At 38.6% G+C, this 72,089-nt stretch overlaps 2 protein-coding genes and 5 long non-coding RNA genes across 14 annotated transcripts; 4 read left to right on the top strand and 3 right to left on the bottom strand.

Moving 5' to 3' along the window:
- Positions 1 to 1,734: 1,734 nt before the first annotated feature.
- LOC136241289 (zinc finger MYM-type protein 1-like) lies at positions 1,735 to 3,233 on the bottom strand. The gene is made up of 2 exons (XM_066032487.1): positions 2,299 to 3,233; positions 1,735 to 1,927 (listed from the first exon to the last, which is right to left on the bottom strand). The coding sequence occupies exons 1-2, from the start codon at positions 3,231 to 3,233 to the stop codon at positions 1,735 to 1,737; spliced, it is 1,128 nt and encodes a 375-aa protein (XP_065888559.1).
- A 28,851-nt stretch (positions 3,234 to 32,084) lies between these two features.
- On the top strand, positions 32,085 to 33,896 carry LOC136240494 (uncharacterized). Its single transcript, XR_010693841.1, has 2 exons — positions 32,085 to 32,628; positions 33,627 to 33,896. It is a non-coding gene; the product is annotated as an uncharacterized lncRNA (long non-coding RNA).
- LOC136240493 (uncharacterized) lies at positions 33,570 to 37,539 on the bottom strand. 4 transcript variants are annotated; one of them, XR_010693838.1, is made up of 4 exons: positions 36,365 to 37,539; positions 36,203 to 36,315; positions 34,296 to 36,149; positions 33,570 to 34,238 (listed from the first exon to the last, which is right to left on the bottom strand). It is a non-coding gene; the product is annotated as an uncharacterized lncRNA (long non-coding RNA). The 4 variants fall into 4 exon arrangements; XR_010693840.1 differs by lacking the exon at positions 34,296 to 36,149 and having other exon boundaries at positions 33,582 to 34,238; positions 36,365 to 37,497; XR_010693839.1 differs by lacking the exon at positions 33,570 to 34,238 and having other exon boundaries at positions 34,245 to 36,159; positions 36,365 to 37,501.
- Positions 36,459 to 38,299, top strand: LOC136240492 (uncharacterized). Of its 3 annotated transcripts, none has more exons than XR_010693834.1 (8): positions 36,460 to 36,735; positions 36,789 to 37,019; positions 37,064 to 37,175; positions 37,228 to 37,321; positions 37,776 to 37,828; positions 37,875 to 38,024; positions 38,074 to 38,121; positions 38,176 to 38,299. It is a non-coding gene; the product is annotated as an uncharacterized lncRNA (long non-coding RNA). The 3 variants fall into 3 exon arrangements; XR_010693835.1 differs by having other exon boundaries at positions 37,069 to 37,175; XR_010693833.1 differs by having other exon boundaries at positions 36,459 to 36,735; positions 36,789 to 37,175.
- LOC136240495 (uncharacterized) lies at positions 38,075 to 38,468 on the bottom strand. Its single transcript, XR_010693842.1, has 2 exons — positions 38,311 to 38,468; positions 38,075 to 38,254 (listed from the first exon to the last, which is right to left on the bottom strand). It is a non-coding gene; the product is annotated as an uncharacterized lncRNA (long non-coding RNA).
- A 324-nt stretch (positions 38,469 to 38,792) lies between these two features.
- On the top strand, positions 38,793 to 41,651 carry LOC136240788 (uncharacterized). Of its 3 annotated transcripts, XM_066031834.1 has the most exons (4): positions 39,449 to 40,220; positions 40,263 to 40,319; positions 40,938 to 41,087; positions 41,152 to 41,651. In XM_066031834.1, exons 1-4 carry the CDS (start codon positions 40,184 to 40,186, stop codon positions 41,529 to 41,531), a joined length of 624 nt encoding a protein of 207 aa, XP_065887906.1. In that variant the 5' UTR covers positions 39,449 to 40,183; the 3' UTR covers positions 41,532 to 41,651. The 3 variants fall into 3 exon arrangements, 1 of the variants encoding a protein (XP_065887906.1); XR_010693973.1 differs by lacking the exons at positions 39,449 to 40,220; positions 40,263 to 40,319 and adding an exon at positions 38,793 to 39,407; XR_010693972.1 differs by lacking the exons at positions 39,449 to 40,220; positions 40,263 to 40,319 and adding an exon at positions 38,794 to 39,364.
- A 28,614-nt stretch (positions 41,652 to 70,265) lies between these two features.
- On the top strand, positions 70,266 to 71,858 carry LOC136240363 (uncharacterized). Its single transcript, XR_010693777.1, has 2 exons — positions 70,266 to 71,529; positions 71,619 to 71,858. It is a non-coding gene; the product is annotated as an uncharacterized lncRNA (long non-coding RNA).
- Positions 71,859 to 72,089: the final 231 nt, after the last annotated feature.

Consider the following 72,089-nt stretch of genomic DNA (forward strand, 5'->3'; position numbering starts at 1 on the left):
CTGTAGCTATAGGGAACTTCTTATACACTTGACAATAAAAAACTGAAAGCAATAGCTACAGTGTAAAGCAACTGGAAGCATCCCATCTATCAGCCATTTGTCATACCAAGATAGCTCGAGACATAATCCTACCATCTCTACAACATCATCATTGAAGTGGTGATGTAATCTACCTAGCTATATCAAATTCTTCAGTTATTTACCCCCATCCAACTTCAACTACAACAAGAGGTCACACAATGAATTGTTCAAGAACCACATGCATGACTCACTATACAGATGAGGTTTTACATTTATAGTAACAGACTGGAATTCATTATTATAGTGACCCCAATCGATTGTTGATTCAAATTCTTCCCTCACGTATTAGAATCTTCCGAGCACTGTAATTTCAGAAGTATGAATATTATACCAATGGGATGACTCCTGTGGCAACTTGAGTATGAAGGTCATACTCACAAGTCATCCCTTTAGTAGAGTGGCATAGCACCAAAAAATGAGCATTTCGTGCACTTTGTGATACAAGTATGAAACCTTCTTGAAAATTAATCATTTTTGTCTTTGTCTCCCTGAGGCATTATTTTACACTGTTAAAACATGGTATCAAATTAAAGGTGTTGATCTAAGCACTATACTGACTAGTTTGAAGTTATTCCACTAAAAAGTTATGATCATTTTTATAAGTCATAAAATTCTTTACCCTTGCATGTGGTGTAAATTACTAATGGGCAAGTGATTCATAGAATTTTATGGCTAACATAAATGATCATAACTTTGGAATGCAATCAAGTCACCTATTGACTTCGAATAAAAGCCAAGTAGATTGTTTAAACAGTACCTTTCATTTGAAACTGTGCAAAATAATGCCTCAGGGAGATATAGACACTGAAAAATGATGAATTTTCAATACAAAATGGCTGTAAAGATCACCACTGAAAGGTCAAAAATGCGATGGTACTATATAAAAAATTTGTGTCCCAAGGAGTATAATTTATATGGAAAGTTTCATAATTGTACCAAAAGTGCACAACTAATGCACTATGCAGCAGCTCTACTAGAGTCAACTATCGATTAGGTAACAGACAATACGATGTTCGGACAGCTGCCACTCACTTCCTAGAAATCCTGCAGCTTAGGTTATTGTACCAAAAGGTAGGCTACACTAAGCAGTAATTATCCTCAAATAATCAGCTATGCATGCTTAATAGCTTGAGAGTTGTAGGTAATAGTATGCTCGGTCCGATAAATTCTCAGTATGTTCGTACAAAACTATCAGTTTTCGGATTTTGATTTTTACTACCAATAAACAATGTCTAATTTATTTCAAATTTGTATACAATATACCTGTATTCATTAGCTATTAATGGTCAAAAAATGGTTTTGTTATCTTTAGTATAGATGGAGTAGCAGCACTGGCGATTCTAGAGTTGTCAAACAGGGGGGGCACATGCTCACCTTAATTAATGTATGCTCCTGCTAGGGGTCTGGTGGCAGGAAATTTTGAAACATTTACTTTAGAAGGATGCATTTTTTAAAGTCAGTCATAGAAATGGTCACTATATGTACATAACTATATATACGAACCTCAGATACTAGTTCTTTACTGTATTTGCATCCTTACATTAGACTATTATAGTACATAACCAAGTGATTGAGGTGAACCTTATAGGTAATGTGAATGGCATTCTGCATGTCCACGTAAAAATATAAAAATATACAAAGTGTAGCTAACAATTAAAAACCAAAATCAAGTCTTCGATTTCCACTCCCTGCAAATTGTTGTAAAATATTTGGAGGACTCAGTTTCTCAGCAATGTCTTGTTCAACAAAAGGCAGCATGAGACCCACTAACCGCTCTTGACACATGGTAGTTCTGAGTTTAGATTTAAGTAGCACAAGTTTGGAAAAGGCTCTTTCATAGGAAGCACTTGTAAAGGGTATAGTGCACAGTTTAACTAACAAAGATGTTAGTTCTATGTAGACATTTGTTCTGTTATGCTCTGCTAACTGTTTAAGCATTTTGTAAGGTTTTGTGGCATCAATAGCACAATCGTTAACAAAAAGTGAGCTTTCATATTTTAAGGAAGCTAGATCCAATGAAAAATGAGCTGATATTTCAGCAAATAGAGAATCCGATGAAAGCTTTCATTTTTGTAAATCCCCCAACAATGACAAGTATTAATTCTTGATTCTTGATTAAACCTTGACTGAAATTCATTTAAAATTATATCTAAGACTTCATAAAAGAAACAAATATGCAGCCTGTCTTGATAAGTGGCAAGTGTATGCTCCACAGACCAATTTGCATCTAAACGGTGACTAATTTTTCTTGGTCTAGGCTCAGAAATCTCTATTCCGACATTGTCAGCAAATTCAGTAGCTTTATCGTAGAATAACTTGAACTTAGCTTCATTTCGCATTTCTTTTATGGTTTTGACTGTTGTATCTACAACTTGTAAAGCACTAACTATATCAATATCTTCTCTTTGAAGATAATCACTAACAGTGCGGCATTTGAAAAGAATATCCTTTAAAACTACAAGGCATATGCAGAACTCAAACTTCACTATTGAAAACACAAATCCGCCAGCATCTGCAGCAACTCGGCCATCCGAGCTTTGCTCCTCAATTTCTTCTAATGCCTTTTTAATAGCTGTAAAGTTTTCATATACAGCTTGAATAGCATCACTCCTACAAGCCCACCTTGTGTCTGATAATTTTTTGAGACTTTTAATCCGTGGTTTAGATTTTAACTCAAGCATCAGTGATTCAAGTTTACTGTGTCTATGTGGACTAGAGATTTTAAAGATTTTGCAACGCACCAAAAAATTTCTGGTATACTGATTAGTGGATGTAGCTTCCACAAGTACCAGATTAACACAGTGGGCATAACAGTGACTATAAATAGCTTTAGGTTGAGCAGCTTTAACTTTGGCCTGCACTCCAGCATTTACACCACGCATGTTGCTTGCTCCATCATAGCATTGGCCTATTAATTTGTCAATGTTTAAACCAACTTTAGAAAGGCTTTTTAGTAAAATTTGAAACAGAGTTTCAGAGTCTGTGCTATCAGTATGTTCAATGTCAACTAAATGTTCCTGAATTATGTAATCCTTATCTACATACCTTACAACAACTGATACCTGTTCTTTATGACTCAGATCACTAGACTCATCCATCGTAACACTAAAGCAATTAGCTGCAGATAATTCTTCCTTAATAAGAGCGATCATGTTTTCATAAATTGCAGCTATTAAGTCATTTTGAATCGTCCTGGATGTATACATAGCATTTCGTGGGCCTTTCTCAAAATGGTTTTTTAAAACGATATCATATTTTGCTAGTAGTTCTGTAACTTCTAAAAACAACCCTTTATTGTTTGAGTCACTGTGTTCCCGATGGCCACGTAAAGGATGACCTGTTTTTGCTAAAAGCAACACAAGTCATCCATTTACGTGGCCATCGGGAACACAGTGACACCATGTCATTTACACCTCATATCAATCAAGTTATCTCTAAAGCAACAAGGATGCTAAACTTTGTTAAACGTAACCTTTATAGATGTTCTGCAGAAACTAAATGTTTAGCCTACACCAGTATAGTGAGACCACTGTTGGAGTATGGATCGGCAGTATGGGACCCCTACTTGCAGAAGGAGATACAAAGTATTGAAATGGTACAACGACGTGCTGCTCGTTGGGTCAAGTCAGACTACCGATATAACAGTAGTGTTACATCTATGTTAGCAGATCTACAATGGCCATCACTTCAACACCGACGATATGTGACTAGATTAAAAGTATTCTACAACATTGTTTACTCCTCATCAGTCTTAACAGTCCCAAATTATTTCACCAACACCACATATCCCACCCGCCACCACCACCCCTTCCATTTTGAGATTCCGTTTGCTAGAACAGATCATTATAAATTCAGCTATTACCCCAAATCTATCCGCGATTGGAACAATTTACCAACTGACACAATAGAATCCCAATCTCTACAAGTATTTTTAGATAAATTATAACTGACTCTCATCTATGTGATTTGTAATGTTTTTTCCTTACCTGAACATATCAGTTTGTAACTGTGTTTTCAGTAATCATAATCATAGTCTTCGTGCCCAATCACAAATACCGTCCTGGAAATTAAAAGGCGTTTCTTTCTGTACCTTATATGGGTGCATAAAGCGGAATTTACGTGCATTTTTGGACACCCATATAAGGTAGAGAAAGAAACGCCTTTCAATTTCCAGGACGGTATTGTGATTGGGCACCAAGACTAAGGCCACACCAAGTCAAACCTTAGTTTCTGGTCACCCGCCCGCATGGTAAACCTGGAACCCTAGTTTATGAGGACTATTATTAATATTACAGGTGCTTAAGTGCATGTGACCCAGCAAGACACTTATTTTTTACTGTAAAAGATCGAGATACTCTAATAGAGCAGTCAGGGATTCCAATAGAGCAGTCACACTACTCTTAACTCTAATATTAGGTATATATTAGGTATATATGCCACACTAATAAAATGTTTCTAACTATAGCTAGTTTTGTCCTTGATTATATAGCTGTTCAGATTATAACTGTTACTAATGCTAAAGTAATTTCAGTAGCATTAACTACTAGTCCATGCAGATGGGCCATAGCTTTAACTTTATAATTCAAATGTAGTCCTCTAATGATTAGTCTAATTCCTTATCACTGAACACTACAGGGGTATGGAAAGCCGGCAACATTCGGTGAGCTTAAACTTAAACTTTTCCATAACTAAAATTAGATTGGCAAGTAGAAACCCTTATAGTTTAAACATTCCCAGATGATCACTAAAAAACAGTAGTCTGGAGCACTCAATGACTCAAAACTTTGACAGTTACTTTTCTCAAGGTTACTGAATAGAAGGCTGGAAACACATAGCTAGTGGGCTAAGACTTTACATTTGAATGAAGAATTTCTGATGTGAAAATAGAAGTTAAATTTCATTGTGTATCATGATCATTTGAACAACTTAGCTATAAGTCATAGTAATACTTTCCTGACATAGCTAATGAGACATTTATTTCACTTGGAAAGCATAAGTAGCTACATGAGCAAAACATTTCCTATAGTATATTCTAAATAAATAAATAAATAAATACTTAAATGCTATACATCAGTGTATAGCTAGCCATGATCCATCAACAACTTTCCTAGTGCATTTTTTGCCGAAGCACAACTACTTATGTTGTTGGTTAAGTATAAAATCAACATGAATTTGCTAAATTGAGCAAATAATAATATCATACAGTATATTGTCACAGTAGAGTCTATAGTCCTGAAGTCCTGATCATCCGCCCGCCCGCATCCATTTGTAGGCTTGGGAGTGACCAGAAACTAAGGTATGACTTGGAGTGGCCTAACATATGTGGCTGGTCAGGAGGTAATTTATCGTAACTTCATTTTTCTACTTTGCGTGCATTTCCTTCATTTAGGAGCCAAAATACAGCATGCCAACGGAAATATCCTGAATATAAACTTATGAGTACACTTCTTCTCTTGAAAGATATTTATTTACCTGCTTCTGTGCTTTAGCACAGGTGTAATTGTTGCAAAAGCATTAACTTTATTGGTGGGCATGGTTAAATTAAAAATAAAATGATTACACTACTGTAACAGGACTAGATTGATCCAACTTGGTATGTTGCCATTGATGTATATTTATGAAATATCTGACATCCTCTTTTTCATCAAATCACTTAAAACTCCAACAGATAAGTTCAATATCCTGAACTATGTCAGCTTCAATACTGGTTCTACTAGATCTTCTGGAATCAAACTACACCACAAGACAACCCATACCTATGCAGCTATGAACTCCTATTTTTTTGCCTACCTAGACTATGGAACTCTTTGCCAATAATTGATCATACACAATCACTAACTGTAATAAAACAGAAATTGAAGACATTTTTATGGAATCATTTCCTAGCTAACTTTGACAATTCACTCTGTTGTTTCCATTACCTTTGTCCCTGTTCCCGTTGTTCCAAGAATCCTGCATCTAACAATTTTAACCATTTGTAACTAAGTATGTAAATGTTAGTGTATAGTTACTTTTTAATGTATGTTAGGCTATCAGTGTAGGTCACTGGTAGACCCTCAGAATTATTATTCTGTAAAGCATTATTATTAAAATGCGTCCGAATTTACCGCTAAAAATTGTAAGGCTGCTACTCCATCTATACTAAAGATAACGAAATCATTTTTTGACTATTAATAGCTAATGAATACAGGTATATTGTATACAAATTTGAAATAAATTGGACATTGTTTACTGGTGCTAAAAATCAAAGTCCGAAAACTGATAGTTTTGTCCGAACGTAGAATTTATCGGACCGAGCATACTAATGCCTACAACTCTCAAGCTATTAATCATGCATAGCTGATTATTGGAGGATAATTACTACTTAGTGTAGCCTACCTTTTGGTACAATAACCTAAGCTGCAGGATTTCTAGGAAGTGAGTGGCAGCTGTCCGAATATCGTATTGTCCGTTAATTGATACAAAAAAAACAAACTATGATGATCATAACACACGTACATACTGAAAACTACAACATACTACTACTTATTACCTAACTATATACTTATTACTACCTATACGTACTTAACTTAACCAATGTCAAAGTCAGGAAATTCGTCCTCAGCAGTAAGCGAATACTGGCGGAGTATCATTTTTGCATTGTACCTCCACAAAGTCACAGACAGTTGCTGGAGAAGTTGGCGCCTAGCAAACTTTCGAGGTAAACCGTTTCTAACAGTTGTTCTGTCAGCTATGGATCCTAAAATTGATAGGGCATATGGTGACCAAACACCAAAGGTCTCACATACAAGAGGGATAAAATCTCCTCCATTATCATTCACAATGTCCTGGTATTGGTTGTCCTTAGCTATCTCACCAACAGCAGCGGCCACCCCAGCCTGAGAAGAAGCAGAAGATATGACAGCAGACTGAGTGGTACTCCTGACGGAGAGATCAAAATAGGCAGGACGACCAAGATGAAAGTCAGGGTGGTATATTTCGCCAGGTCGAGATCGGTCAGATGGAATGCCTTGCTCCCTAATTAATTGATACTTGACTCTATACTTCGGCATTATACATACTTTCGAATTTATCAGTGAACGCTCCATACTTATAGTAGAGATTTCCAACCAAACTAAAAATTTTACATTCCTTAAATTCTTTGGTATGGCAAATATTGTGCTATCTATTAGAATCATTTTAGTGCAAACCGCACCTCAATCGGTGGCTCCTGCCAAAAGATACACGCAAAAGAAGTTAGCAGAGCGGTGATTTTTGTGTACGACATCTTTAGGACTTTTCTGTACATTAGCATGGCACCAAGCACAATATCCAAAGTGCCATAAATTTGAATATGAATTTCCTAATGACATGAAATTTTCACCACATAAACCACTTAATGTAGTAAAATGCATGAGCTAGGTAAGACCTCTCAAGAGTGACCACTCTTTGTAGAATGACCACCTGTAATATTTAATGTTTGAGTCAGTAATTTGCTAAGAATAGCATGAGTTCTGTAAATCAAATTACATATAGGTGTACCCCACACGTATTTACAGATGATTAACTAGTGACATTGTATTACAGAGTGACCTTTGACATTACAGGGCACAATTAACAATTACTTTGCAAAATATAACAATTGGATTCTGACATATATGACCACCACTCTTCAATATTATTGTAAGGCAGCAATTTTTGATACTACTTCACTTTATTTGCCACACCAAAAGTACAGAAGATAGTAATTATTATATAATATGATGACATCATTGTACAACAAAGAGAAACAATAAACTGTCTCTGACTAGAATTACAGTCATGCAGCTGCAACAAAATAGACAATAACAGTAGTGTGCATATCAGAACATCACAACAGGTAGTTGTGAAGCCTTACAAGGTTGGTATCAATTGCCAAACACTGCTTTTTCAAAAGTTATGCATCACCTTGCATGCTATAAAGCAATTCCGCGCAACACAACAAACTGCTCACTTTCAAACTATACTTGGATTGATGTGGATGGATGTCTTGAACGCCAGGATGGTTGTAACGCAGAATTCTGAAGTCTCCTAGTTGGTGCTGCACCCTTTCACAAGACAAATGTTCGTCGTTGACCACCACAAAACATTTTTTCATCAGAAAACCGATGCCAAAATCAGAATCAGCGTACCTACTTTGCCTAGGATCACTTCTTTCAGCCATACAGGTCACAGAAACTCGCGGAAAACTCGATAACATTTGACTACAAGTGGTGCCGTAAAATCCCGTGTTTTCCCATACATTACGTCGTACAGAATTTTTGTATGGACTCCCATTGGGGAATTTTATTTCTCAAACTTTGATTTCGCGTATTTCAATAAATACTGGATGAAATTCAATTCGGTAAAGTGCATTGCGAAGTACGAAGCATTGGCTACTACATACTAGAACAGCAACTCGTGAAACACTTGTTGAAGGAGTGCAATTTGATTAGCAAACATATATGTGAATCTCTACTTATAGGCTCGTATACTACGTCAGTATTGCTACATCACTTTATACAATTATACACTCACATTAAGAAGGTAGCTAAGCGACTATACAGTAGGTTATCAAAGATCCGAAACCTGATAGAGGGATAGAGGGAGTGGCGCAAACTCTTACGTGCGGCTTGATTATGACGTTTACTTTTATTTTATTTATTTTTTTGGTTTAGTCATTCCGTTCTGTTCCATTAGGCCCCTATTCGGTGATTATTAGTTTCTCATCCAGCCTTTATAATTATTATGATGCGGGCGGGAGGGTATTACCATTATGCCATTATTTTATAATATTAACACTCTGATGTACAGACCTTGTCCAAATTGTCTTTCTTTCTTACTACAAACATTTCCTTCACCAGCTGATTCTACTTTTCGTGATCGCCAACTGTTTTTCGACAGTCAGCTGAAAGCCTGCTTTGATGAAGTCGATAGAGCACGATTGCAATTGGTACTGCAGCAATTTGCTAAGGAAAACAACAGTTCTCCTGGTGATATATAGCGCATTGTAGCGTTCATCAACAAAAATTATAACAGTTTGGTATCACGTGTTCTTCTGAGCATGCGCAGAGTAAATAATGGCTTACCATGCGGTAGCTTAAGAAGGATGCGGGCGGTGGATGAGAAACTAATAATCACCAAATAGGGGCCTTAGTTAAATACAAATACAAAGAGAAAAACAAGAACAAACACTATATGACAGTCACCATTTAGAAAGCTGGCCATTATGGCCGTATATTATTAGTGACGTCATGCATGCACGGTAAAAATTAGTAAAGCCACAAAATAAACACAATACAGCGAAGGAATCACGGGGCACGTGCCCATCCCCCAAAAATTTGCAAGATCGACATACTCTAATAGAGCAGTCAGTCAATGAATCAATACAGTCAACGCTCATAACACTATTATTTCAAGGAGTAGTCACTTCCATACTGCCAGTTGATACTTACGACCGGGATCAAGAATTTGATCGTCGAAATTTTGCCTTGATCGCTTGATTACACTTGTAAAAGTGCCTTGATTCTTGATAGTCTACTGTAAAATACTAGTAAATTATCGTGTTGCTAAAGTTAGCTTTGAAAGGTGCTTGATCGTCACTTTTGTGGACGTATTGATCGCTTGATTCATTGTACAAAAGCCCTTTGATCGCTTGATTTATTTCATTTCATTTATTTATTTATTTTATTTATTTCCCGGGCTTGATGGACTGCCCTTTCCTACCACCCCCAGCACAGATTGCAAGTGCTGGCCAACTGAACAAAATTAAGTAGACAAATGGGATTCCACAGTCACTAAGTCCACTGACTGCAGTGGCGGATCCAGGATGGGGCATTTGGGGCAAATATTTCCAAGTGCAAACACCTTCACTTCGGCCCAGCCCACCACTATGGTCCTTATTGTCTCAACGGAATATTTATTGACATCAATGCAACGCACAGCGACCTCGGTATTGTTTTTGACGATCAGCTCAAATTCCATCATCACACCACTCAAGTTACTACCAAAGCTAACCGAGTACTTGGTTTGATTAAGAAATCATTTGAATACCTTGACTCTACCATGCTAACTTGTCTGTTCAATACATTAGTTCGACCTATCTTGGAATACAATAATCCTATTTGGGGGCCTCATTACATCCTAGACAACAGAAAGGTAGAGAAGATACAACGAAGGGCTACTCGTCTCATCCCACAACTTCAAGACAAATCTTACTCAGAGAGGTTGACACAACTAGATTTGCCATCTTTTCATTATAGACGTTTGAGAGGTGATCTAATATTTCTTTTCAAAATTCTTAACAATTATTTCACCACCGATTTTACTGATATATATACGTACTCAAGATCTATTACCAGGGGGCATCAATTCAAATTGTTTAAGGAACGCTCAAGACTATTATGTAGATCTAATTACTTTATCAATAGAATCACCAACAATTGGAATAGTTTGCCTAATTATGTTGTAAATATTTCTTCGATTAACACTTTTAAATCATTATTAGATAGTCATTTAATTGATTCAAGATTTATTTTTGTATAAGTTATTTAATTGATTCAAGAGTTATTTTTATATAATTACTGCATTGATCGGGTATGCAGGCTGTGCCTTTACCCGTATATAATCATAATCATAATCATAATCATAATCATAAATGCCCCCCCCCTTCAAGAAATTGCATACAAGATCGAGATACTCTAATAGAGCAGTCAATTACTCTAATAAAGCAGTCACAATGTTCATGAGGCAGTGTAGCTTACCTATGAAGCTATAAATAGGATTTTATTTTACATAACAGACGTGATATAGTTGGTAAGTATAACTAGCTATTATTGTCGTGACCTTTTTTTTTTTTTTTTTGGTCTTCAACTGGTTTTCAGCAAGTTTTATTGGTCTTCAACTGTTTTTCAGAAAGGTGCCCCCCCTCTTTCCAAACTCTGGATCCGCCCCTGGACTGTGGAGTCCTGGTGTAAACACCAATGGAAGACCGTGCCCCACGAATACACTGAATTGCCAAGCGCGACAACGAAAAGCTCAGGCAACAACGCAGCCAACCCAGAACCACAGAATAATCATCTTCCCACTTTTTGGCCAGAAGAGAAGCAAGTCGCTTATAAAAAACAGTAGCCTCATGGGCTAAACCGCCAGTGGCAGCCAAAACAATTGGAGTGAAAGTGGCATGCTCCACTTCTCGAACCCGCTGACCATAAGCACGATGCTCAATCTTTTCATGCTTCCTAAAGGTGGACGACAGAGAGGAGGAACTATTAGAAGGAGCAAAAGGGTTAAAAACACGGACATCAATGAAACATCTCTCCGAACGACCACCCCAGAAGCCGTTTACAGCAACATCCAAGCGAGCCGAATCCTGAGTATTAGAGGTGGCAAGAGGGAACTCATCAGAATGCTGAACCGGCTGTAACTCTGGCTCAACACACACCTGGGAGCAAACCTCAGTAAGAAGGGTAGCAGTAAGGTCCCTAATCTCGTTATGACGCAAGGAAGGTAAACCCCCTTTGGGACAGGACAAAGCATGCTCAACAGAAAAGGAGGTTCCGCAAGCACAAAGGGAAGGAGGACAAAGTGGGGACCAACCATACCTCAAAGCCAAAGCATCCTGGAAAGCAGATCTATGGAGAGTGAAACCATGCTCACTCAAAGGTAAGGTGGTGAGCCAGCTTGAAGCACCTCTAACAGTAGCCAAGTCCATCGCATGCCTCAAGGAAGGCCCAAGCTGTTGGTATAGCTCAGCAAATTGTGTAGAACAGTGTTCAGATTTGGCTTTCCTTAAAAGGGCCTTTCTGGCCTGCTGAGAGGCAACAGCCTCAACAAAACTCAAATCATGATTCAATATACATTGGCTAAGAGGTTCCGTGACATCACGAGATGCAGCCAACTCACTAACACATCTTGTGGGGACAAAAATACCCAGGCCTCCCCACCGAACAGGAAGGGCAAACAGGAGCCGTGAACTATCACTGGGCGGTGAACAGCCAGTTAAAGTAGGAATAAATACTTGGCGAATCATATCTTCCAGTGGCTGAAAAGCATCACACACACAAGGAACTGTCCGAAAAACAAACAGCCAACGACTGGATAGACCATGGGTGAAGGCACAGTATGCAGCATGGGGCTGACTCTCCGCAAATCTTGATAACCTCTTAACCTCTGCAGACCAGCCCTTAACCTTCTCAACAACAAAACTATTCACATAACTATCAGACCCAATAGCAGCCCCCAAATAAGGGCGGCCCTCCATAGATATTCTAATTCCAGAACCACTGAAGACTGAAGCAGCATCTTGCTGCAAATGTCCCTTGATGATAAGCCAAGTTTTGGTCGCGTTAACAAAGTACCCAAACGAAGGGATTAAATCTTGATCCCGGTCGGAAGTGTTTCAACAGACGGTATTGAAGTGACTGACTACCCCTTGTATTTTGAGAATTCTCCATAGTTGCTGAGTATGAAAAAACCAACATCTAGCTACAGCACTCTCCCATGCACGGGCACACATAGCCTGCCAGGGATATTTTTCAAATGAAACCTACTGGATCAACACTTCTCCCCACAAATGTTTACTATCGATCATGACTGGTAGCTAATTTAAATTATGTTTGATTATATTTTGCTAGCTATAGAATAGGATCATATACAGGCATTGCCTATGTAATCCCTACAGATTGGAAAAAAGCAACAGTATCACCTATTTTCAAGAAAGGATCACGATCCGACCCAGCTAACTACAGGCCCATTTCACTCACTTCTTTATTATGTAAAACTTTAGAGCACATTATTTACTTGCATGTGATGGGTCATTTAGAACGTAACAATATCCTCTCAACCAATCAGTTTGGCTTCCGCCAAAAACGCTCTGCTGATCTTCAACTACTATTAACCGTCCATGACTTAGCATCCAGTTTAAATGACAATGCACAAACTGATTGCATACTGCTGGATTTCAGCAAGGCTTTCGACAAAGTTTCTCATAAACTCTTACTGTTAAAGTTAAGGTACTACGGAATTACCGGAAAGACAATTAACTGGATTCAGTCTTTTTTAACCAACCATAAACAGCAAGTTGTTTGTGATGGTTCTATTTCAGAAGCTGTCAATGTTACCAGTGGAGTACCTCAGGGCTCTGTATTGGGCCCCTTACTGTTCCTTGTTTTTATAAATGACTTACCCAGCTGTATCAAATCTACTTGTCGCCTATTTGCAGATGACTGTCTATTGTATCGCCAAATTCACTCTAAGCATGACTCCGATGTCCTACAGAATGATTTACATTGTCTGGAACATTGGGCAAACAAATGGTTTATGCAATTTAACCCAATTAAATGTGTTGTTTTAACAATTACTCACAAAGTGCATCCAACTGTCACACACTACACACTGTATGATCAAATGCTTACCCATGTACAGGAAGCTAAATACTTAGGACTCACATTAGACAGTAAACTTACCTTCAACAAGCATATTGAGTGTATCTGTAAAAGAGCTAACTCTGTCCTAGCATTCATAAGAAGAAACACTCATTTCTGTCAGAGGAATATTAGAGTTGATGCTTATTGTACATATGTCAGACCAATTTTGGAGTATGCAGCTTTTGTTTGGTCCCCCTATACCAACATTAACATTAACAAATTAGAATCTGTTCAAAGGAGAGCTGCTAGATATGTAATGTCTGATTTTAACAGATACAGCAGTGTTAGTAACTTTACAGTGGGACAGCTTGAAGAAAAGACGAGATATTCAGTCTCTATGTGTCCTTTATAAAATCTTAAATGGTTTAATAGATGTTTCACTCCCAGAATGTATGGTTAAAAACTCTCTTATCACTAGAGGTCACAACAAAAGATTTGTTACAATATCTTCAACAGTTAATAGCTATAAGTACAGTTTTTTTTCCACGAGTAGTCCCTCAGTGGAATGCTTTACCAAGTGTCACTGTCAATGCACCAACTCTACAACAATTCTCTACACTTGTACACTAGTGATCTCTTCAATTACTTATCCTTAATTAATTTACTTACTTAATTACTTATACTTAATTAATTTACTTACTTACATTCTAATTTAATTTGTAACTAATCATTGTACTATGCTCATGCATATGAGTCTTACAATTATAAAAAATATATAATAATGTATCCTAAATCACTAATACTAATACTAAATACACGTGGTCTGTAACGAAAATTTTGGTCCGGGGCAAAAATCGGTCCGGCGGACCATTTTCAGTCGACCAAATTATAGTCCGCCCGGACCATTTTTAGCATCCGAAATTGGTCCGGGTGGACCACGAACGTATGCAGCCAATGATGCATAGCTATAAGTTGTATCTTTACGCTACTCCTCAAACACCTTTTTTCTACTTTTGAACCGAGAACTGTTGTACCGTGGCATCCTTTAACGGTGCCATTAAAGGCGAGCGTAACCTAGTGTCGTGTACAGTTATTTTGTGGCAGTTTTTCTGTTACAGTGCGATCCAATTAGAACGTCATGGCTCAGCAGACTCCTCAAACAAAACGGACACTGGATCAAGTGACTGCTGCCTCGCAGGACGCTTCACCGACTGATAGCTTGAGTAAACTAATGAAGTTGCCAGGTGATACGTGCAGGGGCGTAGCTAGCCAGAAGGTGATGGAGAGGCAGGCATGCCCCCGTGAAACACTCAAAATCATTCATGATTGCAAAAAAAGGCTAATGACCCAATGGGGGGCTAGCCAACATACGGTGTTGTATTATTACAGCTTAAATAACTAGCTACGTAACTATTTCAGTACTGACTGCTTCCAATCGAGGTAGCTATATTCGTCGAGCATCATCGCACGTACCCGAGGGGTCAGCAACGCAACCTGAATCTCGTACACCTTGAGCCTGAATCTTTGAATCTTATCACGAGATTTTCCGGAGATTTTCGATAATTTCCCGGATATTGATCACGTGATCTACGAAAAATTCGCGATTAGCTGTAGGTGTTACCTCGTGTCGTTGCACTGACTTGGCTAACGCAAGAGCTCACCTTTGTCTGTTGTTAACACTGGTACGTTGTGATAGCTGGCAATAACTCATGTGTTGACTGTGTTGTACAATAGTTGGTTATTCGATCAGTGCTAGCTCGATGTCTGAAGCTGCAGTGGATTTGGCTCAGGACTTGGACAGATGCGAGGGCAGCTCGGAGCGAGGTGTGGAAGGCAGACTAAATGATGACAGGCACATAGAAAACAAACCACTTCGCGTATGGACGCGTATGGAGGACAAAACTTTGCTGTCAGTTAAATCGTGTTAAATCCACGTTTCATCAAGAGGTTTTGTCAAGCTAGGTTAAAAGCCTAATCCTTGAATAAAATCAACAGGCTTAATAGTGTTGAGACTAAATTGAGGACTGAATTGCATGCCATGTTGTGTTTTTTCAATAATACCTAGCTATCAGTCAAGCTAACAGTCAAGGTTGAAGTGCCAATTTCCTCATATTCATTCTTTGCAAGCAAGATTTACAGAAAATGACACCAATGCCCACAGGATCTACATCGTTGCAGATACTTTTGGTAAACCGTAATCATTGGGTAGTAGCATCAGCTAGTGGAAATGCTGATAGTGCTGATGTTATTCTATATGATTCTAAGTACTCTTTGCTCCATGAGCACACAACTAGATTATCATATTATCCAAGCTCCATCTCTTGATTTATTTAACAATTATATAAATTTGTAAATAAGTAGCTAACTACATATGTACGAATATACTCATGATTGTGTTTGTACATTAACAAATATATATATATACAAGATTACTGCTATCGCAACTTGTGTTTACCAAGAACAAGTATTTTACCATTGGAATTGCTAATGTTAACAAACAATCTGGAGACAATGATTGTGGACTGTTTGCAGCCGCTTATATTACCAGTATTGCCCATGGACAAGATCCATCATCAATTGTGTACAATCAAGGCTTGATGAGAGAACACTTACTTACTTGCCTTGAGACTAAAAGAATGGCCCTATTTCTGACTATCAGGGAGAGAAGAGTGCTTCAATCAAAGATTGTGAAAACAAGTGTATTCTAGTGTTACTGTAGGTCACCAAATGACAAGAAAAAGGAAATGGTGATGTGGCCAAATGACGTGTAAAGAATGGTTTCACTTTGAGTGCATAGGCACTGATAACAATATTGTACCAGGACAAAAATGGTTTTGTAAAAACTGTAAATGAAAAGTGAAATCCTTACAGTTAATATGTTATGTTAGTGTACACATGGCATGATTACTTGTCATGCATGATCTTGATGTCAGTGTATAGATGCATTTAGTGCATAGTTTTATTCTGAATCTCAGTCCAACTTAGCCATCTCCATGGCATGTACTAAAAATGGTGAGGTATATTTATATACATGATACATCTGCTACAAGAAATATTACACTTGTATGATACGAGCAGCTACAACTGCAAATTGCCTAATGGCACTCTAGTCGCAGCCTATATATATATATATATAAGCTGGACATTCGGTAGTTAAATTTTGGTACAAGGAATCATCACACTGAGTCAGTATGAAGAGCTAGCTAGCTACTGAGTCCATGCTGCTTGATCAGTGTTGTCCAAGTTACATAGCTACAATGCCAAACTTATTATATTCACTAACTGAAGAGAGAGAGAAAACCATCATTATTATATGAGACACAAACATTTACACTAACATTAAGGAATCCTCGGTCACATGCGACCACCAGACAGGGTTGGTTAAAAATGCATGGGTGGGCATGGCAAGGGAGTACAAAACATAAAGAAAGTATACATGCATGTACATTTAACTAACTAAAGAGTCAGTCTGGGGAGGCAGGAAACCACTCACGACAATCCCTAGCCATAAATATTCTTTGAGATGCTGTGATACACTTCAGCGAAGCAGAATCCAAAACTTCCGTTATAGAGCTGCTTTTGACACTAATATATCCTGGTGAACATATTTAGTCGCTAGAATGCCGACCTCTGAGCTTTGGCCGGGCTAAATTTGATTCAGTGAATCCTCGAATCTCGGGTGAACCTCACTGCCTGAATCTAGGGTGAATCTCACTGAATATAAACTGAATCTCGGGTGAATCTCACTGAATCTCGAGTGAATCCCACTGAATCTCGAGTGAATCCCACTGAATCTTGGGTGAATCCCACCGAATCTCAGCGAATCTGCATGAATCCCGGGGAATCTTAGTGAATCTCGACTGAATCCCTCGGAATCCCTGAATCTCCGGTGAATCCGTAAAGATTCTGAATCTCGTACGCGATTTCGCTGCGTTGCGGACCCCTCGCACGTACCACAACTGTACTCCAACAAATTCATCCAGTCCGGTAGAGCTAATACTTTAGTGCAAATACAAGTTACTTTACGTTAGCCACAGCCTGTGCTGCATCCTAGCACACTGCTGACAGGATGACGTATTCACTCACTTCACTCGGCGAAATTCAAATGCCATGTATTGCACGAAATCCCACCTGTCTTGCTAGCAGAACTTGTAAGCTTGACTGATCCACCTGACTGACTGACAAAGTAAAAACACATTGCACTGCCGTACGTACAAAGGTCCAGTGTGATCGATTCGATAAAATAAACTTGGTACATTTATTTAGCTAACAGTTTATCACCTCGTAGGCAGCAGGTTCGTAGCGTCATCTGGTCTCCTTTGTCACTTGTGAGTTGTGATTCCTGCTGCGGAGAAGCGGGTCACTCTTTTTAGATTCAAAAATGTTCTATCACGCGAGTAATCTAGGCTAAATATAGAAGTATGTCTCTAATATTTTCGTTTGATGGATTCACGAGCGAGTTGAATGTTTTGTGTGCGCATTCACTAGCAACCCCTGCAGTGGTGATACCGCGTAGTAGTGTACTTAATTTACAGTCATTTGCGGGTCAGTTTAATACTGGTAAACTTGTGACGAAGGTTTAAAAAAAAATCATTTAGTGATGGGGGGGCAAATGCCCCCCCCTTGCCCCCCTTAGCTACGCCTCTGGATACGTGTAGTCACTGTATGAAACCATGCACGTCGAAGGGTAAATCTAGCGATGCCATACAATGTGAAGTTATTATTATTATTTGTTTTTACTGTGCAGAAATCACAAATGATTATAACGCACAGATATAATTACTTAAGTTGTTACAAAAATTATCCAGGGAAGGGGAATTAATTATATAGGGGGGAAGGGGGTTCCAAAGTTTAATTGCAGAGGGGAAAAAGGAAAATTTATACGAGTTAATGTTTGTCGTCAGTTGCCTGTAGTATCCTTTTCTTAATCGCGAATCATTAGGGGTAAAGTACTCTTTGGGGATATCAATAAGATCATTAATAATTTTATACATCATTATAAGTTTAGCTCTTTCTCTTCTTTGTTGTAAAGGAGGTAAGTTAAGTGTGCTTAGCATGTTAGTAACACTAGAGTAATTTGAAAACTCATTTAGGCAAAATCTGGCCGCTCTTCTCTGTACTGCTTCAATTCTATTAATATTATTTAAGGTATGGGGATCCCATACAGATGATGCGTATTCAAGGACTGGCCTGACCATACTTCTGTAGCAGTTACATTTCACAGTGCTTGGACAGTGGTGCAGGTTTCTGTAAATAAAGGCATTGATTTGGTTAGCTTTATTGGTGATTGTTTGGATATGGTCATTGAAGGTAAGCTTGTTGTCAATGGTGACCCCTAGATATTTGGCAGATGAAACTTCCTTAATGGAAGAATTTTCAATATAATACGTGTGCAAGATATGATTGCGTTGGTTTGTTACTCTCAGGAACTCACATTTCAGGATATTGAATGTCATCTTCCATCTGTTGGCCCATTGAGCAAGTAGGTCTAAGTCCTGTTGTAAGCTTAAGCAGTCAGCAATATTATTGATGTTATTTGAGAATACAACAATACGTCATCTGCATACAGTTTGATTTTATTGTGGATGGAAAAAGGTAGGTCGTTAATATAAATCAAAAACAATAGAGGGGCAAGAACCGTGCCTTGAGGTACACCAGAAAGGACCTGAGTGGTATCACTTTTGTGGTTATCCAGAATAACGTATTGTGATCTGTGACTCAGAAATGATTTTAGCCAAAATAGTAGTGATCCTTGTACTCCGTAATGTGCTAGCTTGTGATACAGGAGCGAGTGAGAAACTTTATCAAAAGCCTTACTGAAATCTAGTAGAAGGATGTCGCATTGTCCCCTTTGATTCAGACATTCGGCAAAATTATTCACTGTGGAAATCAATTGAGTTTCACAACTTCTTCTCTTACGAAATCCATGCTGTTCATCACAAAGTGTTTGGTGGTGTTCTAAGTGTTTGGATATGGCAGAATAAACAATGTGTTCTAGAATTTTGGAACAAATACAAGTAAGGGATACTGGTCTGTAATTGCTTGGCTCAGTTTTACTTCCTTTTTTTATATATCGGAACGACTGCAGCAGTTCGCCAAATATTTGGTAAGTGACCTTGGTCTAATGATGCTTGGAATACAATTGATAAAACAGGAGCAATCTCGTAAGCAACTTCCTTGAGGAAACGAGCAGGTAAATTGTCTGGTCCACTAGCTTTGTGTGGTTGGATGTTAGTTAGTAATTGGGCCACTCCTTCAACATGGACTGTTAATGGTGATATGCTAGGCAAAGGGATGTCATTTACTTCAGGTAAATGGGAAGTGTTGTTGCATGTGAAAACAGATGAAAAGTAATCAGCCAGCACATTAGCTTTGTCCTTAGAATCAGTAAACGTAGTTCCTTGGTGGATAAGAGGGCCAATTCCAGTATTATCCTGTTTTCTACTTTTAATGAATGACCATAATCTTTTGGTAACTTTGCTGCTATTAGGGTCTATCAGGGAAGAGATGTAATTATTGAACGCTTGACGACATTCTCTTTGGCATTGTCTTTTAAGGTCATGATATTTGGACCAGTCTAAAGGGGAGTCAGAAGTACGTGCACGATTGTAGGCACGTTGTTTCTTCCTACTTAAGCGTTTGACATTGTTGGTTACCCAGGGCTGCTTAGGTTGAGTGGAAGTGGACTTAGTGGGAACCATGGCCAGACCAGCATTACATATCACAAGAAAATTATTCCATAGGACATCTACTGGTGTAGAGGACAAGTAGGTGGTGATGAACTCATCACACAAAGATTGCATTTCTTGTCTTATATGATCAAAATTAGCTTGAGACCATAGGTAAATAGATCTTTTTATAGGAGGTCCTAACGGAGCAAGGACATAAGATGTCACAAGGATAGCTTCATGGTCACTAATACCATCAATTGTGTTACAAAATTCAACTAACGAAGGTCTGTCAGTAATAAAAACATCTAGTATGTTTGAGCCTCTGGTTGGATAATTGACAAGTTGAGACAAAGCATTATCTTGCAGGAAATCTAGAAATATCTGGTTTAGGTTAAGTGAGTATTGATGACTGTTGATGGTGTTGTTGACCCAATCTATATCTGGGAGATTGACATCTCCAGCAATCCACAGTGCTGAGTCAGGATAGCTATGTCTGATAGATTCCAGCTGGTGGCAGCATTCATTTAAATAAGCTTCATTACTTGATGGAGGTCAGTGTGTTATAGATGGGTACACGCTTCTTGCGAGGGTATACCCAAGGAGAAATATAAATTATTCAACCAGGTAGTGGCAGATATCCCTAATTTAGTATACTGTTGTAAATACAATCAATGTTACTCTCGATTAAACCAATTTACCTCTATTGCCAACCATGATGACTCTCCCATTAATATCTCTGAGGATCTGAAATCAATCGGGGAACAGTATGGTGTTTTAAAGACCACAGTATCAAAACTGGGGTCCCAAATTGAAGAACTAAGCCAGAACAACTTGTCTCTGAAAAAAAGGTTTAATGATTTGGTATCCAACCAAAAGCAACTTCAAGCTCCAGGAAACCTCACCAACCCACAAGAACTGTCTGCTGCTGCAACCATCATTGCTGAAGAGTTAGCTGAGCGAGATCGGAAAAAGAATAATATTGTGGTTTATAACTTCCCATAGGATTCTAATCAGACAGCAGAGAAAGAACACTTTACCAAAATGTGCAAAGAAGTTACTGATCTAGATATCAATGTCCATAAATTTTTCCGCCTTGGCCGAAAATCTGATAGTAAAGCAAGACCCCTTCTGATTTGTTTAACTTCTGAAGGTGAAAAGTTAACCCTCTTGTCCAGAGCCCCCAAGCTCAGGTTTCACGACCAGTATAGAAATGTATACATTGCTCCAGATATGACTAGGTTCCAAAGAACAAAGCACAAAAAATTAGTTGATGAATTAAAGAGAAGGAAACAACAAGGAGAAGAGAACCTAATCATAAGAAATGGCTTGATTATGAAAAGACCCAGAACTCAGCCAATATCACAACCAATCCTGCCAACATCAAGCTCCCCTCCCTTGATGGACCTTACTGATCAGCATACCTGATAGAGGGCATAATATAGAAACAATAAATGTACCTTTACCCTGTAGTGATTCTAATCTTGTACTTGGCAACCCTATACCAACCTTAATTTCAGATGTAGATGATTCCAATTCAAGCACATTAAGTGAACAATCACCAAGGCATAGCCAGGACCCTGAAATGCTTAGTTTACATAATGCGAGTCTAATTGATCCCCTGAAAGTTGTAGTTATAAACTGTCAGAGTGTCCCTTCAAAGAAGTCATCTTATAACAACCTGGTGGACTATTACAACCCGCATATAGTGTTTGGTACTGAATCATGGCTCTGTCCAGAAATACGCAATAGTGAAATATTCTCCTCAGAATATTAAGTTTTTAGATGTGACCGAGAAGACGGTTACGGTGGCGTGTTCCTGGCATGTCACAGATCTCTAGCCTGTCAACAGATGCCCCTTCATACTAATTGTGAACTGGTGGCCTGTCAGATATACTTACAAGGTAACAAATCACTGATTGTTGCATCAGACTACAGACCTCCAAACAGAGACCAAGATTACCTTCAGAATGTGTGTACCTCAATTTATGATTAGTAAACAGGTTTCCAAACAGTACAGTCTGGATTGGTGGAGACCTAAACTTGCCAGATATAGACTGGTCGACTGGTACAGTTAGCTCACACAACTACCCTGTTAATCTATGTGAGAAAATTATAGACAAGTTTTAAACTGTTGGATTGTTTCAATTGGTAACCTTTCCAACTAGGCTAAATAACACCCTGGACATTTTTGCAACTAACAGGCCTGATTTGGTGGAGAAATGTGTCCCAATCCCAGGTATTAGTGATCATGAAGCTATATATGGTGAAATATGTCTTGCAGCTAAGATTCAAATTCCAACACGTAGGACTATTTACTTGTGGCATAAAGCCAACTTTGCTGAAATAAGGCAATATATCACTGATTTTAATTCAAGCTTTCTTAATACTTTTTCGACTTCTTCAAATGTGAATTTACTGTGGGAAAAAGTTAGAGACATGTGTTATAGTTGTTTAACAATGATACCCTCAAAACTTAGCTCAGGTAGGTATAGAAAACCTTGGATAACCACAAAAACAAGAAGACTAGTTCGTAAAAAGCAGAGACTATACAATCAGGCCAGACAAACAGGATTAACTAGAGATTGGTCAATATACTGTGACTGCAAAAAGGAAACCCAGAGGGAATGCCGAAAAGCTCATAATGATTATGTATTGAAAATGATAAATCCTAGTCAAAAAACCTGTAGTAAACAATTCTGGTCTTATATTAAAAGCCAGCGTAATGACCAAACTAGTATTCCTGCATTACAAGTGGATGGAAGAGCTATTGATGATGACCTCAGTAAAGCGGAATCATTTAATGACTACTTTGGCTCAGTGTTTACACAGGAAGATAACAGTTCTCTCCCCTGTTTACCAGTTACTGACTATTCAAGTATTGACCCTATTGAAGTATCTACTGAGGGAGTATTTACACTTCTCCAAAGTCTAGATCCTTGCAAAGTGTGTGGACCAGATAATATACCTACTCGATTTCTAAAAGAAACAGCTGCCGAACTAGCTCCATCACTGACTCTACTATATCAAGCATCAATCAATCAGGGAAGAGTTCCAAATGAATGGAAAAAAGCCAAAGTAGTACCTGTATATAAGAAAGGAGGAAGATCCTCAGTATCTAACTACAGACCTATATCGCTTACCTGTGTACTATGTAAAACTCTAGAACATATAATATCATCATCTATCTATGATCACCTTAACAAACACAAGATATTATGTAATGAACAACATGGGTTTAGACAGCACAGGTCATGTGAGACTCAACTTGTTGCGACTGTTAATGACTTGGCAGAAGCTCTAAATAAGGGGACTCAGGTTGATGTAATACTCTTGGATCTTGCTAAGGCATTTGACACTGTACCACACACTAGATTGGTTCACAAACTAAGTATTAATGGCCAATTACTGCGATGGATTGAGTCCTTCCTTATCAACAGATCTCAGCAGGTTACAGTAAATGGTCAGCTAAGCAGCACAGCCCAGGTTATTTCAGGAGTCCCCCAAGGTTCAGTATTGGGTCCTTTATTATTTATTTGTTATGTGAATGACATGCCTGATAAAATTAAATCCACTTTAAAGTTGTACGCAGATGATGCTCTTCTGCACAGAGAGATTCATTCTCTACAGGACAGTAAAATCCTACCAGAGGATATCAACATGCTACAGCAATGGGCTGAACGCTGGATGATGAAATTTAATTCTGTAAAATGTGAATACTTAAGAGTAACTAACAAATCTTCACCCTTTACTACACAATATCTCATAAACAATAATAAGATTCAGCAAGTTTTACAAGCAAAGTATTTGGGAGTTCATATTGATGAAACACTTTCTTGGAACTTCCACGTAAATTTTGTATGCAACAAAGCAAATAATGTCCGAGCATTTCTGCAGCGAAATTTAAGACAATGTCCAGTAAATGTAAGGGAAAGATGCTATCTTACTTTAGTGCGACCCATATTAGAGTATGCTTGTGTAGTTTGGTCACCCTATACTATGACTAATATTGATAAACTAGAAAGAGTACAAAGGAAAGCAGCAAGATTTGTATGTAATGATTACTCAATGTACTCTAGTGTCACTAACATGTTAAATAGGATGCACTGGACAACACTTCAAGTTAGAAGGGAAAACCTGAGACTGATAATGATCTACAAAATTGTTAATAATCTTGTTGAAATTGATACAGGGAACTCACTTATCAAGAATAATTTACCCACCCGAAGACATTCAAATAGATTCAAGCAACCATTTACCAGAGTTAATTCGTTTAAACATTCCTTCTACCCCGATCCAATTAAACTGTGGAATAAATTACCAGATACTATAATTAATTGTACAACATTACAAAACTTTAAAGATCTAGTTAACTGTTAATAATATTTGCTCACACACACTACACCTTTATGTACGTTTACACTCGCTTGTCGAGTCCTCAATGGCGGATCCAGGATGGGGCATTTGGGGCAAATGCCCCCCCCCCCCCCCCTTCAAGAAATTGCATACAAGATCGAGATACTCTAATAGAGCAGTCAATTACTCTAATAAAGCAGTCACAATGTTCATGAGGTAGTGCAGCTTACTTATGAAGCTATAAATAGGATTTTATTTTACATAACAGACGTGATATAATATATTTGGTAAAGGATAACTATAGATAGCTATTATTGTTGTGACCTTTTTTTTTTTTTTTTTTTGCTCTTCAACTTTTTTCAGCAAGGTGCCCCCCCCTCTTTCCAGACTCTGGATCCGCCCCTGGTCCTGTACATTACATACAATTAATTAATTAATTAATTGATTTTGGTACGCTTAAGGGGGGAGGGGGGTTCAGCCCATGACGTTATTAATTTTTATTAAAGCAGTTATAGTGTGAACAGCTATAGAACAGAGAAAGTGATGTGATTAAACAGCTATACTGTTTGTAGACTATGTTTTCAGGTAAAGAACATAATGTTTTGTACTTCTATTACCAAATGCATGCATTGTTTTCATAGTGTGACGTTAAGGAGGGGGAGGGTCTGAAGTTGGCGTCATTATGACGTTAAGCGTACCAAAATCAGTTTGGAGATGCCCCCTTGAACAGATCGAAGCTATCTCGAGTTTACTTACTGGCGTCATTGACGCCTCCTTTGCGGCCAATGTTATTCAATTAGCGTCCCCAGCAGCGGCGGAGGAAGTAGTTGATATGAGGGGGGGCTCCGCTGAGCTGACCCAGACTTATTTCTATAGTTTGGTAAGGTGAGACCAAAAAAAAAAAAAAAAAAAAAAAAAGGTCACAACCAACTCACAAGAACTTTCCACCTCACCAGCTACCATTTCTAGCTGATAAACTACATAAAAATCCTTACATAGCTCGCTACACACTGACTACTTTATTAGAGTGACTGCTCTATTAGAGTTGATTTGTTTTATAAGAGTTGATTTGTTGGGTTTGATTTGTTGGGTTTGATTTGTTGTTAGAGTTGATTTGTTGGGTGCATATAGTCTGTCTATGCTGTTAGTTTGGAAAAGATCTGAGACTTCTCACCATCTGGGTGACAAGCGTCAAAATTTTCTGCACTATCAAAGAATTGTGTTGCGCTTTCTAATCATTTCCAGCGCTTCTGCAGCCACAACAATCATCAATTATAAACTAAAACTATGGCAAAAGATGTCCCTGAACGTTTGGTAACAGCGGTTGTCAATTATTATTTCATCCACAGCTTCCACGCCTCGCTCTAAGCTATGCATCAAGGGAGGCAGCAAAATCGTCCAAATTTGACTTCACCTCTCACGCTCCACAGCAGCTTCAAATCTTCACTAGATCACCCTACATCACCATTAAGTTTCAAAACACCCCAAAACAAACCGAAAAATGCACAACATCTTTCATTTTTGATTCGAGCTGGGTGGAGCTCCTGGTGAGCTGCTGGTATACTGCATCATATGAAATCACAGAAACACCAAGTACCACTACTACCAAACGTTTTGATCCATCATTTATCATCATTCTAAACAAAATTAAGTGACCAGTGTGGCATCAGAAGTACTGGAAAGCACTTTGGTACCATTGAGAGAATCCCTTGAAACGACGCACGGAAATTTTGACGTTCTTCACCCAGATGGTGAGAAGTCTCAGATCCTTTCCAGACTAACAGTATAGACAGACTATGCATCCAACCTTATCACATTACTATGAGGAAGAGTTGGCTTTTCTTATCTTGGCTGGTAGGGCAGTCAAGTTGAATTTGAAAATTCGTGTTTTGTTTTCTGCTTTTTGAGAGAAAGCAATCCTGTGCTGGGAACCCAGTGAATCATTTGCTTATTACTGTGCGTACTTTTTAACTACATTAACTCTAGATAATACCTAGCTAAGCAGCAAGTTCTATCCTGTTCTTTGTGTGGAGCACGAAATTTTAAGAATAATTTTTGCATCTCACGAAATACTAAAATCGATAGTTCTGCGAAGACAACAATCGTGCCTCCGGTTTCATGGTGGATCTAGCAATGGGATACTACAATGAACATCCCACAATGGTAGGGGGATTGATTTGTGAAAGTTGATTTTTCGGATTGCGGACCCTAACTGTGGCCTTCGAGGTGGCCTTATAATTGTACTAGTATATGCGTACGTGTTATACAAGATCGAGATAGTCTAATAGAGCAGTCAGTCAATACTCTAATAGAACAGTCACCTAACATCTACAATTGCATTGGTACATGTACGTTTAGCCTGCTAAGGATATCTTGCAAATGAAATACATGCGATCTTGTGTATGCCATTCTTTAGGTCTATATAATAATAATCTGCTGGCATGATTATCACTTTAATGCTCCTATACAACTCTTGATCAGTGTAGTCCACATAAAAAGCAGTATGATCTAAACCATTTAAGATATTTTGTTCTGCAAAAAGCTTTAGCTTCTGGGGGGCACAGATCCCTACTCCATATACTGATGCACCCCCTTTGATAAACCCTGGATCAGCTGCTGTAAACATTAGGGGTAAAACCATGTATAGATACCATAGTATCTATGTAAAAACACTATAGCTAGCTAGTACATAGAGTGGAATCTATCTTAACAAACTCCCCAAATCAGGGCCGCCCATAGGGGGGGGCAACTGGGGCATTTTTCCCCGGGCCCCAGCCTGAAAGGGGCCTCAGGAGGCCCCATGAAGGGCCCCCTGAATACCTGTTTAGAAGATCGATATACTCTAATAGAGCAGTCAGATCTAAATACTCTAATAGAGCAGTCACAGTATTCTTCAGAGGAGCAGTGTAGCAAGCTTATAGATAAGGAGATATGGTTGGTGATGGGCAGTTATTGTCATTGCCAGCAGGTTGTGATCTTTTTTTTTTTTTAGGTCTTCACCTTACAACTTAGGTCAAGGGCCCCACTTTAACTCTTTGCCCTGGGCCCCTTAATTTCACAATAGAAAAAACCTCCATAATAAGGACAAACATTTTGGTCCCAAATGGTCTGGTCAATACATTTTTACCTCTGAAAAGGGAAAACCTCTATATTACAGTAAAAAGTGGCCAAAAATTCTGGGTCTCACAATGTCCATAATAGAGAGGTTCCACTGTACAATTAAACTTGCAGCTTAATGCTGACAAAATAAATTACACATAAATGACATAATAACAAAACTGTAGCTGATACTATTATATTAGTGTTCACAGTATTGAAGTTGACTGGCACAATCCACTGGCAGAGCAAGAGGCTACTGGAAATTTATTGGCTGTGATGCCTGAGCATATAATATACCCACATCCATGCATTACAGCTACAATGCTATCTAAATGATGATGAAAAGTATAATGGCTTAATGCACATCACATAAATGCAATTATAAGAGATTCTTGGAAAGTTAATCTTATGTCATTGACATGAAGCATGATTAAATTAGGAGCTGGATTTTCATACAAGTACAGTAACACCTTCACTGATCTCATGCACAACACTATAATGCAGTCCACGATGAGCTGATATTGTAGTCATTAAGTCACCAGGAAGGTCGGTGCCATCTGAATCAATAGCTATGTAGCAGTTGTAAACTGGAACTGCAATTTCACCATCTATAATTAAAGTACTTGAGCTCTTTACAGCTATTGACCATATCCTGCACAGTCAAGGAGTATAATGTACAAGAAGAGAATGTCATAATATCAAGCAATAGAGATACCAGATATCATTTTCAAGGATAATTGTTTGTAATGATCATGTAATCAATAACTAACTTACTCACACTTGATTAATAATATTATTTTATATTGCATGTATACTCTTTTAGAGTCCTGCAACTTTGAGTGGCCAGTACAATCTTCGTGATGAATTGTGTATCAGCACTTTTGTGAAGTGTTGTTGTGAACATGGTAAAACCTTTCCTATATAACCATGTGATACCCACGACCCTGTGTAAAATGGTGAAATGTACAGTAACTTAAATAGTTGCATGGACATTGAGTGGAGCTTTCAGATTTGGCACTTGATTGGTAACAGGGCCGCCCAGAGAAATTAAGGGGCCCAGGGCAAAGAGTTAAAGTGGGGCCCTTCACCCAAGTTGTAAGGTGAAGACCACAAAAAAAAAAAAAAAAGGTCACAACCTGATGGCAATGACAATAATTACCCAGCACCAACCATATCTCCTTATCTATAAGCTTGCTACACTGCTCCTCTGAAGAATACTGTGACTGCTCTATTAGAGTATTTAGATTTGACTGCTCTATTAGAGTATATCGATCTTTTAAACAGGTATTCAGGGGGCCTATCATGGGGCCTCCTGGGGCCCCTTTCAGGCTGGGGCCCGGGGCAAAATGCCCCAGTTGCCCCCCCCCCCCCCCTGTGGGCGGCCCTGATTGGTAATCATCCTAATGTATTGTACTGTAATACTGGCCAACAGTGAGGTCTTAACACTGATGCTTTCACACATTTATGGGGTAAAACAGTGGATATTATAATGAATCCACTAAATGCAAATTTTGCCAATGCTGGTGTGAATCTCAACTACATGCAGGATCCAAGAAATGGAAAGTGTGAAAGTACATAGCACTGACTCATTATCATAATAGTTTGAAATAGAAATAAAATTCCAATTCCACCTCTTCGTCCTAAAAATTTCTTGTACAACTCATTCGGCTTGTCTTTATCAGTGGCCTCTACTGACTCCACACACACACACAAGTCTGCTGACAACTGCTAAGTAACATTACTGAGTATACAGTATCTGCTGTAATTGTACCTGATTATCTACATATAAGTAAGTCCTAAAATATTAATCCTTGCTGGTTGTCACAATCAGTTGCTCCAAGTGACTGAAAAGCACATCAAGTTAAATTAAAGTGAATAACAGATTTTAAAATGGAGAATCTACATAACTGAACAAATGATTTTTTTATTTTCAACTAGCCAAGTTGTGTTTATACATGCATGTTGCTTAGGCTCATTGCCAGAAAGACAGCTTTTTACATTAGTTTTGGTTATTCTCTGCTAGGCTTGACCTAATTATGTTTTGAAAATAGCCTATTATGCTTTTGAGCAGTGCCCAAAAATCCAGCCTATTATGCTCAAAATTCAAAACTTAAACATTGTTTCTGAACATCAAGAGGTGGTCAAGTTTGAATAGCCACCACATCGATTTTTGAAACTGAGGTAATAAATGCTGCAGTGTTTAACCAAGTAAATGAGGTATAAGATATGGCCAGTATAGAACAATAAAACCATTGTGTGCAGTGATTCAATTAAACTATTACGTGTCACACTTTAAGTTTACTAACTTATTGGCTTGTAAGAACCGCTTAAGGTCACCATACTGCAGTGGTTCTAGTATCATTAATGGAGAGATTAAAGTTTACACACTAAGACTGGAATAGAACCCTTCAGCTATAGTAGCCTGCCTGTATATACCATTTTCAACGAAACTGACATTTTAGTGCATGCCAGCATGCTCAAAAAATTATTGTCTACAGCTATTGAAGCTGCGTATGAGGTGTGAAACATGCAGCTAGTACGTAGTTACCGATCACTGTATCCAAGTGAATTAATGGTTTTCACCATTGGTAGAACAGCTATCTAACCCATACTCCAGCCTTAATCAGAGTATAGAGATTAAATTATGTTTTATTAGAACTGAGAAAACTAGCCAACTGTTCAGTTGGTGTGTCATGGCCTCTGGAAAGTGGAGATGGTAATTGAGCATTGCAAGTTACACCGAAGTGATGGAGGTTTCCAGAAGCTTTATTTGTAGCCTCTTCCAGAGATGCATCTTATAGTGTTATCCTGTCACATACTGTTGGCAACTGCATGTGGATGACTAAATGACACTAAGCCATATCATAGTGGTGACTGTTCTATTTGACTGACTACTCTATTAGAGTATGTTTTGGTAACATTTTTGAAAGGGGGGATCAAAAGTGATACTGGAGCCCACAACGCGTACACGAATTAAGAACCACGTGCAATTGCCGAGGCAATTGCAAAACAATGCAATATTCAGAATTATATGTTTAAAAATAGGTCATGCATTTCTCAAATTTCGCTTCACTGCTTCAGGACTCGTATTTCGTGGAGTGCAGTGCGTTTTGATCAAGACGTTGAGCTAGTACTGACTGGGAAGCTGATAGTGGAGATTTCATTGGGGGGACCAGCTGCAGCAGGGCGGACCATCTGCAGCAACTTTACATGGTCCGGCCGGACTACTTGAGGCGCGGTAGTTGGTCCGGCCGGACCACTTTCGGCGGGGGACCACCTGCAGCGTGACAGTCCTCCTTTGTGTACCATTTATCTTTGCTGACAGCGAAGTGTCGATTTGGCGATAGCATGTGATGGCTTCCCTTCGTAACGGAAATCGTCCATATTTGTCATAGTGGCTATTTTGATATCAGAAGTGCTTTTCAAACAGTTCTTGATTCATACTGCTGTGTAAGGGGTTGAACTTAGCCGACAACAAAGCGTAATGTTGTCGGCTGGGTACCTAAATATCTACTGTGCGATTAGCCGACAACAAAGCGTAATGTTGTCAACAGCCGACAACAAAGCCGACAACAAAGCGTAATGTTGTCGGCTAACTCCTAAATATCTACTGTGCGATATTTAGGAGTTTACATTGACCAACATTTAACTTGGCACCAACATGTGGAGTATGTTTTACGGAGGGTTCGTGGCAAATTATATTCAATTAATCGCCTTAAGCCACTCACTCCTACTGTGTTGAAATTATTATATCAGGCCCATGTTTTACCTATAATTGACTACTGTGATGTTGTATGGGTACCTACTAATGTTGGCCATCTTAAGAGACTGGAAAGACTTCATTCACGGTTTTCATCATATGACTCTGCCAGATCTTCTGCATTTAATCTTACTTTAGTTGAACGTCGCAGATTTCATATTGCCATACAAGTATACAAGATCTTAAAAAGGCTATCACCCTCCTACTTACTTTCCACCTTCAGGTCTGCTTTATCCGTCACAGGTCGTGCAGGGCGCAATGTCCATCGTTTGTATGTACCTGCTGTGCGATTAAACTATGGCAAACGAAGTCTATATTATCGTGGCACAACTATATGGAACAGCCTGCCTACCTCAATCACCGAGATGAACTCATTAAATAGCTTTAAGCTAGCTTATTTAAGTCATATTTAGTTAATTGTGTGTATATATGTACCTATATTGTTTTGTATGCTTGTTCAGGGCACAGCTGAAAAACAGCTTTTGCTGATGCTGTCTCCCTGTCTAAATAACATTAAAAAAAAAAAAAAAAAAAAAATGGATACTTCACTTTTCGGACAATAATTGATATAACTGGGACGCACAGCATCATTTCTTTCTTTCGGTATGCATGGATTGTAGAGGTGCTTTTCGAACAGTTCTTGATTCGAAATGCTGCGTAACAGGTTGAACATAGCTGACAACGAAGCGTAATGGATACTTCACTTTTCAGACAATAACTGGGGTGCGCGGCGCCATTTCAGATGCGGTACACTGTTAAAAATGAAGTTTGAAGGTTATACCATGGAGTATGACGGTTATCCCTACCTTGTTGGTATAAAAAACGCTTGGTATGAAGGTTATACTATATGGGATGAAGGTTATCCCTACAAGTTGGTATAAAACTTCACAGTATAACGCTTATACCTTCGTGATGCCCTTATTCCGTTTTCTTCCGTGCATTTACTACGTATTTCAATCTAAAGCGCAGCGCGTCATCTTTATGCGGCGCTTATTATATGATTCGTTACTATGCTGCCGCATGGGTACTTTGGCGGACCAGTGTCACGATTTATCTACTTAATGATCTGGAATGGATTCAAGTACAGGGAGATAAGGTGGAACACCAACAAACACGGGACACCTAAGTGGTTTGTCAGCTGCCCATGGATCGCCTCGGATCACTGGGAACAGATGTAAGAGGATTAAGAGCGGTAGAAACATGGTCCTTCACAATTGTACATTATATTACTCCTGGAGATTTACATCTGTGAAATTTTGTGGCATCTATAAAATGGAGTAATATTTTGATTAATGTAAAAGTGAGTGGGACAACTATTATAACTTTGCATACATGTACATACACATTGTACAAGGAGGTGCCACAGCCTGCTCCTTCGCAAAAAGTGAAATACAGATACTAAATGATTCTACCACTCAGATTTAGTAGTGTGTGCCAATCACGTTCACACACAAATCACCTTGGCAACGCAATGCTTTTGAAGGGTAATCATCTGACATAACTAGCAATTACATACACTTACTGTCTAATTGAATTCCTTTTGAGATTATTTAGTATCTGTTTTACTTTTGCGAAGGGGTGGATGGCACGAGACTAACTTGCTGCACGGTCTACCAAAGTCAATATACAATCAAGACGAGACTTGAGACTACACAATATAATTGTTACTAGTAACAGTCAAAATCTCGAGGCATATGAAGGGTTCAAATGTAGTGTGCAACACAGGCCAGCATGATACTCCCTTGCATATACATGTATGATCGCCGGTTTAAAAGTGAAATAAAGCTAAGCAGTTCAGAGTGACTAGTGCATACTTTTTATTTTTTACACACAATCTTGTATGCAACAGAAAATATCTACTAGGTTACATGAGTTTTGTACTTCCAAGGCAAGGGCAAGTTTCAGGAACCCCTTTTACGTAACTTCAAACCGCAGGTATACAGAAATCATGGGATCTTTCATGAAACAGGAGCCTTCACCTTGTAAATAGTGTTTGTCATGCAATAGCAATGCTTGTTCTGAATAGATTTTGGTGAGATACTCTAATAAAGCAGTCAGGTAATTATAATACTCTAATATAACAGTCACTTAGCTGGAGAAAACTTTTCAAAATTACTGTGTACGTCCTGCAAGGTGACATGATAAAAAGGAAGCATTGTTCATACAAAATACAAACAATGTCAAACATTACTAAAAGCATATCATTTATATTATCTTCCTCACTATCTGTGAAAGCCAATATTTGTGTACTTGTATACTTAGTAGTGTTGCAGGGTGAACTGTTTATAATTGTTACAGGGTAAATGAGGCATGAATCCCAATGACCAGCTTGTTACTACCAACTGGATTGAACATACCTGACTCTAGAGTCTGATCAAAGTTTGTAACTCATCAGCTACGTGTCAAGCAGTTGTGAAAACTATTCACAAGCAAGGAACTCAACTGAAATATTATTGCACAATTCAATGAACAACATTACTTGTGATCACAATGTTATAGCATAACTAGTGTTTGTGTTACTTGTACTTGATTTGAGTTTGTATTTCAACAACCAAGGGCTATTTGGTATACTAGCAATACCTTTCGTAAATACAATTCCTAAAGGGAACTAGTGGTGATCTACGAACAACTTGAGAGTTCCACACTTTGTGTATGTAAATAATTCATCAGATGTTGCTTGACAATGTACTGTAATATAACATGCATGTTCGGTCAGTTATAGTCTACACATCCATCTGCCTTGCAGATGATAAGCACATACATTATCACAACTTTTGTCCAACCACGGACACATTATGGAGTATTATTATCATCTAGTGACAGTTGGATATTATATACTTAAATGTTCTCTTCCTTCACAGTTCTTATGCACCCCTGGCCCAATATCTTGATTTCAGTTTCTCAGAATGCCTGTGAATAAGAAAATATACATTTTAATTCAAGAAATATACAAAATAGTCCACATACCTCTCTCAGTGCTATTACATTGGCTGAACATAATTTGACGTTAAACAAACAAGAAAGTAAATCATGAAATTTAATGATAAATAATACTCATATTTTACCTAATGGTGCACTACGACCAGTCCCATATAATTGTATCATACACACTGTAGTTGCTAGATATGGTATAGAGTCGTACAACAGAAATAAATGCCTGGTTTCACAGGAACTCCTAGTACAAAACAGTGAAGCAAAAGCATTTTACAGCATTCCTTTAAACTTGAAATCTATGCGGAATATCTCAAGTTGATCCCATGGAATATGATTTTTGGTCTTGTAAATTATAGTCACCAGTTTTGTGGCTAGGTAAACACTTGCCTGAACATAATAAGTGTCCGGGCCATAATTGACGATACAGTACTTGAAATCAGGACATGTACCTTGACACCATCAATGGTTTCATTTGTAGTTGTTTAGACCTCTAAAATTAGGATACTTTGGGCATACTAGGATCACTAAAGTGCTAGTTTCGTCCCTGATTAGGAACAGTGTATGACACATAATCAACAAATGTTTTGGAAATTATTGGCTCAGTTCTACATACTACACACATGCACAGCACATACACACATGGTTGAAATAAGGTCATCTACGTCACATTTTGTCTGGGCTCAGTGGGTCACTTGAGCAGGTAATCCAGATCTGACCTGTTTTATGGACTGACCTGGATTGAGAGCTGGGTAAAAGTTCATGAAATTTTTGCCTGTTATGCTCTTCAGTGTTCCCAATAACATTTCTTACAATTATCTTTGAAAGTGTTAATCAGTGAAAGCTCAATTAGAGTAATTGACTACAAAGTGACTGTTCTATAAGAGAGTATCGATCTAAGGAGCTTTGGACAATGCATTGGAGCACTCTATTGCAGTTTCCACTGACTGCTCTATTAGAGAGTATCAGTAGTATTCATAACATCCACCTAATATGCTAGCATTATGCTGGTGCAGCACTCCAGCCTATCAGTAGTGAACCACACATGCACGCACGCACGCAGTTTAATAGTTACCAATGTGTTAATGAGCATGCAGTATAGCTACAGTTTAATAGGAATCTTACAATTAGTCCTTGAACGTGGATTAAGGCTATGTATTGAAAAACCTTTAGAGAAAATCGAGATACTCTAATAGAAAAGTCTGACATACTCTAATAGAGCAGTCAAACGTACTCTAATACAACATTCATAACAGAATACAATTTTTAAAAAGGGTGTTAAAAAATGTTGAAATTTAAATTACCTAAATCATTTTAATTGGAAATGTATTTGGTCACTACAAAATATATACCTGACTAGCCACAAATCAAGAGGAACCAAGTACAAATTGAAATAGTTACTATTCATGAAATCAAAAATCTAGTAAATTTGAAGCACTTTCTAAATCTGTCAGTGGCTGGGAGCACAGCCCCAGACCTCTGTAGCTAAATCTGGAAGCCACTTTGAAAATATCCTGGATACACCCCTGGAATTGATGAACTTAAAATAAACAACTATACGTAATTACTTTGTTTGTGGTTACAAATTGTAGCAAGCACTGTGACAACACTGTCAGAACAGACTCCAGTACACACTCAGGTAGTACTAACACAGTTGATTTTAGATTGCTTTTGAACAATTTACACACGACTTGCAAACGTGATAATGTGAATGTCTACTTGCGGTATTTACATGTACACTCCTGGCATTGTTTGACAGTAAAGGGGTGAGTATCTATTGTGCTAGTACTAGTATTTAGTTATACAAGTAAAGGAGCTAGGTTGCAAACAATTAACTCATATGTTCGAACAATCACATTGTAAATTGTTCAATTGCATGCAGAAAGTAATCTGAAATCGACTGTACGTGATCACAAAACACTAATATAGTATTTATGTCTCACTTTTAGTTTTACTGCATTAGTCACAGTAGATTACTAATGGAGTAGGAGAAGAAGTTGAAGAACGGTGGCTTGACTACCCATATACTCGACTGAACATTTTCGACGATTCTGATCTACAAAAGTACAGGATGAGATAATGCTCTAGAGTATTTATAACCTTACTTTGCTTAGAGTCTCCCGCTGGCAGCATGCAACCACTGATGCAACGAGATAATCTCATTTTTCCAATTAATACTCACTCCCCGTGACGTAGCATTTACGTACGTTACTTAACGACGAAAGTTACTTAACAACGAAAGTTACTTAACGACGAAAGTTACCGTGGTAACGAATAGTACTGAAAAGTCCTCTGAAAGTTCGTTCAGTTTGTTCATAAAATAAACTGGTTTTGGCAAAGAAGATATTTGAAAAATTGTGAGTTATTGTGTCTACAAGAACAGGCAGCTTGACTAAGCGGGAGGGTTTTGCAATGCGTTAAACAGGAAGGCCGTTCGCAACTGACTGAAACAGCTGACCTACTGAAGAATACGAAGGTGACTTTTCTACTAGCAATATTCAACTTGGTGTACAGTACTTTGTAATTTAGATATAGAAAGTGCAGCAAACAGTTTATCTACAGTGCTGTGGAACCATGCACTGGCTGACGGACTGGCAAGACGGTGCTAAAGTTGCAGTCTCATGGCTGCTTCAAAATGACTGGTACATCGAATTGTGAAATTTCAGACAGTTGAATCTCTAATGCCGACTTTAATGCCTAACTCAGCCAGGTGACAAAGCTACGTATCTAACCTCAGTTTGCCAGCTGTTACAACAAAGTGTGAGTGTTTACAGTGGATAGCTGCCATTATGTACCCTTTACAGAACAGCTGACATCATGCCAATCCTACCCACTGAGTGTAGTGTGCATGCTGATATGGTTACGTTCTGCTATATGCACAGTGGCAGCCAAGTAACCTAGGAAACAGCCTGGCAGGTTAGTTACAAATTCCTGTTATCAGTTACATACATGCAGGTACACCATGCAGGTATTGTGTCTGGTAATTGATTAATGACTGGCTTGTTGACTGCTTGTTGTAACACCAACATGCTTTCTGCACTGAGTCTTGACAATTAGCCAAGGTATGGACGTGGTAGATAGTTGAATAAGAGGTCACCTAGCAACCTTAATACTAAGAATCTATGAATATAATTAGTGGTATTTCCCTGAATATGACATGTCATTTGTCGGGTTATGGGTTGTTGTTGCGCATAGTACGTGTTAATAAGGAATGCAGTGAATATATAAAAGGTACTTCATGGTTGATATATAATAACTTTCTCAAGCACAAGTCAGCAGTTTCTAGTCACGTATTAATAAGGAATGCAGTGAATATATAAAAGGTACTTTATGGTTGATATATAATAACTTTCTCAAGCACAAGTCAGCAGTTTCTAGTCACGTATTAATAAGGAATGCAGTGAATATATAAAAGGTACTTTATGGTTGATATATAATAACTTTCTCAAGCACAAGTCAGCAGTTTCTAGAATAGTTGAATAAGAATTGCCGTCATTTAACATGTTATTATTACAGGTTGTAGTGTGTATGCTCCTGATATTTCATCTCCATCATGTTGTACACAAAATGTAAGTATTACAGCAATTGTGATAATAATACGACTTGACATTCTAGTGGTGTTGCCTTTTGATAACACACTGTGATGGATATTGATTGCCCGGCAACTATTCCTGTTACATGAAAATTATAGTAGCATCTGTCTTGCTGTTAACACCCCTACTGTCAGGTGGAATTCTCTGCTGCAGTGCAGATTGACGACAAATTGTAAGCATAGAGTGTACCAGATTGTTATGTAAATATAACGTTTTGGCAGGTTCTGTGGACTGCATATAAAGTGTTGTTAGCTGTTTACAATATTAAGGTATGGTGTATGCTTGAATAAGAACTGTAACTATATTGCTTGTCAATGCTGCAGATCGTGCTGGTCCTAACATCTCACGAGCACTTCAGAAGTTGGAGTTGACTATTTGAACAGCATTTGCAGTATTTAATTTCTGTAATTGAAATACATTAATAATTATTTAAATACTAAATAACAATTGGGGATAACCTTTATATCAGCATAGGGATAACCTTCATCCTACCTATACGGGATAAAGGTCATACTATTGAGAGTTGGGATAACCGTTATCCCTGGATTTGGTATGCTATATGTGTCAGCCACTTTATTCCTGTTTTGGGATGACCTTCCAACCAACTGTTTTAACAGTGTATGCGTGGGTTCACCAGTCATAATTATTATTTGCAAAAAAAGTTAACAAACAAGTACACAGAAAAATTTGGAATTTTCAACTAGAGTAGGGACCATAACACACCGATAAAAAGTACTGAAACAAGCTGGAGTAGTGCACGATATTAATTCACAGTAAAACAATGAGAAGTGTTATGTCCCTACTGTGCTCAAGATACCGTAATGGAAATGCACAGTAGGGATATAACACTTCTTATTGTTTTACTGTGAATTAATATCGTGCACTACTCCAGCTTGTTTCAGTACTTTTTATCGATGTGTTATGGTCCGTACTCTAGTTGAAAATTCCAAATTTTTCTGTGCACTTGTAAAATATCATCTGGCTACTTATATTGAGTGAGCTATGCAATAGCTTATTAAGAGGTGTGGCTACCACTTGTTGATTTCTACGGAAATTAAGAGAAGATAATAAGTATCTGTCGGCTTGAAAGGGTTCCAGCTAGATAAAAAGAGGTAGTTAACTACATATGTACAATTCGCCTATAAGCGAGTTTTAAAAAGGGTTAGGCTAACCTATTTCAAAATGGGCCTATCTAAATTTGTAGTAATAAATCTGGGTGATGCATTTCAAAATGAGTTGACCAATTTTAAATCAGTCAAATTTTGAAGAGGCGCATAACACTATTGTATCATGTATTATGCATGTAGGTATGTTATGTGACTTCATGGTGTTGTTATTATAGGATTTTAGACTTGCTGGTCTCACCACAGTTTTTACTTACTACAATGATAATTGGCATCCCTTTCGAGAGGAATGGGTAGAATGTTTTAAGAACGCAGCCTTCACCCTGGGTGAGAGGACAAACCACAGATTAGAGAGTATCAATGCTAAAGTGAAGAGTGTTTTTGCAAGGTATCTGCATGCTTGAATGCATACCTAAGGAAATTAAAGAATTGTAAGTTCAATTGGGGATCATAGAAAAAGTAGGAGGTCACTTACACCTGCAGATAAACTAGTGAACATTTCATCTGTAATTCAGTCATGGATACAAGGATAAATATTCACTAGCATATTTGCAGGTGTAGACAACCTCCCTTGTTCCCTACTTTTTTACTACTGTATGATCCCTAGTCAAACTTAAAACTTTTATATATGTGCTTGTTTGTTTACATTTTCGCCAGAGGTAATGTTTTTGACTGAACATGTGCCCCAACTATAGATTATTGTCTTGAAACCATTACACTTTGCTTTCAGCTATTTTCAGCCCATTACACAGTGTTACAAACAAAGAACAGTACAAGTGTCTCTGCAATCAATCCAGTAACCATGGAAAATACAGACGATTCCTGTTTATAATTGTATGGAAGCCATTGCACTACCACAAATCAATACCTTGCTACCACAAATTGACACCTTGGGCTGTTAGCAAAAGAAATGGGACACAAAGGAGGACAAAGGTAAGTCCATGACGTACATTGTATGTACTGTGGTATGCAAAAGGCATCTGTCAGGCTAAAGCAACATTGGATAAAATCAAGCCTGTAGGCTTAGCTGTTGTCGAGTTGCACTTGTCTGAAGGCATCAGGCAGGAAGTTAGTCAGTCAGTAGAAAATTTCATTGGACAAAAATTTTTAAGATCTATTGGAAGCATTCTGAAGGCAGTTTTGGGCTTGGTTATACCTAACCAATACTGCCAAGGCGACAGGATGGTATTGTGAAGGTGGTTGTTGGATGATATTTTTGGAAAAGAATGATCATCATGATCAAGGTACTTTATAGTTTATTGACTACTGACTCACATTTTGCATAGGAAATCAGCCTGTACCACTGGTAGACACAGTGCAAAGTAGAAGCGATGATGTAAATGGTGTGTGTGTGTGCGTGCGTGTGTACGTGTGGGTGCGTGTGTGCGTGATCCAAGTGACTAGAACACCTGCCTGATACTCAAAACATTCTAGGTTCAATACCTGGTTATGCGGTTACTGTTGTTTCCTTGAGCAAGAATTTTTCTTCACATTACTTAGCTGCTCGTGGAGACCTGATGACTTTGTGCTACTCAGGTGCTAAAAGTCAAATCCTCTTGGGGCAGGACTAATAAAATACAAGAGGTTGTATCATGTCTCACACTTGAAGGTATGTTAGCTGACCTTCACCCGCTTTGTGTGACATGGATAGTTGGCATTTGCTTCCTGAGTTAACACCCGGTAGCCATTGATGTTACAGCTCCCGGTGTCCACTAGGTAATTTTGATGTACGTAGCATGGTAGTTGAAGGATTTGATTCTTGCATTTGCTTTGTGCAAGTGTACATATAGTACAGTATGTGTTGTGTGTGTGCATGTTTGTGCATAGTTTGTGTACATATGTATGCATACATGTGTAGTGCATTGTGTGTGAAACAGTGCAGTCAGTAAATTAACAGGGGTGGTATTAGAACTGTGGTACAAATTTGCAAAACATTTATCACAATCTGATTGCATCCACAGGGTTACAAAGTATTAGGTTACCAAGTAAAATGCGAAAGAGAGGAAGACCTAAAGGAGCTGGCAAGACTGTTATTGGTCTCCCTAGAAAGAAATCCAGAGGAAGTAGGCCTGTGTCGTTCCTATACAAAGGTGCTAAGCAAAAGGAACTTGGTATGTTTGTTAATTAGTTAGTTAAATAGCCTGTGTGGATCTTGGAAGATGTTTTCATTTTTAGTGATTTTAACCTGGTTTGTTGATCTACAAATTGCCAAGGACGCCATAGATGGGAGCCGAATTATAGAAGAGGATGATGTAGAAATGAGACCTGAGATGGTTTCATCATCGTGCACTGATGAATATGTCTGCTTAGATATGTGCAGGAAGTATTGCACCCGGGAAGCATGGGAAGCTATTAACAGTGTAGTATATGTAATACAAGCCAATCCCACATGGTATTGTGGAAGGTGCACAAGGGAGATAATTGATGATGAACAAAATTCAATTGTTTGTGAATGCTGCTTAGTATGGTACCACTTTGATTGTGTTGGTCTCAAAAGATCACAGAGCAGAGTATGGATATGCCGCTCATGCTTTGAAGAATCTGCTGACCAATAGGTAGCGCAAGATTATTTCATGAAGTAGTCAAACATTAATTACTTTTACTTTAAGAAATTTCTTCTTTGCTGTACTGTTATAGTTCAAATTATCAATGGATTTTAACTGTGTACCATAAAAGGTGCAGCCAGTAAATGACAACTAAAAATAATAATCAGTGATATATAGACAGTATACAGAACGACACTGTGTGTGCATACAGTAGATATTATGTGTGTATAGCATGGAACTTCTGTATGGTGGACACTTTGCAGAATTGTGATGTAAAAATTTGGAGTCAGATCTGTTTCTTAATGTGGAGAATTTGTTAAACTATTTCAAATGTTGATCTTTTGACTGCAGAGGAACTTGAGCGGTACTTGAAATTGTTCCATGTTGGGGAGGTGCAACTTGATGTTATATAATGTAGATGTAATACCCTTCCCAAAATCTCAGACACACCCCTAAATTGTGAGTGACAATTACACTGTATGCAGATCAGTTCAATCTTCAGACAGTCTAGTTAATATGTAAATATTTCCCAGGTTAAAACTGCGTACACACTAACCCTAACATGCTTATCAAATATTTCCTAGGGTACACATATATACTGGACTCTCAAAACACTCAGTACTGAAATGACTATTAGTTTTGATATCCAAAAGCCCAAGTGTCTTAAAATTAAGCCTGTTTTTAAAGTAACACATTAACTTTCACACTTGTAGTACTGAACTGACTATTAAGTTTGATATCCAAGAGCCTAAGTGTCTTATCTGTTATTAAAGTAACACATTAACTTTCACACTTGTCAAATTCAATTTCAAACTTTAAAAATCTCTAAGGCAGGTTGGCCTTTAAATAGCATGCTCTGAACCAACAAAAATACCCTCAAAATTTAATCTTGAAAGGCTTAAAATTTTCCTTGTTTTGAGAATGGTCTAACAGCAGCTACACTGATGCATCAAACTATAATCTGGCTTCACCCAATTCAATCACAAAAACAAATGACCACGATGCAGCCTGGCTTGATAACTAGTCTTGCAGCTATCTAGCCATGCAAGCTCCCTCTACACTCAGAGGAACATTGAAGCTTAAGCAAGATTTGCTATACCAGCAGGGGCGGATCCAGGAGCTAACAAGGGGAGGGGCACAAACAGGCTAAGTTGTAGATGGTTGAAGAAAGCCAGATTCTCTAGTTCAGTGATGCATACATGAAGCAACAAATAATCACCTCTTAGTAGTGTCTCACAGTTGATTTTTGCCATTTTGGCCTTTTTAGATGGTTGTGAAGTCATAAAAGTTATTTAAAAGGCTCTGAATGTCTTAAAACCATCAACACGATAATTATTTTAGAGGCGCTTAGTACGCACGAAGGTGCTGGGTGCATGGCAATTTCACTGCTAGTTTCACTTCGGTTTCTTTTAGTTTCAGGTGAATTTATATTAAATATTAGTAAATGTGCATAGTTTCATGTGTTGATAAACTAATCTTGGCCTGACACAAAGTTTAGTAGCTAGCTATTTTAATCAGAAGCATGGCTGGCTCCTCCACAAGGTGGAGGGGGGGGAATTTGCCCCAAATGCCCCATGCTGGATCCGCCATTGACCAGGTTTTTCAACTTACACTGTATAAGTAGCTACTAATGATCACGATCAGTAGCTAATTTGGAGTGGATCACCACACTTCATTGTGCATGGGGAGGGTGGGGTCTATTCTACGGAACGGAACGGAACGGAACGGAACGGAACGGAATGATGGACTAAACTGCGAAACGGAATGCTTTCTCAGATTGAAGCTTGCAGCTTACCATTGCTGTACAAGTTATCAGTGGAACTTCCAGTAGTACAGCAGCATACCAAAAGTATTGTGCACTTTTTGATAAAAGCACCAAAATTGGTACACATGTAGACTAACACCTAATGAACATTTTTGGATATGGAGGCGCTCACAGTTTTGCTCATGGTAGCCATAGCAACGCTGTATAAAAATGGCAGCTATATAACTAGTCTCAAACCACTGTTAAAGATTCAGTACTCCCAAAGAAAAGTTGTTGACAACAATTGTGTGCAAAATAACTGTATTTCCTCCAAAGAAACTAACACTTGATCCTTACTGAAGTGAAAATACAATACTAGTCATATTTACTGTTCGTATATTCAATGCACTATAGGCATGAGAATAATAATACACAGTATAATATATGTATTGGTTTGTGCTGAAAATGATCTTAGTTTAGGACATTCCCCTTCACACTTGCAGAGAGCAGTGCATTGGAGACCAGCCTTTTTACATTTGCAGTTGGTACGACATCCTTTTTTGCAGCCACAACTGATCAATTCATAGTAGGTTTTGGATGCTTCGGGAAGTGTGGTCCAATGTGGTTCATATAGGCCATTATCTGTCTTGATCCAACCCCAAGTACTTGGAGAAGGACGAACAGGGTCTGGAGCAAGTGCTTGACCCCAGACATGTCCACCTTGAAAGGCTGCTCGTCTTTACATGCTGCTCTAGAGCAGCACGTGTAGGTGGAATTCTCTGCACAGATGATGTCTTCGCAAAGAGTTTCTTCCTGGCCTGGTTTACTTCAGTGCAGGTGCTCGTTCGGTCATATAGAAGTATGACAAACCTTTCAATTGCATGCATACTTTGTTCTGAAACTTCAGTAGGTGCATGTGCCAGATCCAACAGTGCATTTGTAAGCTCTGGGAATGCATTCCATGCAGCCCATGCAGTTTTCTTGCCATGTCCAACAAATGCTGACACAGTGTCACATCCAGTTAGGGCATGGAACATAGGAAGGGCACGTGACTTATCTGATCCCAGACGAGCTGCTATTTGATGAGCTGCCAAATATCGGAAATTTTTACCTGCCCCAAAGGCTATCCAAATTTCATCATTAGCTAGTAGTGTTTCAGCCACCATCACCGCCAACACCACAACATCAGTATCAACAGTACGCACTAGCATTTGGTGATGGCCCTGTTGTGCAGCATGGGCTACATGAAGCATCATACGACTGTCAGCCTCTTCGTGACTACAAGGAGCAATTAAGTGAGCATCCAGTTGGTGTGGCACACACAAAACCTGATCCCCATCTGTTACAACCAGTTCTTTGCCATCGTGTTTGCATACTTCAATAAGTGCTTTTGAAAGGAAACTAAAGAGTTCTTTCTTGTTGAGGTCCACACGCAAAAAATTTTGCCAGTTTCTGGGTATTGGTGCAGAATTAGCAACACGTTGACGTACTCCTTTTCCACGTTTTGCCCTGGCTGTTGCTTTGAGGGAGTCCACCGCATAGCTGTCTCATACCAGATCTAGCCGTGATGTGTGTTGAAGCTGTCCAGATATGTAAGGAAGAAAGACCTGATGAGCATATTGCTCAAATGTCTCTGCAGTACCTGGCTTCAGCATCTGAACAACAGCAGCTCCATCAATGACTACAAAAGAGACTATGGGTGCTTCATACTGTGCCTCAGAAAGACCATCCAGACACACCAGCATATCACTTTTGGTACCTAGGTGAAGTTTTCCTGTAACAGAAAGTGATGGAGGACATGCTTGATTTTCATGTCGGAAAAATGCTTCCAGATTTCCATCACGTGTCTGACAGCCAATATATAATCGTGAGAAGAGTTCAACATCACACTTCAGGGATTTCAGCTGTTGCTTTCCTTTGGATGCTTTGGATACAGGGGTGCCAAACAGTGGCAGCTTGTTGTGATGAATTGTATCATCTATTGACTTTGTCCTGTCTATTAAGCATTCTTTTGTGAAAGCTTTAAACTGATCCTGACCAATATACTTGGCATTAAAAATGGTATTCACTACAGCAGAATCTGCAATTTCTTTGGTATCTAGAACAAGCAAATCCTGGCTCTTCTCTTCAAATGGGTTTCCCAACTCTTCAATTACCTTCACTAGACGACAAACATCTTCGGCAAAAGATTTCTGTACACTTGCTGTCTGGTCATGGTGCCGTGTATCCGCTTTTCTACTTTCCTTCAACTGAGAACTTTCAAATTCTCCAATTACTCTGGCAACTTCTGGTCCAGAAATCATCCACCACCGCAAAGCACTTGGATTATCAGTGAGACCGACTGCACCCCCATCACCCTTGACACAGGCATTGTTTTGTTCATGTGCTTGGTCCATAGAAATTGCTGAGAAAACTCGCTTGGTCTTCTGCGCTACAAAGTGGCCTTTGTTGAATTCTCTGTAAACGGCTGGGTGTGTACTTGGAAGATCAGCCATGTCTCTTAAATGCACTGGTATCCAGCGGGCATAGTTAGTGTGGTCTAGTGCAAAGAATCAGGGGACAAGTTCCGTCAAGGCATCAAGATTCATAGAAAAATTAGCTTCTCCCAGAGAGCGCACATAAGTGAGAATGCAAAGCTCTAGCTCCATTGTTGTTGCCCAATAATGAAATTGTGGACAGTGATGTTTTCTCTCATCACACCAGGCCTCAAAGTCAATTTGATTATCTCTGGAGCAAGTAAGGCTGTAAAGATCATAGGCACGGTGTTGCAGAATATATAAGGCAGCAGCAGTAATTTGGTGGGCCCTTCTTGTGCGCATAACATGAGATGCTTTGTGTAAAGAATCAGCCATTCCTACTGTTGCAATTTCTGCTTGAACCAGAGCTTGTGCCCATCCACTGTTATCCAACCAGTCACCAATGGTCTTCAATGCTGCCATCTCAATGTGGAGACCACCAAACATAATCACAAACTTCTCCTGTCCATACTTCCCTGGCCACTTCCACTGGATCTGTTTAGCCAAAGCAAAGAGTGGCTGGTCAAACGTCATAACTGGAGTCTGTCCTGAGTTGAGGTGCTCAACAGCACTCTTCACCACATCCATTGAATGTCTAATCATTGCAACTGTGTGAGCACTCTCTTGAAATAAAGGGGGTAAGGCTGTTGGTGTGATGATTTGATTGCATGATTCCTGATTCTCTGCATGGTATGCAGCCCATGAGATGTTCTCATAGATACCAAGTGCAGAATTTTCTTCCAAAACATGCTTTGTGTTCTCCAGCCATCTGTACTCGTCTTCAGCATGCTTCTTGTAGGTATTCCGTTCCAGAGATAACACACCAGCAACAGGAATCACTGACTCTTTCACACTGGATGTAATAGGTGGCACATCCATATAGAAATGCAGCAGACAACCAACAGTTTTTGAGCCAGCATCACTTCCTATGATGACAGTACCGCTATGCACTTCCTCAGTAGCACCACTGGGATGTTGCAACAAAGAAATACCAGTTCCATGAAATGAGTCCTTGGAGGTTGTAGCACTGGGATTATGGTCAAGATTATCCACAGCAGCTGTTGTGAATATGTTGCCCATCAACATTGGTGGACAGACAACTTGCTCCATATGAAAGCGTTGGCACACACTGTTTCCTAACTCCGCTGAAAGGCACAACACACGGTCATAAGAAATGCTTAGACCAAGGTTGAACAGCCTGTTCACCAGATCTCTCTTGCGCGTTTGTGCATGTAGCATTAGCCCAATATAGATAGGAAGTGGTGTTTCTTGCGTAGAACTGTGTCGTACAGTTGAAGTGGTGTCAGCCTGTTTACGTATGTGCTTAACACTGTTATATTTTAAAATCTGGGCAATGGAAAGTGCTGCTGGTGTGGAACTATCACGACTTTGGTCCTTGATGCTTGGACCTTCCAACACCATACTTACTAGTGAAAGAAGCAAGTGTGACACAGACTTTTCCTGACAGTTATCTTCAAATGACCCAGTGAAGGGTGTAGGGTCAAACATGTTTCGGCGTACAATTTGTGCAGCACGTGCAAGATGAACAGCATCACTGTCACTGTCCTGCTCACAGGCTTTGTCAAGTGCAGCACCAATATCTTTATCAAATACAAGCATTACATCTCTTCCCTTACTTTGAGCTCACATATCTGGAAAATGAGCAAGAAATCTTTGCTTTAATCGGGTTGTATGCATTCTTTTGTCACTCATGACTCCAAGCTGTTGCATTCTAGACATGTAGAGTTGTGCCAAATCAGCGAGTTTAAAAACTGGCACGGTGTTGCTTCCAAGCAGACTTCTTCAATATACGTCACAAGCTCAGCAAATACAATTCCTGATATTTCATCATCTTTACTAGCAGTTTGTTTTTGTACAGTCTGTGCCTTCCTTGCATGGTTGTAAAGAGCCAGCAAGCACTTAGTGTGGTACTTAGCTTCCGAAGCTACCATATCACACAAGCTCAGTTTGGCCAAGAGCACACTGTCTCCAGTAAGTTCAGCACTTCTACGCACACGGTGGTCCACCTGAAGTGTTGTCACCTCATGTAGACTATCACTACCAGCTTTCTGACTACAAAAAAAAACACAGTCCGTCACTAAACTTAAGTGAAGACTGCGATCTACTACTCTTGTGTGGAGTATCATCTCTTTCAGGGCTTTGATGCTCCCTCTTCCCTGCCCTTTGCAACATTTGGTTGTTGTAGAGGAGCCTACATGACTTATGCCACTTAGCCTTATTGGTAACCATAGCTACTTCAATACCTTGCCCTTCATTTAGTCTGTCTAACTGCAAGGTCATTGGTAACTTTCCCAACTCATTAAATTTTATCAAATTTTCAGCAAGTGATTGATATCCCTTACCAATGTCTTTTCTTTTTGAATGCAAAGGAGAAGTAAGGGGCTCTGCTGTCACTTCCTGGCATATAATACAAAGTTCCCAGTTTGTATTAGCTGGCTGTTGAGTCTCCCAAGTGTCGATAAGTTTAAACTTCTTGGAGGATGACATGGCTGTACTGATAAAGCCAAACTAGGTCCAATGAAACAAAAACTGGCCTAATATAAAAAATGGTGTAATGAATTGTATTAAATACATAAAAATAACATGCACACAAACCTTTCTTGGACTGCTAACTTTAGAACATTCGCTAAAAAAACTAAACCAGAAAGTACTGAACTTCAGAGTGCTTCAATTAGAATAGATGCCATGTGCTCTGTGTGCACATGCTCAATTCATGTTTTCTTGTTATTGTGTAGTTGTTTTCTGGTCCACTTGTTCACTGTTGTCTTTAAAAAAATGGAAGACTGATGCTGATTTAACTAAATAATAATGCATTATGGCATCCATATTATAAATTGTTGCTACGGCTACCATGAGCAAAACTGCAAGCGCCTCCATATCCAAAAATGTTCGTTAGGAGTTAGTCTACATGTGTACCAATTTTGGTGCTTTTATCAAAAAGTGCACAATAGGTTTGATATGTTGGACTATGCTGCTGTACTACAGCAGGTAATCAAACGTACCCCAAGAAAAATAAAACGAATTTAAGGATCGATTGTGGGTTCTTGTTGGTTGTCATTAGTAACGAAGTACTAATTGTGGGAATAGCTGACTCAATGTGTTCATCTTCGGATATATCAAATAGGGAACTTAATGCATGACTTGTTTTTACTAGTATGTGAGTTATTTTTGCTTACTTGACTTTAGAATGTACAGTCTGAGGCCCAGCCTTTCTAATCGGCATAAATCAGAATGTGTATAGCTACACTACAAAGGAAACAAGTATGGTGACAAGTTGAATCAACTCAGTCTAAGCAGAATCTAAAGGAATTTTGTGCAGTGTGTGAGGAGCAAACATTCAGATACCTCAAGGAGGCTATATTGTGTGAACATCAATGATTCATTAACAGAGTAGTGGACTATTGTCAGATATCTCAGCCTGAGTACTGAGTTGAATTCTGGATGGGGTCTATTTTACAGAATGGAATGCTTTCTGAATCAACTTGCAGCTTGGCTAGCTGCTATCATTGCTGAAATTGCATTTTATCAGTGGAACCTCCAGGAAAATGGAATAGGATAATTATAAAACATTAATTAAGTGATTGTTTAGGTAATTATGACTTTATTCAGTCTAATAAACAGAATATATGGTTGATTGAGTGAGGTATCACTTTCAGAATGTTCAGACGACCAGTGATGAGATGCATGGATTCATCGAATTTTTGTTGTGGTTGGAGACATTAAATATCCAAAAGCAAACTGACTGTATAATATTAATTCACTTTCTTTATATTTTCTCAATTTTGAGCCTGTATACAAATAATTGAATTTTCCTTGTCAATAGAAATCCTAGAATAAGATGGGAGAGAAACTTATCTTTGTTTACCTATACTGTACAACCAAGAGTTCGTAATATTGATTTGTATGGGGGAGAGTGTCTAACTCTCAGTATGGCCTGTACAAACACCCTGCGTAAAGTTCACCTTTCATCAAATCAACACCTTTACTGGGGGGTAGAAAACTGTTGATTAGTGTTGCTGAAGAAGGTAAAGCCTTTGTTCTGAAAGAAGGCCGAGGTGTTACTTTAAGCAGGGTGTTTGGTGAATGCATTCAAGTTAGACACTCTCCACCTTATTATGAACTCTTGGTACAACTTCAAAGGAAAATGAAGAAAACATACAGATGAATCAACAAAATCACTACAGTAAGGTGAATTACAGACTAGTGAGATCTTGGTTAATTAATGACAGTGGTTGGAGATTAAGTGTGGTAGCTTCTTGTTCTTGAATATGTTGCAAAGTGGAAGTACAAATCAAAATGGGATATCAATTTCATTATGAAAAATTTGTATACATAAATAATCTAGCATTACTATTTCATTTGTCCTCCACTTAAACATGCTACAACAGTACTAGTGTCAGTACATTGGCAGTGAGTCTACCTTGAAATTTCAACTCTAGAGTAGATCCAACACAGGACAACAAATACATGTGATCCCATTGTAATTTCATGGACCAGCTGGACTGGGAATCACTTGAAAATAGACGAACAAATTTAACCTGTTTTGTTTGAAGTGAAGCATGTGAAATGTTACACTTAAGAAATCCTAGGATTCTTAGGTGGTATGTAATTAATGTGTGTTCCATTTCAGGTCTGACTAGATACATTGAAATTACACACACATCCTGGTCCAAATCACGTTTGCCTGGTGGCTACGGGCATGGTTTCACATGTGGCTTATAATAGAGATTTGGCTGATCTTGGAGTTTTGGCATTTAGCCCGATTCAAGGCTAGCAGTCAGACACATCCTTGAATTGTGCAACAGATAAAATCAGCTCACTATTGAATACGGCATTTTAGTCCACTACACCAGCTGTTAATATATAAATAACTCCATGCATACACTTCAGTGATGTTTGCAGAATATACCCTCCTTGTGGTCTGCCAAAATATTTGCTCCTCACACACTGCACAAAATTCTTCAAGTTTTAATTCAGCTGGCTCTTTCCTGTTACCAGTATCTTCCTGCTTGCTTTATTTATACACTGACTTATGACTAAAGACCGGCCCAGACTGTTTTCTAACGTCTAAATAAGAAAAACAGCTCACATAAAGTTCCCTTCCGTATGGATGAACATCACTGATACAGCTCATCCCACAATAATACTTCGTTACTAATGACAACCAACAAAAACCCACAATCGATCCGTTAATTCTTTTTGTCTTATGTTTAATCACCCACTGGAGATGCCACTGCTAACTTATAAGGGAAGTTTCAGCAATGGTAAGTTGCAAGCTTCAATTTGAGAAAGCGTTCCGTTCCGTGGTTTAGTCCATCATTCCGTTCCGTTCCGTTCCGTAGAATAGTCCCCACCCATGGGTACTAAAAGCACTGAATTAATCGAGCAACACTGAGTCGTGGGCATTTTCTCCCCTGTAGGAAACCAGTCACTTTTTAGTCCTCCACTTTATTCCGGCACTTTCTTCCACTTCAGTGGGTCAAGCCATAGATATGGTCAAGTTGGCCTCAAGTACGAAGTATTGGCGGTCTTCAACTGAAAGTACGCAGCACTATTGTTGTTATAGTACTGGGTGCCACGGCTACCAATACGGCGCCCCTCTTAATATCTTTGGCACGTGATGAAGTGACGGAGCTGTAGCGTTGGCAAACCACCTCAGGCTGCCGGAGCTCTAGACACATCGAAAAACAAAATCCCGACTCGAAATCAGTAAACTGAAGTGAAGCGAAGCGGGGTCACACTGAGTAACGTCAGTGCCAGGATCTTAATTAGTCAATTAACTGTATATAGTTAGGTAATAAGTAGTAGTATGGTGTAGTTTTCAGTATGTACGTGTATTTAAACGAATTTAATTGGCCGCGTCTTTTAATGAACAGTATTACAAATATGCTATACAAAATTCTAACTAGCTTAACTACCAAACTAAGTACTTTAACTACAAAACAACCTTAATTAATAACTTAGTTCAACAAGTCTATGCCATCTTCTGGGCATAAGCCACAATGCCTCAGGATCATTTTGGCTTTATATCGTCAGAGAGTGACAAGTGCTGAAGCAATTGTTTCCTTGCTAACTGTCTGGGAATACCACTTTTATAACAGTGGTACGGTCGGCAATCATGGATAAAGTTGATAAAGCAAAGGATGTCCAAACACCAAACGACTCGCAAACCAGGGGAAAAAATTCACCACCATGGTTGTTAACAGTTTCCAAATAATGATCATCCTTAGCCTCCTCACCGGCAGCAGCAGCTACCCCAGCCTTAGATGCAGCAGCGGAAATAAAGGAAGGCTGAGTTGTGTACCTGACAGAGAGGTCAAAGTAAGCAGGACGGCCTAGAGTAAAATCAGGATGGTAAATGTCCCCAGGACGAGATTGATCAGAGGCAATGCTTTGCTCACGGAGAACACCAGGGTGATCTTGCAGTAGAGCATGATGTACTATAGAAACAAGAGCATCATGGCGTTGGATACGTAGTGGGCCATGAGAGCAGCCAAGAAGATGGTCACCAAACTGATCTATGACAGACAAACATGTACAAAGTGGTAACAATAGGAAAAGAGGAACACCCAACCATAAACGGACAGCGATAACAAAGTCATGTGGAGAAAAGGCCAAACCCAATGTTGGTTGAGGAATGGCCTTCAGCCAGCCACTGCTGACACCAGAGGAGTGAGTAACAGCACGTAAACGAGCCTGCATGGTCATTGATTGTGGAGGTGTTGAAAATGCTTGCAAATAATTGATCATCAAGGGAAGCCTGTACATGTAAGTCATTTTGGGAAGATACGTTAGAAGGCAAGATGGATAGACTTTGGAAATAGGAGATAGCACAGTTTTCACTTGGAAAAAAGGAAGTCACATCAAAATTTGGTGCTAAACGGGACACCAAAATCCGGGCTGAGTTACAGAAACCCAAAAAGGCTGGATGTGAAGAGCGTTGGGACTCACGCAAACCCAAGCCTCCTAACCGGAATGGCAAAGTAGCTTGAGACCAAGCATTATCAGAGATGCTACAGCACAAAATTCTACTAAGACAGTTGCGTAGGTTAGAGTCAAACACAGATGGAAAGCAGCCTAATGATGAAGAAGGGACACAGCGCAATATGTGAGTAATCTTACAAACACTGAGACAGCTCCTAAGCAAATTCAATTCAATTTGAGGATCTCCAAGTTCTGCAAGCTTCTCCTGAATAGATGCAGTTTTTTCAAGTTTACTAGACAAAAAAGAATCAAAAAAGTAGGTGGTCCCCACACAGGAGACCCTAAAAGCTCCAAACCACTGCTTTCAGGATTAATTCGTTTAATTGCATGAGAAAATTCAGGTAAAGAGCTATCTCCAGAAGGCCAATACAACTCACATTTGGATAGATTGATATGCAAGCCAAAACTTGGCCCAGACTAAGTAAAGCATGATAGTAAAGCAAGGAGAGAAGACCTAGACCCAATAAAAGTGCCATCATCTAGATACCACAAACTTAGGAGACAATTTTCACTAAGAGGATTGGAGCCAAGAAACTGAAGCAAAACTGATGAGAATAACAGAGGACCAAGTGGATCACCCTGCTGTACACCAGTGGAAGCAAGAATACGACGGTGGCCAAAACGTAATTCTGCAGGCTGGTTATAACACCAGTACACCCAACGAGATATTTCAGGAAAATCCTTATAAACATGGCTGAGAAAAGCAGTGCGGCTGCATTCATTAAAGGCATTTTTCATATCTATCTTCAGAAGAGCTAGTGATTCATCACCACCCAACTGAGATAGAGCATGACGGACAGCACGAATAGCCCCTTCCAAGCCACTTGGAATGCCAACTCCAACTTGGCCATGAGGAAGGAAAACATCTGGAAGAAATGGACGAACAAAGTGACAGCACAACCGACTGGCAAGGCGACGAAGGACTTCACCAACAGCAATAGGCCTAGCACCCCCTTTCTTTTTCAGAAGAGCTGTTAAAGGGGCACCACACAGCCAGGGAGCTAGCAGAGGAGATGCCTTACCAGATAACAAGAAGTTCATACACCTAGTGAGAGCATGAAAACAGTCCTCAGCAGATGAAGTAGTAGAGTAACTCACCTAAAATCTATCCGCGATTGGAACAATTTACCAACTGACACAATAGAATCCCAATCTCTACAAGTATTTTTAGATAAATTATAACTGACTCTCATCTATGTGATTTGTAATGTTTTTTCCTTACCTGAACATATCAGTTTGTAACTGTGTTTTCAGTAATCATAATCATAAAATCGGACGGGCTTCAAAATCGGACGCGATTACTCGAGCTACAACAGGAATTTTCGAACAACTTGTATGTCTTTAGGTAGTACAAGGCTGTGGGACTTTGCACACCAAGTATCAGCTTTCTCGGCTTCTTTGTCTGGTAGCAGTAGACCTACAAAGGCATTACCAATTAAGACGTATAATCGGAAAAAAAGTCGATTCACGGACACCACTGTCTACAAATCAGACTTACATCCAATCAACAGTTTTATTTATTTATTTATTTTTTCCCGGGCTTGATGGACTGCCACCCCCAGCACATAAATGGCCTGTGCTGGACAAACCGGGACTTTCTTAGTCCACGGCAAACTGAGACTCTGCCCGAACCAGCTCCACAATTGGGGGAGTCTTAACATAGTGACCGATGGATGAGCGGGCTCCGCGGATGCATTGTATGGAGGACCGCAAGAGAGAAAGAGATAGACAGTTGATTGGATGGAGTGGCCTTAAAAGAATTTGATTAAATAAACTGGGGATATTTAGAAAGTAGATGAGTTCACCTACAAAGTGAATACATAAAACTGTTGATTGGATGTAAGTCTGATTTGAAGACGGTGAGTGTCCGGGAAAAAAAAGTGTCCGTGAATCGACTTTTTTCCGATTATGCGTCTTAATTGGTAATGACTTTGCAGAAGAAGCCAAGAAAGCTGATACTTGGTGTGCAAAGTCCCCAAGCCTTGTACTATCTAAAGACATATAAGTTGTTCGAAAATTCCTGTTGTAGCTCGGGTAATCGCGTCCGATTTTGGAGCCCGTCCGATATTAGGTGAGTTCCTCTATGTCCACTGACTGCGTCAAGAATATGCTGAGCACGCAAACCAGAAGCACCAGGACTGGTACCCCTAGGGAACCCTTTCAAGCACATGAGCACAGCTGATTCATCAACAACCAAAGAAGCTGACTCAGGAGCAGAACAGGAAGGAGGATCAGAAGTTGGGTGGCGTTCAAGCAGCTCTTGAAAAGCGCAATCATCATTCTTTATCAGCTATACTAGTAGAAGTGAGTGACTGAACAGCATTACTATATCGTCCTTCACGTGCCCAAAACAGAGCTCGAATGCAGCCCGAGCTCGAGTGCAGCCCGTGTACGTGACGAATTTAATTCGCTTTATGATTAACTAATGATTAATCGTACACGGGCAGCCAGCGTCATGGCCGGCTAATCAGTGGCATCGCCTGATTGTCACTGATAATCAACTGTCATGCAGCTTTTACATTACTAGGCGCAACATTGAACACCGTCACGTACAGTCTGGCTAGGCCAGCCTGGTCACTAGAGTCAGTTCAAATTATAAGGCGGCCCCTTAGGCGGGCATGCACTCCAAATAGAGGGATTGCACGCGTGATGCGTTATGACGCATTTTCGTAAAATGCGTTGCTTGCCAGACATTTGTGAGGTACGCGAGTGAAGCCTACAGCCAGTCTCAATGGTTCATACAATATAATATAATGCGTGATTGTAATGCTCATTAGCGTGTTGCCCCTAGTGGGCTTTGCTAATTAACAATAATAATAATGTGACACGTTCGCTAGTTAGTCACTTGGGATAGCCATTGTCAAAATTGTACTAAGTGTTAGTGTTCATGACTAATCGACGAAAAATTGATATTACGCTTGTCTAACTTAGTGCTTTTTTTTTACCCCGGGCTTGATGGACTGCCCCTGCCTACCATCGCCAGCACAAAGGCACGTGCTGGACAACTGTAAAAAACGAAAGAAAAAGAGTAACTTAGTGCTAGTATTTAGCTAATGCTTGTTTCTAACCTTATATCCTAGCTTTTGACAGAGATCTTCTTATTTAGTAAAGCGTGGTGACGAAATAAGCGCATTCGCCCCATTACATGCCATTGAAAAGTAAACCTAACAAATGCTCGCACAAATGTCAGACTAGCAACGGTTGTTAAGCATTTTTATAGTTCGCGCCACAATACTTTTCGTGTGCAAACCCTCTATGAATTAACCGCGCGCGTCCTGGACTAAGGCATACTACATAATACGAAGTAGACTATCTGATCTGTCACATGAATATTTAATTTAAACAGCACCTCACAGGGGCGTAGGGAGGGGGGGTTCCGGGGGGTTCAGGAACCCCCCTGTAAAATTTAGGCTTCTGCAAGCAGGATCCTAACACACCATTTAGTGTGGTAGGACAAAATGAGTGAGTTGATAAAACTTACATTCATCTCTCAGGGAAGGATTTACAGAGGTAACATGAGCCCTCTTCAAAACTTGTTAAAAAGATCGATATACTCTAATAGAGCAGTCAGGTATATACTCTAATAGAGCAGTCAGGTATACTCTAATAGAACATGCATGTAAATATCCATGTCCATATGAAGTTTTTCAGACATTCCAACATTAAATGCAAAACTTAGCATGACCTTATACTGCTATAGCTTTGGTGTGCAGTGTTTAAAGATATAGAGCTCCAGTAATTTATCACTTTTGTTATGCAAAATTAATTCATGCTATGCATATTTGTATAGTTAGCTATATTGTTTTGATTGTCATTTGTATCAGTGGATTCATGGCTCCTATAGCACAGTGAGATATAACCATCACTTACAGATTACTATATGTGTCTCTATGTGTTATGCTGTCTGTTTCCAATAGGTGACTTTATCTAGTACTACCTTCATCCCTGGGGCACTTAATGCATCATAATTAATGTACTTTTTGCATAAAATATAGTAATTTTGATTTATTAAAATATTGAGAGTCTCAGCGGCTGGGGGCTGTGCCCCCAGACCCCTGCTTCTAGTAACTCAATGCTGGTGCTGGAACCCCCCTTCAAAAAATCCTGGCTACGCCCCTGCCTCAGTCAGAACTGTTGATGAAAACTGGTCCTTTTTTCAAGAAAACTTTCAGAACATTATAGATGATCATGTCCCTTTTAAAACACTACGTAAAAATACTCATCTTCCCTGGATGACAGCCGAACTCACATGCCTAATAAGGAAAAAGAAACTATAGTAGCTATATAAGAGGGATAAACTTCACAAGCGAGACTCAGATTGGTCAGAATACAAAGATTTACAACGTAAAGTACGTCAAATGTTAAAACATAAGCACAGGGCTTATGTTACTAACATTATTTCATCCTCAAATGATAACAAACTGTTCTGGAGATATATTAAAGCTAAACAACAAGATACTACAGGAATCACTACCTTGAAAGGTCCTGATGGTGAAGCTGTAACAGAGTCAATAGATAAAGCAAATATCTTAAATGAACATTTTAAATCTACATTTACCACAGAACAGTTTGATAAGTTTCCTTCTAAGTCCGATTCTCCGTATCTATCTATGCCACATTTTGAGATTACCACACAAGGAGTTTACAATATACTAAATGAATGTAATTCAAACAAATCTCCAGGTCCTGACAAGTTACACCCTTATGCCCTAAAAGCCACAGCAGTAGAGATATCACCTATGCTTACCCACATCTTCCAACAGTCTCTCAGCTACGGTAGATTACCAACTCAATGGAACATGCATATGTCACTCCAGTTTATAAAAAAGGAGACAAATCAGATCCCAAAAATTACCGTCCAATATCACTAACCTCAGTACTCTGCAAAACCATGGAGCACATCATTGTCAGCCAATTAATGAAACATCTAGAGTCAACCAACATCTTAACAGAAAATCAATTCGACTTCAGAGAACATCACTCCTGTGAATCACAACTGCTTGTGACTGTCAATGATATAGCAAAGCAATAAACAATAAACTACAGGTAGATTTGGCAGTACTGGACTTCTCCAAGGCCTTTGACAAGGTTGCACATGCTCGGCTTCTAAACAAACTGGAGTATTATGGAGTGAGAGGAAGTTTGCTGGAATGGTTTGAATCATTTTTACACAACAGAACACAACAAGTAGTAATAGAAGGCCATTATTCCATATCTTGTGACATAACATCTGGTGTCCCCCAAGGCTCAATTCTTGGACCTGCCCTTTTCCTATTATATATCAACGACATAATTTCAAACATACGTAGTGAGTTGCGACTGTTTGCAGATGACATTTTAATTTATATACCTATACACTCACCAAGTGATCAGAAGATTCTGCAGGATGACTTAACTACTCTTATAAAATGGGCAATTGAATGGCAGATGGACTTTAATGTATCTAAATGCAACATCTTACAAGTTACCACACACCATACCACCAAAGTATTTACATATCAAATGAATGGAGTACCCTTGAAATCAGTAGAAAAGATTAAATATCTTGGAGTTTACTTGAACAATAAACTTTCATGGCACGATCACATTGACTACATATACAACAAAGCAAATCGATTACTTGGTTTCCTAAAGCGAAATTTACATTCCTGTCATAAACACTTCAAAGAATGTGCCTACAAACAATTTCTGCTACCATCTATCGAATATTGTTGTGCCATCTGGGACCCACACCACCAAAATGACATCTCTAAACTTGAAATGATTCAACATCGAGCTGCTCGTTTCATCTTAAATAAATTATTAAGCCTTGGAACAGACACCACCGTGACAGTATCACAGACATGTTAAATGAACTAAATTGGCCATCTTTACAAGAATGCAGAAAGCAAGCACGCCTCATCCTATTGTACAAGATAGTTAATCATTTATTACTGGTCCCAAATTACTGTCTGCCATCATTAAATCAAACTGCTACCAGAGTCCATCATGATCAGAAATTTAATCATATACAATCTTCAGTAAACATGTATCTCTATTCATTCCTACCCAGAACTATTCCCCATTGGAACGATCTATGTTTCCCAAATCTATCTACCATTGATCTTGAAACATTTAAACAATCAACTACTCCTACTTTATAACTGTAACTTAGCACTTATTGTATTTATTGTAACTTAGCACTCACTGTAATTCAGTACTCATTGTAATTCTAGCACTTATTGTAACTTACACTTACTGTAATTTAGCACTAATTGTAACCTAACACCTATTGTAACTTAGCACTTATTATAACTTAGTACTAATCATTATTGTAACTTAAACTATAGGCACTTATGTTATTGTAACTTGAACTAAGCACTTATGTGTACATACCGTGTAGATTAGCGTAAAAACCCTGTCGGGTGTTTGCTAATCAATAAATAAATACTGATTCCCGTATGTGCATTCGGGTGGGCGGTCCATTTCCTTTATATAAGATTCAGTGGCAACTTGTACTGGTACAACCATAAAAAGTTGCATAAAAGCATACTTATACTTCCTTACTAAAACAGTTTTAGCATACACACATGCTCGCATAACACACAAATGTGCTCATATAGCTATTGTGCACAACATGTGTTGAATTAGCACACTTAAAATAGCACACTGTTCAACATACACAGCATGTGCTAAAATAGCACACTACAAAACAGCACACTTAACATGTCAAATTACCACGTCAGTGTGCTGTTTTAGAGAACTGGTGTGCTATTTTAGCACACTACCCATCTAAGTGTGCTAAAATGACACACCTGTGTCAGTGCTAAATTAGCAGAAATAGAGCAGCACATGTAGACATTTTAGTGCGCTGTTTTAGTACACTTCTTTTGTAGTGTGAAGAAAAGTGAATTTGTGCCAACTTGACAGCACATTGACATGTGAGCTGATGCTATTTATACAAGATAACTATAGGTTGAACCTGTAGCTATATACAGTACAAGAGAAACCAGAAAATAAAGTTAATAATGGAAGACCTATGTCACAGCTACGGACCTATGGTGTTTTTAAATAGGTGTGGGCCCACAGCCAGGCTTCTGGTTTACTGAAATTGCATGTTTTCCAACATAGCACATTCCAGCAAAGCACTGAAGTAATTGCATCAAATCGCTTACCATGGATGACCTCTCAACTTGATTAAAAGAAAACAGTGTATATATTGAGCTAAAAGATTTAAACGACCTTGTGATTGGAAAGCATATAAAGACATACAGTCCGAAGTACGATCAGCTTTAAAACAGCAACACCTTAAATACCTTACTGGAAGTCTTAATTCAGACCATGACAACAATAGAAGGAAAACCTTTTGAATATTTATAAAGTCTCAAAAACTGAAATTAGTTTGTTACAGACACCAACTGATCGAGTTACTACACCCAAAGAAATTGCAGAAACTTTAAATAACCAGTTTAAGTTCTATATATAAATGATATTGCATGATATTTGTCCAAATGGTGTTTTCAAACTCTTATCTGAATTGAACCCTTACAAATCTCTTGGTCCTGATGCTATCTCTGGACATGTTCTAAAACACGCTGCTATTGAAGTCACTGCTATGCTAACCCATCTCTTTCAACAATCATTGTCCACCAGCGAGATACCTAGACATTGCATGGAAATCAGCATATGTCACTCCAATCTTTAAATCTGGCAAAAGATCTAGCCCACAAAATTACCGACCAGTATCACCAACATCATTCATTTGCAAAGTAATGGAACATATACTCACAAGTGAAATTATGAAACAATTGGAAGCACATGACATTTTGGTTCCATGTCAGTTTGGTTTTAGGTCAAAGCATTCTTGTGAATCACAGTTGCTTACTGTTACTGATGACTTTGCCAAAGCATTAAATAACAAACTCCAAGTAGATGTTGGTATATTTAGATCTATCCAAGGCATTTGATAAAGTCTCACACAATAGATTTCTAGCTAAAATTGAATTTTACGGTATAAGGTTTTGAGATGGTTAGAGTCCTTTTTAAGCAATCATTCTCAATAAGTTTTAATGGTTCCTTTTCTTTTCCTTGTGAAGTCATATCAGGAGTACCACAAGGTTCAGTCTTTGGTCCTACCCTCTTTTTATTGTACATTAATGACATAACTGAAGGTATTAGCAGCCAGATGAAACTCTTTGCAGATGATATAATAAAGTTATCCATAGTACAGTAGACCATCAAACACTTCAGCAAGACTTAACAACATTGTCAAAATGGGTGGATAAATGGCAAATGACATTTAATATCAGCAAATATCAAGTTTCGAACCATCATAGTAAGAGTTTGTTCACGTATGTAATGAATGGCATCCCACTGGCAGTTACAGAACAACACTTGTATCTTGGAATCAAATTACATCACAAACTCTCATGGAAACCTCACACAGGGTACATTTGTAATGATAAGGCAAACAAAACTACTGGTTTTTAAAGAAGAAATCTTCATCACTGCCCCAAACATCTACATGCACTAGCATATGAACTATTTGTAATACCTGTGTTAGAGTACTGTTCACCAATATGGGATCATTACCACCAGATTACCACCAATCTTATATAAATCAACTTGAGATGGTCCAGCATGGAGCTGCTCGGAAAACCGTGGAGAAGAGATCAAAGAGATAACACTAACATCTTGACAACATTAAATTGGCCAACATTTCGAAAATGTCGTAGACAGGCAAGACTAGTTTTACTGTATTAAAATACTACACAGTTTACTAACTATACCTAGCTGTTACGTATCTTCCAAAAAGATCATCTGTATCCAGGTCTCGTTGTTCACACAATTTTAAACTTGTACCCTACCAACCCAGATATAAGTACTCCTTCCTTCCAAGAACTGTACCCGAATGGAATAAACTGAGTGATGGTACCATTGAAACTAACTGTGTAGAATTATTTAAACAAAAATTAGCACTAATCATGTAATAATTATTAACTGTATTTGATTGTAATTGCACATCAGCATTATACTCCTGGAGGGTCCTGCTGATTGAAAATAGATAATAATAATAATAGCTATTTACTGTAGCTAATTAGCATCGAATTTTGGAGAAAGTGGATAAAAGCAGCAGGTTTATTTGGAAGGTGTGTTGAAGCATTTTTGCTATGCCCCCATTATTATTGGTCACTGTTTGTAGCAAAAAAGTTGAAATATGCTAATATAGCAATCAACCACTAACATATAAATATTGTACATATATTCTTAAAAAAAAAATTGTATATAGCTAATAATTTGTCTGTAAAAACACAGTGAGAACAGTCTAAAATGCTACAGCAGACCTTCTATAATCTAAAACATTCCTGGGGAAGCAGACCCCAGAATGGCATCCATATCTGCTGTAGCTATTATTCAAACTTCACTGTCTAATTTCATCTCCAAAGTTACCCCCTCTCTGGCCTGCTGCATGCTAAGAGTATAGTGGTTGGGAAAGCAGCATTTCCTTTGGCTTCTATTAAGTTGCTTATGCAGTGTAACTCTACATTTTGACCAGTTTACTCTTAAAACTTGCAAGGACCATGAAAACCTCACGATAGCTCAGCATAATGTAAGTATTACATCTTTGGTGTACGTCCAACTAAGATTGATTTTATGCATGTGACACAGTTATGTTAATGATCTAGAAACTTGTCACACTGGGGGAGTACGAAAGATATATGACTAGCTACACAGAATGCAATTTTACTCCCATGCAACTTTAGATGAAATGGTAGAGTGTCACATGAATAGACATGCAATGTACAAGGCAACTCAAGATTCAAGAAAAGATGTATGTAGAAACATATATTATCTCAGCAAACAAATCTACCTGGTTATATATGATGGAGTTACTTTGTAATGCAAAGTAGAAAACAGACTAAATTGTCCATGTTGTTACTTCAGTGTTTATGATACTCCATGCAAGTTACTGTAGTAATATGCATACATGAAAGTAATTCAATGTTAACATTGTAGTAGCCTTCCCTGAAGGAACAGCATTTATGATCAAACCTTGTTGGCAAGAAGCCAAGATTTTTAAGTATAGGTAGCTAGAATGCAGAAAAATTCTGGATCCTGACTTGTACTATTGTAGCTCTTCTATACTGCATGTGTATAACAATATGGAAATAATATTATGCACTTTCTGTGGTTATATAGGTGTAAGTAGATTTTAGACCTAGCCAGAATGTTCTAGAACTCAATTGTATGACTTTACTGATATAAATAGCTTAAACAATTTTTGTACTGCCTGTCTGGTCTTGTTATTGCTGTTGAATTTTTGTTGTGTTATTGTCATTGTTAAACCATTGCTGCCATTCATTAAAATTGAATTGTATATTGAACTGGGGAAGTTTCTACACTATGAATAATATTAACAGTGATTGTTCCTTGTATGTGAATGCTCCTGATAAATTTGATGGGTGTTGACTGGATAAAATCATTTTGAGATATTGTGTCACACCCCAATATTAACCACTGGGCTACTCAACTGTTGTGGCTCCAACTCAGACTTACTGGCCAAGCACAATGAGCTGGCATGGAGATACTTAATCAAGAGGTTAAGCTATGCTATGTATGACACAACTAAGGCTGCACTTTGGACTCATTTTGAACCCAGTCACCAACGTGAACTTCACCTTGTCGAAAACTGGTGAGACCTTGCAGGAAAAGTTGCGGATGATCTACAAATTCTAGCTGACAAAAAATTTCCAGAACTAAACAATCAAGCAAAGGATCAACTCACTCTCAACTGTTTCCTCTGCCTGATAGACAGCTTAAAAGTTGCGTTTGCCATGAGGCAACAGCGTCCAGACACACTTGAAGATGTAGTTACACATACTTTGGTAAGTTACCACTGGGTATGGGATAGTATTCTGCACTGCACTTGATAGGATATTTAGCATAAGGATTTGACTGACTCCCTGTATTCACAGGTTATAATCATAGCAGGATAGCAGTATGGTGATTGATTATGATTATATCAACTTACTTAAAGGAGTTAGATAGGCAATCTGATCATGTGCATCCTAAGCAGAAGCTATATAATATATATCCCATCCAAAAACAGCTTATAGCTGTAAAAAAGTGCGTGTCCAAGTAAAGCAGAGTTAACTGCGACAAAAAGTAATGATATCATAATGCGGCCATGTGCGAGGTGTGCAAGTTGTAAAATTAATATTAGCTAATCAGATAATACAATGTTATTGTTAAAGTGTTAATGAGAACTATGTGATGCTGCTAGTTTTTAAGTGTGTGAGCATCTTCATAAATGCCACATAAATTTAATTCTCAATAAAGCAATGTGTATAGATTCTCTGATAGTAATAAATAGTTTGAGTTTGGCCACCTTTCCTTTGTTTGTAGCATTGCTGTATACAGGAAAGGCGGCCAAACTCAAACTATTTATTACTATCAGAGAATCTATACACATTGCTTTATTGAGAATTAAATTTATGTGGCATTTATGAAGATGCTCACACACTTAAAAACTAGCAGCATCACATAGTTCTCATTAACACTTTAACAATAACATTGTATTATCTGATTAGCTAATATTAATTTTACAACTTGCACACCTCGCACATGGCCGCATTATGATATCATTACTTTTTGTCGCAGTTAACTCTGCTTTACTTGGACGCGCACTTTTTTTACAGCTATAAGCTGTTTTTGGATGGGATTTCAATACTTTTTGTTAGAATAAGCAATGCACTGTTGATAACAGTAGGTGAGTTTCCATGGTTTTGACAGAAACCCCAGATTACAGTGACAGAATATTAAAATATAACTGTAATTTTAGTGGCCAGGGCCGCCCACATTGGGGGTAACTGGGGTATTTTGCCCCCTGCCCCAGCCCGAAAGGGGCCCCTTGAATACCTGTTTAAAGAAAGATCGATATACTCTAATAGAGCAGTCAGGATCTAGACCCTTCCTTGCCCCTGGGCCCCTCTTTAACTCTTTTCCCTGGGCCCTCTAATTTCTCTGGACGGCCCTGTTAGTGGCATGCAACTGCAGTCAACTAACACCCATTTTAACTAGTAAACCTTTAACAACACTTTGCCTTTCATCTTGTACTGCATTGAAACGATCAAGATACTCTATTAGAGCAGTCACAAAACAGCTGTAACACAGCAATCAATATTTAGCATAGTTACAACTTCTGCTTCGCATCGGATTGTATAGTTTAAATTACTAGCAACTTACAGACTTTACAATATAAAAATATGGCACTTGTAGAAATGTGACTGTTCTATTAGAGTATCGCGATCTACTTCAAGCATTGACTAATTCAAGTGAAGAAGCTACGCCCCTGCCAAGAGATTTTGTGAAATGAAATGAGAATAGTAAAGAAAAGGCAAGTATGTACAGAGACAATAGAGGGGCGCGTAATTATGTCCTGTTGTAAATAAACGCCTTTAAAATTTATATTACTACTAAATAAACGCACCAGAATAGGCTTGTGTGGCTGTTGCGAGGGCTGTTGTCTCCAAGGTTGTCTCATTACTTGTCTTTTCGTGTTGAAGGGATTTAGTCGCAATTGGTGAGTTTAACTATACATGTATTTGTGTTGTAAAACTTAATTGTAAAAAGGCGATTAGCACATATCATGATAAACATGTATTTGTCACAGTAGAGTCTCTCACGAAGTCACGATTATTACGAGACATTGGACCAGGGTAAAAAATTTACTGCTATATTTAGAGGTTGTAGCGTTTGTATATCTTAGTGTCTTAATAAATAATCCCCCATGATCACTAATCACTAATAGTACAGTGAAAACTGGTCATTATTCAGGCCGTAGGGACAAAATTTCTAACCTTGCCTTTTAAAGAGGTGGCTGCATTATGCAGCCTTAAAAAAAGGTAAGAAGCATGCTGTTCTAACTGGCTATAGAGATGGATTTAGTGTATGACAGCGTATGAGACAGTGAGTGCTGGCAGCAAGGGGGCAGCCAATCTGTTAGAGCACCAAAAGCACTGCTTCAGACATAGGCAGTTGACTGTCAGCCCCAAGTGTAAAAAGTTTCACTATTGGTCCTTATAAGCTCCTGATGAAGAAAGTGATGAAGTCATTATCCATAGGATATATTTTTCAGAGTATCCATTTCAGTTCTACAATATAGTAGCCAAGCATAAGATGAATATAACACAGCATTCCAGTAGTTTAGTGGTGACCACAACACTGCCTGAGTTAAACTGTGGTGAGATTTGAGACTACCAGAAGTCCTGGAATGTCTTCAACACATGAAATACCAAATATCTAATGCCTGGCTTTCATCCACAGTGGACCTGTCTTGGTGGCCACTTGTACAGAAGGGAAACAGCTGCCACACAGTCTTGCGAGCGAAACAGCTAGTTGCCACACCCCTTAATTATCAATTTGTGAAATCTTTAGCAAAATTGTGTGTGCGAGCAAGTGCGATGTGGCAGTGCCGTGTATATGGTTGCTGCCTAGCAGTGACACATCACGAGTATTGAAATCACAATGCGTTACTGTATCATCCATCTAAATACAATCTCTGAATGTGTCATTTTGTGTAGAGACCAATCTTCCACAAGAAGTGACCTGCAGGTTTCAGTGTATATTGTTAACCATTAATATTGTTCACAATATTGTGAACTATATGTACAGTGAAACCTCACTTAGTGGCCACCTCTTTAATAAGACCACCTTGTATTGGCCACCTCTAGTAGGTCCCAAATATAGCTAAGCATTACTTATGACCTCATTAATAAGGCCACCTTGTTATTCAGGCCAAATTTTTTGGTCCCACAGCCTGCCATATTAATGAGGTTTCATTGTACTTGTGTGAATTTTTATTTTTCGTAACTTTTCTTCGGGTTTACTGATGGGCACTATGAAGCATTGTTGACTGGTACGTGTATAATATGGTGACTTGAAATACTAAAACAGTACGTAGCATGTCTTGTATGTACATGTAATGTGTTGTAATGTGTCCACACATCCACACATCTTAGAAATAAATATAATTGTATTCTCTATAAATAGTCAGTTCCATTGTGCCACTGGGTCATAAGTTGGTTGAGTATGGATCATCCAGGGCACTTGAGTCACATTTTGTCCTGGCCAAGTTACAGGATCAGATCACGTGTATAAATTACGGTGGAACTTGTTTATTGCCACCTTCACTCATTCAGCAGGTAACAGTGTATAAATTCTCAATTGGAATTGGCTTTTCAAGAGTGGTTGTCTTTCTATACTAGTGGCCATTAAGACAGGTTGTACTGATAGAGTGTACATACTAGAGATGCAACAATATCCTCCACTTAGTGTCGTTTGATAGTGATGCAATGGAGACTATGTATTATTGCATTTAAATACTATACTATTATATTGCAACTCTAGCACGTATTTATATTAGTGTTGCACCGATATGCATATTTTCACTTTTACCGATACCGATGTTTCACTCATTCCTGTAGCCGATATGCCGATATTTACCGATATTCTTCTATTCTGTAGGTCAGGGGAGAAGGAGCAAAAATCATCTAAAGTTTATGTGCGTGTATAACATTAGTTGAAATAATTTAATTACTTGCGTGGGCGGCCAATTCTACAATGTTTGTTACCAGTGTGCCACTAACCCCAAGTAGTTATAAAACACCTAAGTCAGCTTCTCAAACGGAGTTTTGGTGGGATTCCAGACCCTTTCCAAATAGTGATTGGTTGATTGAGTGGGCGGCCGATAAATATACACAGCCTATTATAGCCTTGCAGCCACACTATTCACACATAAACAAGCCTAAATAGTTATAAACAGGTACAGCAAATAAATGTTTACCACTTACCACTGCATTCACTGCTTTCTTTTAGTACTGTCACATGTTTATTACTGTCGTTAATGATTGATTGTGGGTTTAGGTTATCGGCAAATAACTTCCTCTTTGTAGCCGATACCGATACTTGCAAAATCACCTTATATCGGCTGTTACCGATTATTCAACCGATTATCGGTGCAACTCTAATTTATATCAGGAATGTTTGTTAACTGTTTAGACATACTGGAGCCACACCCACTCATCTGGATTCTACAAATGGAGTCATACCAACTTGTTGTCATCATACTCACTCGTTACTCCCATTGTGTTTGGATGAATATACATGCCGTCATGTGAGACTTGCTACCATGGCGGGCCACTGGAAAACATTTGCATAGCAGTTATATTACAGTCATTATTGTACAATTCTTACATTATTGTTGTGAAAAGTGTTTGGTGTTCATGTGTCTCCTCTGTATGTTGTAATTACATGTGTAATTTTGTGTGGGGGTGCTATAAAATGCAATAATGCATGGTGACAATTGTATTAGGCGATTTTGCACACTTCCTTTTAAGTTAGCTACATGTGCTAATTACTCACAGCTTGTGTCAACAACTGGTAACCGCAGTTGTACTCTTGTGTCATTCTTTAAGCCGCGTCCTTAGAGGACAAATTATGTGGGGGCGACTAATTTCAAAACGAAGGATGGTATGCAGCACCATAGATTATATCACACTAAACTGAAATGAAACATTAGGTTCAAAATGAAAAACTTTTCAGTGGAAAATGTTTTACACCTGGGGATACTTATTCTCCTCCCCAGACCATGTTGGTCTGGTGACACACAATAGAAAAAAATTGATTATAACTGACCAAATTAGTCACCATCAGAATCAAGAATGTGTTTAATGTATTCTATATATTTCATGTGACTAAAACTCATGTTTTTATCATTTTCTGTGGACAATAGTTTTTGATGGTATTCACATTACCACTTGCAGCTTAAGCAGAAACCGCCTATCCCCAATGGAGTAGGTCATGGGCCTTGATTACGTAACATGTGATGTCATAGTAATGTTATATGGCTTTGTGTAACCCAGTCAAGTGTTTCTATTGCGTGGCAACTAGACCCTTGTCTGGGCACAAGACTAGAGGATATTTTGTGGGCAAAGATCTCCCCTACATATCCCGTTATGAATGACAGGTGCATAAATGTACGGTTAAACATGAATGCAGATCAATTGTGTTCCAGTTACCAGCAGGGGGGGTAGGACAGGACCACGTGCACTACGAAGTGCTAAACGAAAGGCTAACAAAAATATTTTAATTTAATTTTTACGTAGTAATACCAACTGTTGAAAGTAACAAATCATACAACAACTATTGTATTATGATCATTGATGATCATGGTACTGCTTCTGTTGACGTGAAAGTCATGACCACCACTAATCACCATCACTGTGTGTCTAATTACTTTGTAACAGCTGTGTTTTTCTGACTGTGAATCACACCATTGCAAACAACAAACTACTGTAAGTAGAACTGATATATGCATCGAGCCCTGTTGAGCCCCTTGCCCTACTTTTTCAACAGAGACTATTCAGCTCACATGAATATTTTCACTACTTACACGATTTTATTATGCGTGGATGTGGCCTTGTCCTACCCCCCCCTCCAAATTACCAGGGCTTAGACTGTGCTAATATACCTGTCAATACTGCCACTTACGGGCAGTGGGGATTTGACTTTAATTCTCAATAATTTCAAGATACTTTTGAAAACAGGTTTCCTTACAGAAGGCAACCAGTTAATATTATTATTCAGCTTTACAGTGTCCAGCACCAAAATAAATTTGTGGTAGTCAAATGCCCTACCAGTGAGAGAAATTTTAGGTTCAAACCGGATCAAAGCACCTGCTATTACCCCACGTTTACCTGAAAAGAAGGGAGTGTGGCTGGCTCAATAATATTGATAGGTGTATTAGCTATGCTGCCTTATCTATATTGCATGAATTTTTTTTGATCCCAAAGTGGAAATTAATTACAGTAGGTATTTAGTTTACCTCTAACATATTTGATGTCCTTGTGGGTATCAGTTTTTAAACTCTGCATCTTAAAACATGTCTAAAATCAGTCTAGCCTTTCTAAGGTTGTCTTGACTCTCTGGTGGGCTTGAGTGAACCTACAACCATCATTTCACTGTAATTGTTGATATTAATTAAAAGTAGCTGAAATATGCATATTTTTAAATTTAATATCAAAATGCAAACAGTCACCCGAGTGCAACTAAACTTCTTCTGGCTTACAAAAATACCATGTTTGTCTTGTGTAGTTTGCAAGTTTCCATGTACCACAACACTTCCATTCGTCAAATGATATGTGACCAACTTCCTATATCACAACAACACTACAGTGGAACCTGTTTGTTACAGTAACCTTGGGACCAGATATCAATGGCATTTATATGTATAGGTGGCTAGAGAAACCTGCACAGAACGGTCAGCAGCATTTTAGTGATTACGACTATCATAAAAAAGGTAATTAATATTAAGAGACATCCGCTAACCACAACATTCCATAGAACAGTACTTAGCTTCAGTGGTACGGTTACAAAAGAGGTCAGCTGGTTTCCAATGGCTAATAAATATGTTAAGCCTGACAGGTATGAAGTGTTCATTAAAGTATAACAATTGCGTGTAAATTAAAACAGTATACCAATGGTACATTAAGTGTTTACCGAACAAACTACCACTAGCTGATCATTATAAGGCAGTGACTGCTAAACATGGAGTTGAAGTTACATGTATGTATAGTGTATACAGAGATTCAGAGAATTTGTGACTGGCTGGTATACACATTAGACAGTTGACCGATCAATACAGACCACAACGCATGCATTGATATTCGGGACTTTTGTCCCTTGACTGCTATATGAGGACGACCACTTAATTCAGGTGACCAGTAACACAGGCTCCACTGTACTAATAAATCGTTCAAAGTAAATATTTTGATGACCAAACATAACATTTCAATAAGCAAAGGAAATACAAGGAAGTTACTTAGTTTCTCTGCATTGCTGCTGTATTATACGTATAACTTAATCAATCACAACAGCATCACAGTGTTGCTCTAAGATAGTAGGTGGTGGCACCTCATCCTGAGTGGGAACAACGCTGTTGTAGTGGCTGTTGCTAAAAGACAGTTCAATGTGTCTACATCTTGTAGTTGTACATAGATTGTGGGGAATCTGATTCATCCAATTTTTGGGAGTAGCCTTCTTTTCCCATCGGACAATACCATAAGCATTGTGTGAACAAACATATACATCCAGATTAATAAAATCACTACACGCTTGAAGTTCTACTTAAGTCCCCCTAAATTCCAGGTTTTCCAATGTCTTCTACATGTTGGTCAAATAAAACAACTCCCAAGACATATCATCAATCCAGTACTTGCTGTAAATATCACTGTTACCCTTGACCACTTGCAGTAACAAACTACGTAGATAAAAAATGATTTTCCTCACTGCCACACAATTGATGAGACAAAGCACGGTACATGCAGTTGCCATCAGCAGCCACAGTGTGGACTTTATGATTTTGATCTTTCAAGAAATCTGTAATGTTTGTTAGCATTGATGATGGTGGCTTAGACTCGGAGACCAAACTAGCTAGATTACTGGATTCTGGTGCAAGTGACAACTTTGTTGTGCCTACAGGTTTCTAAACATCATTGAATACATTTGTGACCCAATTTTACAAAACCGTCAATGTACGCACACTTTTAAAATTTTATTTTATTGGTTTTATGTTATCTATAGGAACAGATGAATGGGCTTGCCAAGTTTTAGCCTCATAAGTTGAGCTGTGTACAATCATAACTTACTGATGCAATGAAGTATGAAGTTGAAACGTTCACCATGAATTTGTCAATCTACTGAGGTATAGTTAGTGTTCAATATATACGTCTGTCCTCGATAAGGAAGGTGTATTCACTGAGCAAAGATCGTCAGTAAATTCTTTTGTCACAGCAACGTAAACAAACAGATGTAACTTGGAAACTAATCTGTGTACGGAGATGAAACAAAGCTTCCCAAACTCCCAGTGGACAGACAAACCCAATGGTACCCAGGATTAGTGGAGTAGAGTGTTAATTCACTAACTAGTGAGGCGATAAATACTTGTGTAAGTTGTTTTTGTAGAACTTGTGTTTTTTTACCAATTGTTTTTAAATGCTGTTTATTACATAAGTAATGTAGTGCGTACATTGACGGTTTTGTAAAAAAATCAGTCACATTTGTTATTAATATTATTTTATCTACACACTTACTTCTAACAATTTCTTATTGTCTTTTTGAGAGATGTCTGTTAATTGGTATAAAATGAATTGGGTGGGGTAAAGTAAAAGTCAGAGAGGATGGACACTATTATAAGCACAGCGATTTTTTACAGTTAATTACATATTACTAACGGGAACATAAAGATGACATAATAAGAAGTCT

The sequence above is a fragment of the Dysidea avara genome, chromosome 12 (assembly GCF_963678975.1).
Source record: "Dysidea avara chromosome 12, odDysAvar1.4, whole genome shotgun sequence".
In the NCBI taxonomy this organism is placed as follows: Eukaryota; Metazoa; Porifera; class Demospongiae; order Dictyoceratida; family Dysideidae; genus Dysidea; species Dysidea avara.

What these genes read in the sequence shown, in the direction of transcription:
- LOC136241289 (XM_066032487.1), bottom strand. Translation starts at nt 3,233, where the DNA reads ATGATCGCTCTTATTAAGGAAGAATTATCTGCAGCTAATTGCTTTAGT. An exon ending in CACCGTTTAGATGCAAATTG is followed by an intron (nt 1,928 to 2,298) that starts GTCTGTGGAGCA and finishes ACCCTTTACAAG; the next exon opens with TGCTTCCTATGAAAGAGCCT.
- LOC136240788 (XM_066031834.1), top strand. Translation starts at nt 40,184, where the DNA reads ATGATATTTTTGGAAAAGAATGATCATCATGATCAAG. An exon ending in GAATGATCATCATGATCAAG is followed by an intron (nt 40,221 to 40,262) that starts GTACTTTATAGT and finishes CATTTTGCATAG; the next exon opens with GAAATCAGCCTGTACCACTG. An exon ending in TAGAAGCGATGATGTAAATG is followed by an intron (nt 40,320 to 40,937) that starts GTGTGTGTGTGT and finishes TTGCATCCACAG; the next exon opens with GGTTACAAAGTATTAGGTTA.